Source organism: Quercus lobata, chromosome 11 (genome assembly GCF_001633185.2).
Source record: "Quercus lobata isolate SW786 chromosome 11, ValleyOak3.0 Primary Assembly, whole genome shotgun sequence".
NCBI lineage: Eukaryota > Viridiplantae > Streptophyta > Magnoliopsida > Fagales > Fagaceae > Quercus > Quercus lobata.
Genome location: NC_044914.1, coordinates 51592810 through 51657215, shown reverse-complemented (window position 1 = coordinate 51657215; position 64406 = coordinate 51592810). Strand labels below are relative to the sequence as shown.

General features: G+C 34.5%; 3 protein-coding genes across 3 annotated transcripts; all 3 read left to right on the top strand.

Annotated features, from left to right (window-relative positions):
* The first annotated feature begins 7228 nt into the window (after positions 1-7228).
* Positions 7229-10437, top strand: LOC115969558 (beta-amyrin 28-monooxygenase-like). Its single transcript, XM_031089235.1, has 3 exons — positions 7229-8342; positions 9737-9924; positions 10025-10437. Exons 1-3 carry the CDS (start codon positions 7391-7393, stop codon positions 10325-10327), a joined length of 1443 nt encoding a protein of 480 aa, XP_030945095.1. The 5' UTR covers positions 7229-7390; the 3' UTR covers positions 10328-10437.
* Positions 10438-25889: 15452 nt separating this feature from the next.
* On the top strand, positions 25890-28676 carry LOC115967099. The gene is made up of 3 exons (XM_031086180.1): positions 25890-25906; positions 26031-26259; positions 28191-28676. The coding sequence occupies exons 1-3, from the start codon at positions 25890-25892 to the stop codon at positions 28674-28676; spliced, it is 732 nt and encodes a 243-aa protein (XP_030942040.1).
* Positions 28677-39054: 10378 nt separating this feature from the next.
* On the top strand, positions 39055-49816 carry LOC115969220 (beta-amyrin 28-monooxygenase-like). Its single transcript, XM_031088819.1, has 4 exons — positions 39055-39126; positions 47191-48253; positions 49135-49322; positions 49422-49816. Exons 2-4 carry the CDS (start codon positions 47191-47193, stop codon positions 49722-49724), a joined length of 1554 nt encoding a protein of 517 aa, XP_030944679.1. The 5' UTR covers positions 39055-39126; the 3' UTR covers positions 49725-49816.
* The last annotated feature ends 14590 nt before the right edge of the window (positions 49817-64406 follow it).

Sequence of the window (64406 nt, the reverse complement as noted above, 5' to 3'; positions counted from 1 at the left end):
GACAAATATTCATACTTCAAATATAATGCAATTTGAGAAACCAATTTGAGGGAATAATTATCTTTAAAAAAACAATGTTTTTTTTTTTAATTACAATAAATTCAATGAAAATCAGACCTAAACAAATTGAGAACCATTGCATTTGTCACTGTCAGGGAGAATGCCGAGAAACGATGGAGTGGTGGTCCTTGGCAGCGAATTTATGGGAGTGGCATCGGTTGAGTGAGAAAGTGAATGGGGCAGAATCTGCGATAAGGGAAGCGGGTGAAGAGGAGGAATGGAGATATGGTCTGGTGATATTCGCGGCCGCTGCATGTGGCCACCGTCGATTCCGCCTGTTCACCCAAGCTCTTGTCGATCTGAGTTTGCTAAGAAAACAGAGGAGATAAGAGAGAGGCGTACGTGTTTAAAGCTGTGGGTGAGAGGAAGCAGGGGCATGACTCTACCTAACGCTAGAGAAATTATAGTCCTCTGGTGGATCACGTCATTTGTCCGCCATTCCACTAAAAAACTTCAATTTATTTAAAATTGCTGAGTCAGTTTTTAATTTCTGTTTAAAAAAAAAAAATTTAACTAACAATTTTAAATAAGTGGAAGTTTTTTAATAGAATGATAGACCACATTACTTGTCCACCATGTTAATCTTATAATTTCTCCTAACGCTGACGCTATTAACGTTAGGGTTAACAGCAATTCACTTAAAATGGACCCTTGCTTAAGTGATTGCTTAGGTGTCTCCTTGTTTAATTGACATCTGTCCTTGTTTGCAGCAGTTGTTGCAAACTTGTTTGGAGAAAATCCGTGTCCTTTCAAAAATGTGATAGATCTTTACATATTTTCAAATAAGTAATAAATTGCTAACGTTTTTGCTAAGTAGGGTTAGTGGGCTATTTTGGCCACCCTCTTTGATTTGAAAAATCAAAAGGGAAAAATCAAATTGAAAAAGAAATAAGTGGAACCCACAGATTGACTATTTATTGATACTTGATAGGACAGCTGCGCTGAAATGTTGAATAGAAATTCCTAGGAGGAAAAGCGAAGGAACTACGGATTTCAAAGGAATGTAAATCCGTAGTATTAATTTGAAGTTGAGAGCCCATTAAGTATTTGTTAAATATTAGAGTTAATATATTATATTGAATATTTTAGAATACTTACAAAAGTAGAAGCATAAATTAGAGAACACAAGAACAAAAGATTACATATTTATTATATGAGAACGTTGTACAAATCTTATGTTACAATAAACATAACATGGGTATATATATAGAAAGCTAAATCTTAGACTTTTAGCATAAGTACGAGTCTTATAGGATGAGCTTAGACCTATACTAATAAGCTAATATAACTAATATATCTCCAACACTACAAAATACTAATAGTTCCTAGTAATAACTTTTTATTATTAGACCAAAATTCCAATCGGTTTTTAGTGTTGGCAGAAATTGAATTCTAGATCTATTATTCAACTCTCAAAGACTTTACAAGTTGAGATAACTAAAACTCATACATTAAAATTTAATGTAGTGAGGATAGAGGCTCACTACGTGTAGCGATGAGAATATCTTCTTTAAAAACTTTAGTTAATTTAGTGAGGCTGATGCACGCTTGTTTCGGTTGAGTTTAAATAAATTTTTACTAAAATATTAAATTGGTGAGACTGATGTGAATGCTTTTAAACCACTTTATATCTTTTTCTTTATTTATTTTTTTTTTTTTGCTGTCTCATCTTGTTCCTAATTCTTTATAGCCCCTATTTTTTTGGGAAATTTACTTTAGAATTGCATCAATTTGTGTAAACTTTTTTTTTTGGGTTTATTTTAGCATAAGAATCTAATTTTTCTATTTTACATACTTACTTTTAAAAACACTCAATCATATTATCTATTTTACACTACATTACATTAAAAAAAAAAAAAAAAATTCTTGATTTTTTAATTGTTTTTCTTTATTCACACATAACAATCATCATCCACTCTCTTTCCACTCTCTTCTTTCATCATATATAAAAAAAAAATAAAAATAAATAGTGTCAGTGTAAATTTACATTGTAACAAATTTATAAGTTTACACAATCATACACTAATTGATATGGGTCATTTTTTATACAAAAATATGTAAATTATATATATTTATATATATATATATATATATACACTCATGTGAGTGCTCTCAGGATTACAAAAAATATTACCCAACTTCACACATCCCTTGAACTTTGTGATTGTTACTTGTTGCCATGACACTTCCCATGAACTTTTATTTCATGCCAATTTAGTACCTGAACTTCACACCTCCGTTAGTCTCCCGTTAATAAACTAACGTTCAACTCACGTGTGAGGCACGAAAAAAAAAAAAAAAAAAAAAAAAAGGCCTAGATGAACCGATTGAGAGGAAAGAGAAACTGAGGGATCGAACCAGTTTTGAGAGAGGCATTCTGTGACTATATATCACCGAATGAAACTGAGGCTCAGATGAACCGATTTAACCAAAAAAAAAAAAAAAAAAAAGCCAGGCCGCCATCTGTGGTCTCGCCAAATCCTTGCACATCTTATCAATTTCTTCGTTGAAAGGCATTCTGTGGCTATCCGACTTTGAACGGCGACGGTTTAAAGTCTAAAGAGTGTAATCCTTTTCACAACAAGACATTGAAAAGCTTAAATTATATCAGCGAATTATGAAAACATTGAAAAGTTTAAATTTATTAAGGTCCCAGATTTGAATGGCTTGCTGAAGCAAATCAAACAATATATATTAAAATAATAATCTACAAGAAGCTCCATGATGCTGCAATGATTTGAAGTCCAACATAGTCACCTCAACGCAAAAGAAACAAAGATTTCTCACCTCAACAGTAATTTAAAAGAACCTTAAACTATTAATTTAAACAATATATAGTTGAACCCAGTGATTTTGTGCAGTTGAACGATAGAAAATGAACTGCATAGTTGAAATCACGAGTGGTGCGAAAGGTGAAGGGACATTAGCTCCGGCAAGACCACGGACAGCGAGTTTCGTTTGATCCTCTTTCTCTCTCTCTTAAAACTGAGTCCTATGTTTCTTTTTCCTCTGAATTGGTTCATCTAGGCCTGGGATTTTTTTTTTTTTTTTTGGTTATTTGTGCCTCGCACATGATTTGAACCGTCAGTTTACGGGAAATTAACCAGAGACTAAACTCGTTAGCATGACTCTTAGTTTATTAACTGGAGACTAACGGATGTAGTGATTTGGCTAAGGTGTGAAGTTTAGGAACTAAATTGGCTGAAATAAAAGTTTATGGGGTGTCATGACAACAACTCCAAAGCTCAAGGGGTGTCAAGGTATTTTTCCCAAAATAAAATAAAAAAACTCATCATCTAACAAGTTATGATAAAAATTGTGCAAATTTTTGTTATAGCATGGTTCAAATTCCCTTCAAAAAAAAAAAAAAAATTTTGCAATGGAAAGCATACATGAAATCATTAATAAACCATTTTAAGACATTTTTATAAAAATAATAAATAAATAAATAAATAAAAATTTTACAACATTTCAATTTATCATAAAAAGTTTCTTAAATTATTTTTGCCAAAGTTTCCTATTTACATATTTCCAAATTGCAATCAGGAAGGACTCTAGTGGGGGAATTTGCCAAAGCTTTTTTTTGGCTGTGCAGTTTCGTTGGACCAAATCCTTGACCCTTTTTTTTTTTTTTTTTGAGGAACAACCCAACACGAGCTGAAAATATATAACTAAACCAAGTCTTTTACAACATAATTTAAAATGTTTGGAGGAACAACCTCCCCCCAAACTCTTAACGGAAAAGAAAGCATAGCATCCCTAGCTAAAGCATGGGCAAAATAATTACCCTGCCACCTTACATGGATGATAGAATAGGGTTGAAAATAACCCCTATAGACGTGAAGTCTTTTACTAAGTGGCCAGCCAGCACATTTGGGTCCTTCCCTGTCTGCAAATTCTTCACCACGAGGTTTGCATCTCCTTCAAAGCACACCTTGCGAAAGCCAAGTTCCCGAGCAAAAATTGTAGCTCTTCGAGCAGCCATCATTTCCAAAATCTCCACTGATGTTGGCATGGGTACCTTCTCGGACAGAGCAACTAACCTCATTGCTGTGAAAGACCACCCCAATGCCTCCCGCTTGCTCCTCCCCAAACACCGCCTGCTGAAATTTACTTTCACTGAGCCCTCTGGTGGAGGCTGTCACCGCACTGGTCTAGCTCTCGTTTGGGATTCTTTCCACTGCTTACCCTGTTGGAACTCATGTAACAAGGTCAAGGCAAATTGGGCAAGCTTCGAAACTGGCAAGGTTGGTTTGTTGTGTCTCAATTTGTTTCTTCGAATCCATATTAACCACGCAATCATGGCAAACTCCTCCAAGCTTTTTCCTTCCACCTGTATGATGCTAACCAGATCGCACACTAATTCAATACACGTGGATTTGCTCCTTACCTCTGCAAAAAGAATGCACCCACCCCTCACGGATATTATCCAAATGGACCAAATCCTTGACCTAGTTGTTGATTTGTAGTTCCCATCCAAACAAAGTTTCTTCACATGACACTATTTAATTGTTCTTCTCTCTTTTCATTTATGTCGTCCTTTTTTCTTCATTCCTCTTTCATGTAACTTCTCATTCACACTTTACCTTCACATGTTTGCTCCTCTCCCATGAGTGATGAAAGAAAACTGAGTTGTAGACCCAGCTTCGAAAAGACCATCATGTTAAAGGGTAGGGGTGTGCAAAATATCCGCTTAACCCGCCTGACCCGCACTCGATCTGCCTGCCCCATATAGGTCATTAAATTAGGCGATTTGGGTTGGGGCGGTTAGAACCTCAAAATTGCGGATTGAATTGGGTTATGGATTGAAAAATTGCCAACCCGTTACAACTTGATCCACCCGCTTAATTATACATACATAAAAAATAAAATATATTAGTTCAGATTGTTAAGTATTTAAAGTTAATCAATTCACCTAATAAATTTTTACAACTAATCAATAATCAATTCCCTGAATAGAACTGGCCCTCAAAAAATTCCTTAAAGAAAATTTAAAAAGTCAACATTGAAACCTAAACACCCTACCTACCACCTATCCCATTTACTTTAGCTGTGTATATAGTATACACTTTGTGGCTCTAGGTCTCACTTTTTCTTCTCACCTTTCACTTTTGGCTTTCACCTTCAACCACTGTCTTTCCCTTTCTCTTTCTTCTTTAACCTTTTTGAAGCCTATTTCTTATTATTTCAATTCTTCACCAACAATCACAAAGGTACGTACTTGCGTTATTGTCTTCTATTGTTTAATTCTTTTTTGTCTTTTTTATTTTGGTTTGTGTCATTTGATCCGTTTATATATTATAAAATGTATTATAATATTACAAGTAAAGCCATTCTAGCAGGCAGATTCTTTGTATATTCAAGTAGTTCATTGTATATTCAAGTTAAATATGTTATATATTACATAAGAATATAGATCATCTAGTTCTTTGTCTTTGTCTAATTTTTTATTTTTTATTTTTAATCCTTGATGTGACTTTGGAAACGTTAAGACTTTGAGTTTGTTGATTTAATTTTCCTAAGTTGTAAGGTAGAGCCTACTATTTTTTAATTTCCTAAGTTGTGAGGTAGAGACTACTTTTGCTAGAGATGATATATCTCTTTTTCATTGACCCTATGTTTATGTTAGAATTGAGATTATTCATTGAAATCTACCTTTAGTTTTTTTTCGTGCATTAGTTATATTTTGAGATTATTTAATAAAAAATTGAAGTTTGTGATATTATTTTTTAAAAAAATATTGTTAACATCAACCTACCCAACCCACCTAATCCGCTGAGTTGAAACCACCAAAATTTGTAACCAATCCGCCGGATTTAGACTTTGGTAGGTTGGTAGCAAATTGGAATTTTCGCAACTTGCTAGTGGCAGATTAGATAGAAAAATTGGCATTTACCCGCCCAGTTCGACCTGCGCACACCCCTAATAAAGGGCCTAAGCTTGATAGAAAACCGAATAAAGATTTATCATATTATTTTAACCAAGTAATAAATACTTTTAACTTTTAACTTTTATGGTAAGTGATTCTAAAAAAAGAACTTTTAAATTTTATCTATTGAGTTTATTCATTTTTATTATTTTAAAGTCATGTTTTAAGAATTAAACCTTGGAAGGAAATCATTTGATGTATATCATTTATATAAAAATATATAAAATAACTATTGGGTTTATTAATTTTTATATTTTAAAGAGAGATTTCTCATGATAAATAGTCCTTCTGTCCTATTTTATTATTCATGTTTTAAAATCAAACCTTGGAAGGAAATCATTTGATGTATATCATTTACATAAAAATATGTAAATTTTCACAACTATTTAATTTTCTCAACAGGAAAAAAAACTCATTTATTTAAAATTTATTAATAAATATATTGGTTTTTTAAATAAATTATAAAGCATGTTAAAAAATTATTTTGAATAATTTGGTACATCCAAAACGAAATAAGCCCCTTCTATTAAAAAAAGAAAAGAAAAATAAATAAAGCCTAATAATTTAGGACAAGAAGTAATATCTCAATATATGATATGAAAATCCAAAGTGGGACTGCTTTATTTCATTGCTCATATGCATGGGTCCACATCTCAATATATGATATGAAAATCCAAAGTGGGACTGCTTTATTTCATTGCTCATATGCATGGGTCCACGACCATATTTATTTCATGACATTGCTGGATTGCACAATCTGAAGTCTGTACACTTTCAAGTGGGAATGGGTTTCTCTTATCCCTGACCAATTATCTCATGCATTGATACACAGTTCAAGATGTATTGTCGGATATCAATCATTTTGTTTGGTAGGCCAAGAGTTATTCGTTGAAAGTAAAAATAATAATTTTGTATTGTTGGATACCAAACCAAATCATATCAAAACTCAAAAGCAAATCAAAATCACAAGATATTGTCAGATAAGAGAACTGAAACAAGATATACGGCTTGTTCGTAGTGAGGAGAGTCAGATTGGTTTTCAAAGTTGGGTTACCAATGCATGTGATCCTTGGTCAGATCAGGTCGAATGCGTGGCAAGCAATGAAAATGTGGCTTCTGATTAACCTTCACTAAAAACTGGTAATAAGTCTTTTGAGAAAATTAAACTCTGAGCATATGATAAACATTATAGTTCAAAACAGTACTGCATATACCAAAATAACAATTAATACAACAAAAATTCAAGTGGTACTCTTAGGTTCTAACCTTTTTCTCTAAAATCTTTCAGTCTCTAGAAAATGCAAGCACTCTTCTTTTCCTATATATATCCTAGCTAAACTTGCTAGAGCTTGTCCATCACCTTTTCACGTCTTGCTCATTGCTGTAATTGTGGAAGTTGGTATGGATTTCTTCCCAAACTTGCTTCACCTTGTAATCCTATGTATTTCGGTCTCTCTCATATTCCTTATATATAAACAAAAATCCAATCATGCCAAGTTGCCACCTGGTACAAAAGGATGGCCTGTCATTGGAGAAACATTGGAATTTGCCACGGCTAGAAGAAGAGGAACCCAAGAGAGCTTTTTTAACGACAGAATGAGAAAATATTCACAGGATCTCTTCAAAACCTCACTGTTTGGTGAGAACATGGTTGTGTTTTGTGGTGCTTCAGCAAACAAGTCACTGTTCTACAACGATAAAAAAAATCTCTCCACTTGGTGGCCACGCTCCATGCTAAAAATTATATCTTCTCCTGAACTTCTTGAAGATGTAGCCCAAAAAGATTTTGCTCAAATGAGGAGGTCCGTGGTTGAATTTCTCAAGCCCGAAGCTCTTCAACATTTCATACCCATCATGGACTCCATGGCAAAGGAACACTTGGAGACACAGTGGTCTCCTTACAGAAAAGTCAAAGTTTATCCACTCTCCATGAAATATACCTTTGCATTGGCTTGTAGGTTTTTTTTAAATGTCACAAATCACAGCCATGTGACAAAATTTGCTGATCACTTTGCCATTATCATGCATGGTTTACTGTCTGTGCCTATAAATATACCAGGCACAACCTTCAACCGTGCCATAAGAGAAGGCAAAGTTATTCGCCAGGAGATTTTAGAAGTCATCAAACAGAGGAAGAAGGAGCTATCCGAGAATAATGGGACAGTTGCTCGTGACTTTTTGACTCACTCGCTCCTTGAATTAGATGAGCAAGGAAAAGCTATTAATGAGATGATGATTGCTAGTAGAATTATGTCCTTACTTATTGCTGGCCATGATTCCACAAATTCAGCTATCACATTTGTGTTGAAGTATCTAGCAGAGTTTCCTCATGTTTACAGTGAGGTCTTCAAAGGTACTTCTCAACACTTAACCCTGGCTTCTTTCAATTAAATTACAATTAAGCTACACTTCTTTCCTAGCAGGGCCGGCGGCCTAGGCCATTTAGGCCATGGCCTAAGGCCCCAAAGTATGAGGGCGGTAAGGGTTTTTTATTATTTTTTTTGGGTAATTAAGGAATAAAAAATAAAAAATGTGAGTTACATGTTTTTTTTTTTTTTCTATGCTTAAGAAGTCTTAAAATATTAGAGTTATGTTAGAATATTACTAGTTTGATTACATAGGTCCTATAAATTGATATGCGGATAATTTAATACTCAATTGATTCTGTTGTTAAAATGCCACCTTATTGTCACATTAGTTTGTAAGTTGTTTGTAGTTAAATTTGTCGTAAGTTTAGCATTTTTTTAACAAAAAAAAAAAAAAAATTAATAGAAATATAACCCAATCAGCATTAAGTGAATGAAAAATGCTAAAGCTAATACAAATTTTACAACAAAAAATTTATAAACTAATGTGACATGAATATGATCATCGATGTTATTTAAACAATATAATAAATGAATGTTTGAATAATTTTTTTTTTATTGGTGATATGTCAGTTCGTAAAACCTATATAATAAGTAAGAATTAATAATAAATTGAAATAAAAAATATATAATAAAAAAATAAATTAAATATTTATTAAGTGAAATATAAAAAAACTCCTTTAAAATTTGTGCAGCCTCAAACTATCTTGGGCTGGCGTTGTTTCCTAGTATAAAATAAACTTTATCAATAGTACTAGTGTCTCTACCATTTAACAATTTTCGATAGTATAATGTTGTATTGCGGTTGGGGATCAACAACAATTTCAGTTTAGAATTCATTTTCATATTTTCTATATGTATATATTCAACTAAATTTGGTGTATATCTTTGTTAATATAGCACTGCTTAATAACTTCTTCTTGGATTAAAATATGAAAATTTCCACCTTTAAATTAAACATTTTTGTACTTTTTAACATGCATGTCAAATTACATATTAATCGAATGTTATGTACTATTTGATCAATAACTTATGTGATTTATTATTCGATCCATAACCTATGTTTTGAAAATATTTTAAAAATAAGACAATTATTGATCTATGATGATCTTGATATTTTGGACAAATATAAGGTATAAGGAAAAAAATATAATTTAATGGTTCATTTATCAAAATACATATCTAATATAAAATTATTAAATGGTCTAGCATTATCAATACATCTACATACACACTATAGATGCAAAACCTTACTGTGGCTCCCTAAGAAGAAATAGAAACTTTGTTTGGTATGCTATATGCCTTCAGACAAGTGACATAACTTATAAATGAAATTTCGAATGATTAATCTAATGAAAAAGTGGGCCTTATTTGTAAACAGAGCAAATGGGAATTGCAATATCTAAAGGCCCGAATGATTTGTTGAATTGGGACGACATTAGCAAGATGAAGTACTCTTGGAATGTGGCACTTGAGTCTATGAGGCTAACACCACCTACTCAAGGAACATTTAGAGAGGTTGTAAATGACTTCACTTACACAAATTTTACTATTCCCAAAGGGTGGAAGGTATGTGACACTTACCAAGTTACCAGTACATGAGCTAAATTATACATCAATTCTCTATGTTATAATGGTGATTCTTAGTGTTAATCCATATATTTTGCAGACATTTTGGACTCCATATTCGACACATAAAAATCCCAAATACTTTCAAGATCCGGAGAAATTTAATCCTTCAAGATTTGAAGGGAATGGACCTGAACCTTACACTTTTGTACCATTTGGAGGAGGACCTCGAATGTGTCCTGGGAGGGAGTATGCTCGATTAGAAATACTAGTGTTTATGCATAATGTGGTGACAAGATTCAAGTGGGAGAAAGCAATTCTAGATGAAAAGTTGTCTTTCAATATATCACCCATTCCGGTTAATGGTCTTCCAATTTACCTTAAGCCTCATGGTCATAAATAATAGATTGAGTCAAACATTAATTGATTGACACAAATTTTATATAGGAAAATGTTAAATCTACTACCAATTTTACTGTAAAATTGGTAAAATCTATCTAGCAATAAATGTAAATTGTGCCATTTCAATAACATAATAAATGAATGTTTGAATTACTTTTTTATGATTTGTGACATATCAATATATAAGTCTCATGTAATAAAAATTGTAATATCCCAATATCAATCATATGTGCTTTTTACTCAAAAAAAAAAAAAAAAAATCGTATGTGCTTAGCATTTATTTATTTCTTTTTATTCTTGGATGTAAGCTTATCAATTGATATGTCATCAATCATAAAAAGAAAAAAAAAAGTAATGCAAAAATTTGATTGTTATGTTATTAAAATAACTCAAAAAGAAACATTCATTGCAATATCAATTTATAAGCTTTTGGTAATAAAATTGGTAACAACTTTAGCATTTTCTAACATTAATGAGTCCCCCTCTTAATTTCAATTATGCTTTATTTTTTTTCTCCGGGGGAGTATATTTGTGCTCATTGTTGATTCAATAAAACTAACTACTAGTACCCGAACTTTGAGAAATTATACAGTCCTCTGGTGAACCATGTCATTTGTCCATCATTTCACTAAAAGACTCTCATTTGTTTAAAATTGCTAAGTCTATAATTAGTTTCTGTTTAAAAAAAAAAAATTAACTCAACAATTTTAAATAAGTGGGAGTCTTTTAGTGGAATGATGGACCACATCACTTGTCCACCATGAGAACCTTATAATTTCTCCAGAACTTGGATGTACACATATTTAGAGTTCCTGGAATAAAGAAATTTTTATTTATCGTCTAAATCTTGTACATTATTTTTCTTGCATTACCAAGTACATATTTGGCCGAATTAGGGAAGAACAAACACACATTGATTTTATGGGAAATTCTACCATACTCTTTTGTGTGTGTGTGTGTGTGGGGGGGGGGGGGGGGGGACCTCTTATAGTTATAAGAATATTTATGATAGTAATCTAGTGACGCAGTGTTAGAGCCCGGAAAATTTTTTAGAGAAGATCATAAAAGAAGTTGAGTTCGATCTCTAACATTCTCAATGTATCTTCTGCATCTCTTTTAGAGAAGAAGTCTCGACTCTCCTTATGCTCACTAGAGCTAAACATGACATTGACAATGAGTCCCTTGTACATATTTGACATGCCATAAGTATACTGCACCAGCTCACGGTTGTCCAACTTCCCCTCCTTCACCATTCTTGTAATGAATTTGCCCACCTGGGATTCTCTTGCTTCTTTGTCTTAGAGACATTCATATTTTATAGGAAGACCCATCTCTTTGAACGTGGAGTATGTTTTCATTAATCTCTCATAATTGGGTCCCGGGTTCGGTTCTTCAAGTACAGATATTCCAAAACTCTCCAAACTTGCAAGATACAATGCAGCCGTCCGCTCAGCATACTTGATGATTCCAGGGAGAAGGAGGAGAAGTGTAGGGATCCATAGTCTGTTTGGGTGAATTGATTGAATAAACAAAAAACCAGTGGTGGAGAGTTTGGAGAATTAGCCAAATCAAGTGCCAATGCCACAACTCATTATCCTGCACTGCGAAAGTTATTCTATCCTACCCACCAACCAGCAATAAAATGAAAGGTGCCCACAACATCAGAAGACCAGTATCATCCACTTTGTCATGACCAGAAGTATATTTCTCTTCACTCTCAAAGACTAATCCAACAGCGAAGCTAGCAACCCAGTCAGCCAGAAGGTAAGCTGTCCAGATTGTGAAGGTAAGCTGTTCGATTTGAGACCCACTTGACGTAAGTATAATGTGTAATGTGTAAATTTTACTATATGTGTGTGCACACGTGTATATATATGTATATATATATATATATAGACACACATTTGGGCAAAATTTAAATACAATACCTCCATTATGGGCAAAACTTAGATATGTGTGTGCGCATGTGTGTATATATACGAGCAAAACTTAAATATAGTAATTTCTTGGACTTGTAAACATCAGCACTTTGCTTCCACCTTAGCTTCTTAAGATCAAAGAACTTCACCTCCATTATCAATAACAAACTCACACAAAAGCAAGTTGAGAATGAAGCCATTTAATAAAAAATTTCAAGCTCATGTTTATTATAAACAAATTAACAAGACAAGTTTAAGCTCATGTTTATTAACAAATTTACAAGACAAAGTTGAGAGTGAAGTCCCACATTGAATAATGATTAAAAGAATGATTAGTTAATATAATATAATTGAGCACATACCCATTGGGTTTAGGTCTTTTGGGTTAAAATGTGTCTCTATATATTATATTAATTATTTAAGGAATGTCCTCAAGGTGTTTATCTCTACAAAAAGTGGTATCAAAACCCGCGGTGGTGTGTGGAATAAAGGAGGCAAGGTTAACGAGATTCCTTTTGCAGTTGGAGTAGGAATAGGGTGTGTACTCATTTCTTGGAAAAGGTCTAAGAAATGAGTATTATTGCCAATGGTGCTAAACAACAATGAGATGCGAGGTTCCCATAGAGGATAAATGACATGCGGGTTTGACACGTAGAGGCCCATGGATGATGCACTAGTGAAGGGAAAGGCCCATTAGGCAAGGGAGAGAGAGTAAGACTTGTTCATGGTCCACAAAGAGAGGTCTTGAAGCCCACAGAGAGGCAAAAATTCACACGTGAGGGGGAGATTGTTGGGTTATACATGTGAGTGAAGTCTCACACTGAATAATGATAAGAAGAATGAATAGTTAATATAACATAACTGAACACATCTATTGGGTTTATGCCTTTTAGGTTTAAGTGTGTCTTTATATGTTACATTTTTTTTTTCTATAGCTTATAAAGTTATAACCCCTTGAGGTTTCCATATCCATCAAATTGACCATTGAGATAACTTTCGTTAACTCTTATATATAGCATAAAAATCATGTGACCATTATGTAACCAGTAGAACGAATTAGTTATTGTTTTCTTAATATGGTCATGTGATTTTTTCATCCATAGGAGCTAACGTAAGTTAGTCTTAGGGGTCAATTTGGCAAATAAGGAACTTTAAGGAGTTAAAAGTAAAAACCCCCGCCCGGGGGGAGGGGGGGGGGGGGCGCTTAGGGCATTTGTTAACAAAAAATTAATACCATTTTCATGAGAAATATAAAAAATAAAAAAATAAAGAAAAAGTTAGTTACTTTCCTCTTTTCTCTTAAAATGTTTTTAAAAATATTTTGGCGTAAATACACTTTTAGTCCCTATATTTTGGCTTTTTTCCATTTTGGTCCATACATTTCCATTTCACCACTTTTAGTCCCTAAACCAATTAACGCGTGATATTTTAGTTCTTTCCATCAGTCAACAGACAAAAATAACTGAGATGACTAACGAAGGGATTAAAATATTATTAAAAATTTACTGTAGCACTCATCAGATTAGAAAAAAAAAAAAAAATCAAGATCTATGTTCATCTTCAACAAGAACACAGACCCTCTACTTTAATATTATAATAGGAAATCTGAATATATAAACCAAATCAACAAAAATACATAACAAAAAAAATTCAGTCTTCCTAAAAAATAAGCATTGATAGTGAGAGAGGGAGAAGGAGAGATAGATTGAGAGAAAGAGAGAGGTAAATGACCACAGATTGGTGGGTGGGTCTGAAAGAGGTGAGATGGGCGGGTGGGTTTGACAGTGGCAAGATGGGCAAGAGGGTCTGACAGCGGTGAGATCAGTGGGTGGGTCTGAAGGAGGTGACGGCGACGAGATTGGTTTGTAGATCAGAGATCGTGTTAGCTTCTCGGCTTTAAGGATCGGTGTTAGCTTTGAGGCTTTGGTTGGGTTTGTAGATCAGAGATCGTGTTAGCTTCTCGGCGGTGTAGATATGTGGCAAAGACGATGACGGTCCAGTAAGGCTAAGGCCTGAACCTACGGCACGATCAGACCAACGAAGGTTGGGCACGATCAGAGATCGTGTTGCTTGGGTTTGAGGATGGGGGCTTTGGAATTTATGATTTTTTATTTATTTATTTATGGTGTTTTTATGCTAAATTTTCTGGGTTTATGAATTTGGTTTCTGGGTTTATGAATTTTATTTGCTGGAGGTTTCATTGTTGATTGAAAGATGAGAAAATTTGGGTTTGAGTTGTGATTTTGTATATCTGGGTTTTGTGGTTTGAGAAAATCTAAGAAGATCTACTGCTAGGTTTGTGTTTGTGTTCTTGGTAGAGGTCGATTTGTGTTTGTGTTTGTGTTTGGTTGACAAGAAAGGGCAAGAAAATGCAAGTAAATCTGGGCATGTGTTCTTATGTTTAAAATTTGGGTCTGTGTTCTTTGGTGTTCTTGTTGAAGATGAACATAGATCTTGATTTTTTTTTTTTTTTTAATCTAATGAGTGCTACAGTAAATTTTTAATAATATTTTAATCCCTCCATTAGTTATTTCAGTTATTTTCATCTGTTAACTAACAGAAATGACTAAAATAATACACGTTAATTGGTTTAGAGACTAAAAGTAGTGAAATGGAAATGTAGTGACCAAAATGGATAAAAACCAAAATATAAGGACTAAAAGTGCATTTATGCCAAATATTTTCTAAATTAATCCATAACTTTTCCCAAATAATTGTCTTACGTGCCTAGCTATTCAGCTCAACGAAATCTTAGGGTTCCAAATCTGAAAAGACACAAGTCCCATAGAGAATGAGCTACAAGTACTCACCGCAAAAGAATCCAAAGTTTATATTCCTTGAATCAAATTTAGTAATGTTTTGCAGTAACTGATTATGAATTACAAACAAAATTTCCTACTTTCTTAAGCTGAAGTAAGATGTAGGGTTAATGGTAGATGTCTACAAATATTTGAACAAGAATAATCACACAAAAATTTAAAATACAATTAAGCCCAACTGAAGTGCTAAGGTCTAATAAACGTCTGTAAAAGTTCCCTAAAAAATAATTAGGAGTCAAAATCAGGGATTGAGCCTGAATGAGATTGGTTTCCTAAGGATTTACTCCAAATGATATTGGGCTCATTTAATCTTAAATTACATTACAATCAAACATATAATTAATTTTAATATAAAAATTCTAAACTTTTCTTGCAGGATTATCAAGTGCCTGCAAGAACATGATAAGTCTTCTGATTGAACTAATGAAAACCAAGCATTGGGTTGATTTTAATTGGTTCGCCCAAGGGAAATTAAAATATTGCAATTTCATTCATTTTGATGCGTTTTAAGACCAAAATCTAATCAATCAAAATTAAGTTTTTCACAAGACCATTCAAGAACTCCAATTCTTATCCAGAAAAATACTTTGTTGTCCTTGACCCCAAATGTGACAATATGTGATTATATTTTTTTTTTTTCTACATCAATTTTCGAAAAATTTTCCCTTTGCCAAATTTATTCAAAAAATAAATTTTCTAAAGTTACAAAATAAGGCATATACAAGGATAAATATTGTTTTAAAGATAGACATTTACTGTACCTTAAAGCTAATATTTTCTCCTTATAAATGGAGGAATAAAAGATTTACTTTGCATTGCTTTAGGCCAAGGGAAGAATGGGATATATAGATGTTTGCTTTGTCTTTTAGAATACCATTTCCTAATAGCCTACTTATACTCATTATTCTCTCCTTATAAATGGAGGGATAAAAGATTTGCTTTGCATTGCTTTAGGTCCAAGGGAAGAATGGGATATATAGATTTTTGCTTTGTCTTTTAGAATACCAATTCCTAATAGCTTATTTATATTCATCATTCTCTCTTTATAAATGGAGGTAATAAAAGATTTAGTTTGCATTGTTTTAGGTCCAAGCGAAGAAAGGGACAAATAGATGTTTGCTTTGTCTTTTAGAATAGTGAGAATCTCAATTTGAATTGAATATATGTGTATATATATATATATATATATATATAGAGAGAGAGAGAGAGAGAGAGAGAGAGAGAGAGAGAGAGAGAGAGAGAGAGGTTCTTTAAATAATATTACACAATTTTTTTTTATTCAATGAAACTTTTGACAAATCCATCGTTGTAGTACAACTTTAATAACAAATCTTTCATACAAAAACTTCACACAAAATAATCACATTAAAGAATCAAAATCAAAGTCCTAGTTTATCTAGGTAAAATCTTGATCAAACAACATTCCAACATCAAATACACATAGTCAAAGCACAATTAATCCATGGAAATCATGAAGAAGGATCGTGAATTGACATTCTTAGAAGAACGCATAAAAGTTTCTAGAGTTTCCACTCATCAAAGGAGTCGCCAAATGAAGATTTGTTGCCATTAGTCATAAAAAGATTCGTGCATGCAATTATTGTTGTATTATTTAAAGAAATGGATAAAATACAAAAAATTAACCTTGAGGTTTAGGCTAATGCTAGATGCTTTTAAAAATTATCCAATATGCTCTCTAAGCAAAAACGTCATTTAACACCATTCAAAAATCCCTTACTATTGCTTTCATCTTAGTCTCTGACTGCATTTCTCTATTATTGGCATAACATAGACAAGATAAGCTGTTGAAAGAAAGTAGAGAACCTAAAGGAGCATGAAACTTTCAAATGGTATAAAGTGTCATTTGGACTTAAGTAACAAATTGGATTTTTTTTAAAAGTTTAGTAGTACTTAGTAATGGCATTAACCTAATTCTTAGGGGTGATTTTTGTATTTTATCCTAAACAAATTTTACGCGTACGTACTACGTAGCACCTAGGCGTAAGTACAGGACCACAGCTGGACTATTTCATATGGATCGTGCGAAGTTGAAAGAGCCTGAAACTTAAGAAAAACAAGTTGATTGTTAGAAGGGTTGGACCTAGGGCCAATTTAATATAACTTTAGGCATAAGGCAATAGCTCTTTTCCTTTCTGTTCTAGACATACGATGCTTATGTTTTTTCAATGAGGAAGCAAAAAACAAAATGGAAAAACTAGCTCAAGTGTTGTCCTACTTTAGAAATATTACTCCTAACAAAACCCATACAGTTTTGAAGCAAAACTATTATAGTACTAAAAGTTCAAGCGGTAAGAGTCTTTGTAATTTATTGGTCTCCTTTATCAAGAGAATTGAAGTTCAAATTCTTCTTTCCCCACTTATTGAAACAATTAAATTATTTAAAAAAAAATTCAAAGTTACCAATTCTCAACCATAAAGAAAGAAATAAAAAATGTTCAAGTTACCAACTAGTATAGCTAGCTACTAGTGTACTTTTCAAGTTTAGAATAATCCATTTTTTATTGGAAATAATTGAATATATTCTAAGGAAAGATAAAAAGTATAGTTCCATAAATTCTCTTGAATTCTTAATGCATTTATTATTTTCTTCAAATCTATAAAGAATCACAAAAAATACTAAGAAATATTGCCAGTGAAGGGAATGTTATAGAAAGTATGAATATAATAAAGAAAAGGTAACGGATGATACACAAAGAAGCATATGAATCTATAGTTTGCTTAACAAATTAGAATTCCCCAATCAAATAAATAAATAAATAGAATTCCATTACTTTACTTCTTTTTCTTCTCTTTGAATTTTCACATAATGGTGTTAATATATCTTAATGCTAAAAAACATGGCTCCGAAAATTTCTTAAAATTTTCAAAATAATGGGATATTTAAATATATTAATTTAAATTTATATTGATTAGTCAAGTATATCTTAAAAATTTAGAGGGTTTTTTGTTTTGGGCAATTTTAGAATATTGTTGTAGTTATAATAACAATGGAAATGATGGTGACAATGACTTAATGACAGATGGTATGTATCATTATGTTAGTGGTTGCCATGTTGACAATGCCTATGAGCAGTGGTGGAGATAGTGGCGACGATATTGACTAGTGGTGGCGATTGTGGCAACAACATTGACAATGACAATGATGGTGGTGGTGGGAGGACAATACTTTAAAGAATAAATAAGGATTGAACTAGACTTTTATAAACAAACTTAAGAGGCTTATATAAGAAATATGAAAATTTGGGGCACCAATATTCATGTTGCAAAATTAAATTGAAATATAAGGCTAAAATTTGATACTTTAAAAATTTGAGTGCCCAATAGCATTTATTTAGTTTTGCCCATAAGAGCATTAATTATGGATTGGTTGGTGGGATGACTATAGTAATGTTGGTAGAATTTTTAAATGATGCATTCCTCTATAGAATTTGAACTTGGAATTTGAATGAGAAGTGCTACGTTTACAACGTTTTTACAATATTTTCATAATAAAACATAGGTAGTAAGTTGTTATTAATTCTAATATAAACCTGTCATTGAAATTATTCTTTTTCCCACGAATAATAACAACCCATAACAACTTGTCCTTCTTGTGAAAATGTTGTAAAATTGTTGTGAACATAGCATTTATCAATTTGAATAGATGAAAATCTCAAGCCTAAAATTTGTACAAAACAAATGAATTACCTTTTTTGTTAACCTAAACAAAGGAAGTCAATAATGAAATTTTCAAATTACAATTTTGTGTAAGAATAATGCTAGAGATACAAACTATTTTACAAAAAATTTTACAAACTGCTGATGTGGTGAGTAATTATTGGTATATGAAAAAGTGATATTAATGGTAAGTCTAGATGAAAACTAATAAAAAGTTGGTCACATCAACAATTTGTAAAAATGTTGTAAAATAGTTTGTGACTGTAGCATTACTCTTTTGTGTAAATTCCACTTCAAGAATTCCTAATCCAAAATGAGATCAGAGATAGAATCTTAAGTGTATCGTAGTTTAATTGCATTTCTTACTCTCATGTCTAAAGAGAACTAGAATTTGAATCTCATCTACTCCATTATTGTAAATATCAAATTATTATAAAAAAAATTAAAAAAAAAACCTAAATAGAGATATGTAAATAAATGAATAAATAAAATATTTATGTGGACATTTAAAAAAGAAATGTTCGTATGAAATTTGTCCATGGATTAAAAAGTGACCGGAGAAAAGAGAAACATAATATAAACCTAAATTGGAAAGCATAAATACCTAGCCTATTAATTGCTTCTCTTTTCCTTTTGTGTTGAAGAAATTTTTTTTTTGGGCACAATGTTATGATTATAATTTGATGAAATAATAAGGACCATGTTTTATCCTCAAAAAGTAACACCCTTGAGTCCTATATATACTAGAAGTTATGATCTTCAAAAGAACATAGTTTTAACAAAACTTTGTTAATACTAGTAGTGATGGTTGCTTTCAAAACTTTGTTAATAAGTGTGTATGTTTTTCTACTGCCATCCATAAACAATAGGTTGCTTTGCTTGCTTAAATTTTCCATATAGATGTTGAATGCAATAAATTTTGGGCCTATTTGATTGTTAATTTCCACTTGAATTTACAATACCTTTTACCCATTTTACTCTCTCTTGTGTGTGTGTATTTTTTTCTAAGAAAAAAAGATAATTGTCCCACATTATTTAATAGAGCATTTTGTGTATTGTATAACTTGTTCTACATTCCCTTAAAGATAAAATTATAGTTTCTTAATGTCATTTATCATGAAAAAATCACAAGGATTGGGAAAATCTTGTCAGTGCACGAAAATGTAATGATAATAAGGATATAGAAAAGCAAATGGTGAAGCATGGTCCATGGAGAGTAGCAATAAGAAACGTTAAGACAATAAGAATATAGAAAAGGAAAATATAACATATTAGAGGGAGAAGCATAGGACCCTAGGTTGCATAGCAAGTCCTATTGCCTTTCATTCACATTTTCTTCAGTCTTCTATATTTTCGCTTGATGGTGTTATCTTGTGCTTATGATGTTGCCTTTTCTTTCACTTTTTCTCCGCTTATTTGACCGCCTTAAAATGAAAATATAAGGTTTTGCTTGAGGCTAAAAATAGAATATTCTCTTCTTTTCTTTTGGAGGGAAGCTTCGGATGTCTAAGCCCACCCGATTCTTCCTTTGTTTTTAAAGATGATAAATAGGTGATCACAGCAACTTATTAATTAGAAGATCGAAAATTTTATGACAACCCTATGAAATAGTATCACATATGTTTATAACTTGAAGACAGATGGATAAAAGTCTCTTAAATGAATGAAAAAAATAAAATGTTAGTAAGAAAATATTAGGGGAAAAGGGAAATGTTATATTGGAGTTCAAATAGGAGTACAATACAAAATAAAGTAAAGAGTTGATAATAAAAGAGAAGATGAAACATAAATCTAAGTCGATGAGGATAAGTTCCATTTTCACTTGTTTCCTTTCTCTTTCTTTCTTTGTTTCATTTCTTTTGTGTTTGAGAAGTTTGTTGTTGTTGTTGTTGTTGCCACCATGATCATAGTTTGATAAAATATTGAAAAAGTAGCACCATTTAGTTCTATGAGTTTTTAATTAGCTGAACTTAACTTTGACAGAAGTGAAAACTGGAATTAACTTAGAAACTTCTTGAGGGATGTTGTGAAGCCAAACTTAAATTCTTATTCTTGTAAGTATTGAAGTTTGAGTTTGCAAGTTTGTTTGTATGTGTGTGTGGTTTGCTGTTACTATTTTTGTGTTTTTTTTTTTGAAAAGAGGTTTGCTATTATTATTTAGAAGTATTGGATGCTTTGCTTGCTTAAAATTTATCATATAAATATTAAATCCCAATATTTTTGGGCTCATTTTAGTTGTTAATTCATTGGAATTAACAATATATTTTTGACCACTGCACAGTTGGGCGAGTTAAAACCTTCCTGAGTCATATGAGTTTGGGAAGAGTCGAGGTAGTTGATTCGAGTTACCAAGTTCGCAACATATATATTATTTAAGTTTATCTAATCATTAAAAAAAAAAAAAACAAAAAAAAAATATGCTTCCGTGAAATGTATTAATGGCAAATTAATTAGGTTCTAGTTACATTTAATATACTCCCTCCGTCCCAATTTGTTTGTCCTGTTTGAAAAGTCAAATTTTTTAAGGGAACATCATTTATTGTCTTGTCTGTCTTATAAAAATGTATAAGTTTACAAAACTAACCTTAAATAAATTTATTAGTTTTTTTTTTTTTTTTAAAGAGTTATTCTTAATGAGGCAACTAAAAATGCACCCCAATTAGATTGATTTTTTAAATATTTATTAGTTTTCTTTTCAAATAGTTTTGAAAATAAAGTAGGGATATAATAGAAACATTAATAAATTAATGACTTTTATTTTTAGAAACAGGACAATATTTTGGGACATTCCAAAATAGAATAGAGGACAAACAAACTGGAACGGAGGGAGTAAATTTTATAAAAGTTACATTACTTATGTACTTTTGACAAAGTCCTATAAAGTGGGTTCCAATTAACTCAACTGGTAAAGTCTCTGATGGTTGTATAAGAGACCTGGGTTCAATTCTCGCCTACACTAAAAATTTATTGGTGTCTTGGTCTGATGATAAAGAACTATCATCAGGAGCGGACGTCATATGTTGAAACTCTCTAAAAAAAAAGATAAAGTCCTATAAAAGTTATATTACTCATGTAATTTTAAATTTTTAATAAAATCCAATTGTTTGATTAATTAACTTCCAGGGGCTAATTATGCACACAAAGTGTTGCATCAGGTGATTATCATGAACTAGCATGTAACTCGTGCTTACGTACAACACAAACTTATATATTAACAGAAGCCCATCAAGGTTAAAAGAAGAGAAAGAAGATAATGTGTCATTGACAATCTGGCGAAGCACAACCCAACACAACCCAAACCACTTTTTTTAATCTATCTAGTCAACATACAAATAAGTAAAAAAAAAAGTTACCAAAATACTATGTTTGGATGCTAGAGTGAGACCCCAAAAAAAAAAAAAAAACACAATGTTTACTCAAAAATATTACAAACTTCTTTTCATATTCCGTGATTCTTAGCAACCCAAAATATAACATAAAACCGAAAAAGTAAATGTGGATATAAAAAATTAGGTACAAATTTATTATGTTAACGTTTCAACCAAGAATAAAAAGGAACTGGAAAAAAAAGGCAAAATGTAACTTTCTAACTCTTAAGTCCTCAATTTGACACTAACAATGGCATGCCTTCAAAATGTGAGGAAATGGACTCAAAAGTGTTTTTTTTTTTTTTTTTTAATATATCGGCAACAAATGTAATATTGAGTAAATAGCAAACATTTCATAAATAATTAGATTGCAATTTTCTCTTCTTCTTCCAGAATAGCTCAAAATTTTATAAAATAAGAACAAAGTACATAATAAGTGTCTGTTTGGTTAGCTTATTTTTTGCCAACTTATTTTATTATTTAGCTTATTTTTGCTACTATTCATGGGTCCCATTGCACTTTTTGATATTATTCATGAGTCTCACTGAACTATTTCAACTAATATTTACTTTTATCTAAAATATTTTTAGCAAAAAGTTTTCAGTTTCAACAAAATAAGCGAATCTCAAACAAACCCTAAATGCACAATCTCTATCTCAAACACACTCATTTTTCAATTCCATGACATTATGTGTCTCTTAAGTATGTATGTTTACATTCTCAAAAAAAAAAAGTATATATGTTTAAATTTTTTTTCAAGAAAATTGTGTAAGAAAAATGCATGAAAAAGAAAAAAAAAAAAAAAATAGCATCTAGCAATGAAAAGAAATGATACTGAAATCAATTTTCCATTATATTTTAAAATGCTAATGAGTGCAAGTGCAGATCTCCAATGTGTATATGCAAGTCACTTGAAGTAGCAGAGTAAATGATAGAAGATTTCAAATTTTTAGAGTTAGGGATACCCCATATGTATATATTATCATAGGTATAACTATTGTAGATACTGTGACTACTATAAATCCCTATCCAAATTAATAATTGTAGAATGGATATAAAACTAAATCATTGAAGTCAATTTCATGTCCACAAAATACCTTTCTCTAAAACTTGATCCTTACAGTTACTTTCAAATGCATAGTCCCTTGGAGAGTCAAAAGGATAAGAAGATATCAAACTGAAATTCATAACCGCATATGTGTAAATCCAACTGAAATCCATCAACAATAAATGGCATTACTCCCTTTGCATCAAACTATTTTCTGCTAACAGCTAAGTTGTGCATTTGTCAAGACAAGACATTTATATTTTTGTGGTTAATTCAAAGGAAACAGAAGAAAAATTAACAATGATCTAGTCGTGTAAAATTAGGAAATCTCCTCAAGAGTCAAGCATTAGTAAAGGAAACTTCAGCTTTTGTAGAAATCCATTTAATGTCAAATTTCCTAAATAAAAAATGATGATACATAAGCCAAATTGAAGTACATAGTGTTTTTTTTTTTTTTTAAATTGAAGTACATAGATATCCAAAATGTAAAAACAAAACAAATCTTAATCGACAAAAAAAGGGGACCTATGGATCTTACGGTCTCAAAAGAGATCCAGATGTTTTTGTTCCTCCATTCAAATCCCCTAATTTTAGTGGGTCTAGATGAAGATATCCAAACATAATTATATCAAAAGACACATATGGAGAGAGTCAATTTGTAATGGCAGAAAATATCTTGAAATGCTTCCTTGGAAAATAATAAAATGGAGACAAAGCACCAGTAACAATACTCTAATATAAAAAAGTAAATTTCATATACTCAATTTAAGCCCACAAAAAATGAGAGGAAAACATACATAAAATACAAATTTATAATAAAGGATGGAGCAGTTGATGATGGTTTTAGGCCATGTATGGGCTCCAAAATTGACGATGGTGTTGTTTTCCAAGGATCTATAGTCTTTTTGGGCTTATATCGGTCCTTCCATTGTGTTTAATGTCTTATATCTTTTCATATTAAAAAGACAAATTCTATTAAATTAAAGAAAATCTTCGAACGCATAACCATTAAAAAGAACAACCATAAGCTAATAGCGTGCTCAAAGGTTTGCAAAATTTTTATTAAACAAAATAAGGTTTCTGTTTGATGTACTGTTTCGTTGACAAACTTCCACCAACAATTCCAAATCCTTCAACATAACTTTGAACCCACGTAATCTCAAAATCATTATAAATGGTCACATTAAAATTTGAAAACACAAGAGAGAAAGATTTACCAGAAGAGGGCGAAGAAGAAGACCTAGAATAAAAATTTAACCTTCGCCAGAGGACCCAAGCACTTCAACTCTTCAAGTTTATGTGAGAATAATTGTGTATGCTAATGCGGTGGCAGGGTCGTGTGTAAGTTAAAACTTCAACTATATACATTGGAAACTATAAAAACCTAAGATCAATATTCATAGAAACTGTACAATAAATAGAAGCGCTTTACTTTCCATTGATTAGTAAGGGGTATGGCAATTAGTATCATGTCTAAAATAATATGTAGCCTCTGGTTCATTACGTGCATATCCTCTCTCTCTCTCTCTCTCTCTCTCTTTTTCTTTTAATGAATAGCAAACTTAGTGCATTTCATCCCTATAAAAAAAGTCATGTGTTACCATCTTAATGGCTGGATGCATTGTACCCAAGCAAAGTTCTTATGCTGGATGCATTGTATCCGAACCAAGTTCTTATTATAATCTCTTTGGTTTTCACATTTAGCAGCAAAATTAAGAAAACTTAATTGATACAATAACTCATTTAGCACAAAAATTCAAAAACTTATATGAAACACGTGGCGCAAAATTAGACTTTAATTGAATTTCAATTTGAAAATTCATTTGATTTTCTCTCTGCTTTACCTATTATTATATATATAGATTATAAGTCTATTTGCCTAATTGTTTTAGTATATTTCAAAACATAAAAAACTATCCTTTAAAAAAATTATTATGCAAAATAATATTTGTAAAAATTACCTTATAATTAAGTGTTATTCGAATATAATCCCTATTCAATATTTATCATCTCTCATGTGAATAGCCTTAATTGAAATTACACAAACTTTTAAAGAATTAATTAAATATTCTAATATTGAGTTTCACTTTTGACGTTGCAAAATTGAAAATAAAAATAAAAACTATAATATCTTTTATGATAACTAAATTAAATAAAAATTATGATTTAAAAGAAAATGCGAAGTATATTTTAGAGAGGGAAAAAATATTTTATATTCTAAATATTTCACATACGGTGGCATAATTTGCTCCCAGACTAAAAGACTTGATCAAAACAGATCATCAACTCCATTTCAAATTTCATATGTGAACCTCTCTCTATTTCTTTTTTGGTCACAATGCATGGCTGACCCTTAGTTTCCCATATCAATCAGCTAGCACCGGAGATTATTGGAGTCATTAAAGCGGGTTGCGATGCCATCTCAAATATAGACTGATCCTGTATAAAGGTATATAATTATATATCCTCTAATATTTCCCTATGTATAAATTTGGATTCAGGGTACCACCCAATCTTGTTCTATAAAGTCTTTTTATTTTTATTTTTTCTAAACAAATTAGATATTGTTTGTGCATGAAATATAGATGGAGGTTCAACATTTTTGCCAAGAGCATCCGTTGGTCTACTATGAAATGAAGACAAAAATATTTTGTTGTTATTTGTGCGGGGAAAAAATATTGGATTCTAGCTACCGTTGTATAAAATGCAAACAGTTTTACCTTCATAAATCATGTTTCGAGCTATCCCGTGAGTTGCACCATCCCTTGCACCACCGAAAACATCCTCTTGTTCTTACTAAAGATCAGCCATATGCTTATGATCCCAAATGCAACCGCTGCGCAAAATATATCTTTTCCTATTTCTCATGCAGTTGTTTAAGCTGCAGCTTTAACCTTCATCTCGGATGTGCTTCATTAACTCCTTTACCACACACCATGGAAGTTCAGATTCATGATCATTCATTGACCCTCTTACGGAAGTTAATCACGTTCACTTGTGATGCTTGTGGCAAAGAAGGCAAGGACACGCCCTACTTATGTCTCACATGCGCATTTTGTGTTCATCCAATATGTGCTTCTTTACATCGCACTGTCAAACATGTACGTCACCAACACACTCTCAACCTCACTTATTCTATTAGAAATATATATTAGACATATATTAGCCCAATGTAATAGGCCCAAGCTCATTCCTGCTTGTACTGGTAGTCTAAGGTTTAGTCACCTATATATACTCATGTTAGGGTTCATTGTAACATAGGAGGTTATTGTACTACACTCTTATACACAATAAAGATGTAGCCCTTAAGGGATTCCTCCGTGGATGTAAGCCGTAAGGCTGAACCACGTAACCCTCGTGTTCTCAGTGTTCCTCTTCTATGCTTCCTCTTCCGCATCCACTCTAGCATACACAACATGGTATAACACATCACGTTGCTAATATTGCAATGTTAATATTTAACATGGTATCAAAGCCAAACTCCGTTCTTGGCATCAAACAAACATCTCTAGCAAGCAAAGAAGATTCTCACGTGCACACCACCATCAAAAGTCACATGCTTGTTGGCTGGATCTAGACTCCACGGCATCTCGCAGCCGCTATGGCTCTCACTGCTGTGTCCAGATCTTCAAATCCAAGCAATCAATGTCTCTCCCTATCAAATCTGTGCACATCAAGCCTTCACCTGGAAACCAACAAGACATACGTGCTCCACGGCATATCGCGACCAAAACCCAGAAACCCGACCTCCAACGGTAGCCACACGCGCCACCACGCGCGACCAATGGCTCTTGGAACTCTCACACGCGCCGCCACGATTTCCAATTGTGTAGTTCATCCGTTGGCTACACGCGCCGTCCTATCAGCCATGTCGACGACCGATCTGCCTACGGAAGAAATATGGCTTTCAACCGATGTCGCACGCGCCTCCACGCGCTACCTGGGTTTTTGGCTTCTCCTCCACGCGTCGATGAACATCGCACGCTCCTGCCAGCGCCGGAAAACTACTACTGATGTCATCTGACGTCACGGGATGACGTCATCACTCCACGTCAACAGCCATGCAAGCACCTCCACATCAGCCCTATCCACGTCAGCGACACGTCATCAGCCACGTCAGCAGTGTAGTCTCGTCAGCACCACGTCACCTAGCTGACCGTTGACCCGGACCACCCGGATCTGACCCGTGAGCACTTTGACTGTTGACTTTGACTCTGGACCAGTTGACTTTGACTTTTTGCGTTGATCTTTGACCAAAAGTCAAAATTTCCAAAAGGGCTTATCTTGCTCAGTTTTTCGTGTAGATTCCAATTTTGGGCTCCGTTTCTTCATTTGAAGCCCCGAAATTGGTCAATTGGCACATTCTTCATTGTGGTTTCTTTAAAGGCATTCTTCAAGGCATCTTCAAGTGATCTTCTCATATTTATCCAACCTCAAGCCTTCATCGAGCTTCCACCTTGAGTTTGAGGGAGGGTGTTAGAAATATATATTAGACATATATTAGCCCAATGTAATAGGCCCAAGCCCATTCCTGCTTGTACTGGTAGTCTAGGGTTTAGTCGCCTATATATACTTATGTTAGGGTTCATTGTAACATAGGAGGTTATTGTACTACACTCTTATACACAATAAAGATGTAGCCCTTAAGGGATTCCTCCGTGGATGTAAGCCGTAAGGCTGAACCACGTAACCCTCGTGTTTTCAGTGTTCCTCTTCTATGCTTCCTCTTCCGCATCCACTCTAGCATACACAATATGGTATAACACATCACGTTGCTAATATTGCAATGCTAATATTTAACATTCTCTTCATCAGATCCAACCCGACCACCAGATTTGTCTACTTTGTGTTGAAAAGATGGACACAAAATATGGGTTTTACTATTGCTCGAGTTGCACTTTTGTTGCCCACCTCAGTTGCGCAGCTGATGGTGAAATCGAGGATAACGTAAATGTGCCGAAAGATGAAGATAAGGAGTCCATTGAGCCAACAACTACTGAATCTGTTGGACTCATTATCTTACGTTGTTAAGAAGAAAATTATGGGAGAAGAAGGAATTGAAATAACTACAGAAATTAAACATTTTAGTCAACATGAATTAACACTCACCCACGAGCTAAAAAATAGCGACAAGTGTGATGCGTGCAAAAGGCCCATATTGACTCCATTTTATAATTGTACGCAATGTCGTTTCGTTCTTCACAAATTCTGTGCTGAATTACCCAGAAAGAAGTGGCACCCTCTTCATCAACACCTACTCACACTTTCTAAGAATCCTTATGGTAGTGATATCGGTGTCGCTTGTAGTGCCTGTACTCGTTCCGACATTAACTTCTCATATAATTGTTACAAATGCGGCTTTGACCTTGATGTCAACTGTAGTTTGACCTCAGATAGGCTGACCCGTGATGGTCATGAGCACCCCCTTATCCTCTCCAGTGCAACAAGAAGCGGGAAATGTAGTGTTTGTGATTCCGAAGGTTATGTATTCCGCTGGCTGATTGTGCATTTGCTCTAGACTTTAAATGTGCTACACTACCAAGTAGCGCAAAATATGAACAACATGAGCATTCTTTTACTCTCCAATACACTCTTGAAAATGACTCCGGAGAAAATTATTGTGATATTTGTGAAGAAGAACGACACCCAAAACATTGGTATTATTACTGAGCAGATTGTAATTATCCTACTCATCCTAATTGCATTTTTGGGAAAATAATTTATTTGTAATTAAATATCCATTACTTTCATTGAGTAAAATAAACATCACCGCCATAGAGCTATGCTTGTGCCACATAAAGTGACACAAGTTGTACCACAACTTACCCACGTGGTAAGTTGTGAGCAATAAAAAGGTGATCCCACATGAACCCACCATCACCTCTCTACCACTTACAACTCATCACGTGGGCGAGTTTTTGATATAAGTTGTGCCACTTTATATGGCACAAGCATTATTTCCCCATATCATAGTTGTGGTGGTCCTTGCAAAGAGTCCATCAACGTGTCCATTGAAATTTCAATTTCCACAACTTGGCATTTGTGAAAGAGACAAATATGCTTCTTTATTTTCTTTGGTTCTTCAATTTCTTACAGATAGCTACAGTTTAATAGGAATTTCCTTTTTTCTTTTTTCTCATTTTTGTCCTTCCCGTTTTTCATGTTTATTAAAGTTGGATTTCAGGGCTACAAGTAGCTTAATCAATTCTTCATTGTACACAAACAATATGGCACATATAATTACCATCTCATTCCACGAGACCAGCTTCGGTTTGGTGAAATTAATTTAACTCATAATTTTGTTAAAGAAGAATCTATTCAAGTCATTACCAAAAGTGACAAGCATCTCTTGGAAAAAAAAAAAAAAAGTATGAGAAACATTAATTTATTGATATGTAAACACTATTAATTGCAAAGCTTACTCCCGTCTAACAATAAAAATGATAGGCCAAGAATGTATTGACCCTCTTTGTAACTTAATCAAATTAATTTAGCCAAGTAAAATTAATTAGATTCAATTACATGCAATAAACGTGGTAGCACAAACAAATCACCAATTAAGTTAAATGCAGTAGAAAATAAATTTAACACAGGTGATTTGTTTATGAATGGGGAAAACCACCGAACAAAATCTCACCAGGTGAATTTAAGGTCACCACTATCGAGAATCTACTATTATCAAAACAAGTGGTTATAAGTAAAGGAATCCCAATAAAGAAATCTCAGTACCTTATACTAACCTACAGTTAAATCCTTACCCCAATACCCAATTGGACTTGTAAGGAAAAAATTGGCTTTTGCCCCTTTCAAAAAAACAATCCGGCATTTTGCCCTCTTTCCCAAATTAATTAGGGAAATGCCCCTCTTTTAAAACTTGATTTTCTCAAAATCAAGTTAAGCCCTATAGTGACGTTTTAAAGATCCTATAGTGATGTTTTAAGGACCTATAGTGGTGTTTTATAATCCGATTTCCATGAAGTCGAGTTATAGGTAAAAAAAAGAAAAAAAAATTGCATGTAACTCGACTTCATGGAGATCGGATTACAAAATGCCACTATAGGTTTTTAAAACGTCACTATAGACTAGTTAAAACGCCACTATAGGACCCCAAAAAAAAAAAATTTTATAACTCGATTTTGAGAAAATCGAGTTTCAAAAGAGAGGTATTTCATTAATTAGTTTGGGAAAGGTGGTAAAATGCTAGATTTTTTTTTTTAAAAGGGGCATTTGCCCATTTTCTCCGGACTTGTAATGTAGTGATAATCTCTTTTTTCTATGCACAGCTCCCAATACATGACTAACCAATTAAACGGATCCAAGTATGTGACTAACACACCAACTTGAGAAAGATGCTGGTTGCAAAGTTCTTCAATTCATCCATACGATGAAGATCCAGAAGCTTCTTGGTTACAAAACTCTTGACGCACAAACGCAACAACTTCTTCAAGAGAAAGATGAACTGGGCACTAGTGGGGGAATTTGCCAAAGCTTTTTTTGGCTGTGCAGTTTCGTTGGACCAAATCCTTGACCTAGTTGTTGATTTGTAGTTCCCATCCAACCAAAGTTTCTTTACACGACAATATTTAATTGTTCTTCTCTCTTTTCATTTATGTCAGTCCCTTTTTCTTCATTCCTCTTTCATGTAAGTTCTCATTCACACTTTACCTTCACAGGTCTGCTCCTCTCACATGGGTGATGAAAGAAAACTGAGTTGTAGAACCAGAAAAGACTATCATGGTAAAGGGCCTAAGCTTGACAGAAAGCCCAAGAAAGATTTATCATATTATTTTAACCAAGTAATAAATAGTTTTAACTTTTAACTTTTATGGTAAGTGATTCTAAAAAAAGAACTTTTAAATTTTATCTATTGAGTTTATTAATTTTTATAATTTTAAAGAGATATTTCTTATGATAAATATTAAATAGTCCTTCTGTCCTATTTTTATTATTCATGTATTAAGAATCAAACCTTGGAAGGAAATCATTTGATGTATATCATTTATATAAAAATAACTATTGGGTTTATTAATTTTTATATTTTAAAGAGAGATTTCTTATGATAAATAGTCCATCTATCCTATTTTATTATTCATGTTTTAAAATCAAACCTTGGAAGGAAATCATTTGATGTATATCATTTACATAAAAATACATAAATTTTCACAACTATTTAATTTTCTCGACAGGAAAAAAAAAAAAACTCATTTATTTAAAATTTATTAATAATTATATTGGCTTTTTAAATAAATTATAGAGCATGTTAAAAAAATTATTTTGAATAATTTGGTATATCCAAAACGAAATAAGCCCCTTCTATTTTTTTTTTTAAAAAAGGAAAAATAAATAAAGCCTAACAATTTAGGACACGAAGTAATATCTCAATATGTGATATGAAAATCCAAAAAGGACTGCTTTATTTCATTGCTCATATGCATGGGTCCATGACCATATTTATTTCATAATATTGCTGGATTGCAAAATCTGAAGTCTGAACACTTTCAAGTGGGAATGGGTTATGGGTTTCCCTTTTCCATGACCAATTCTCTCATGCATTGATATACAGTCCAAGATGTATTGTCGGTGCTCCTCAAAAAAAAAAAAATAATAATAATAATAATAATAATTGTCGGATACCAATCATTTTGTGTGGTAGGCCAAGAGTTATTCGTTGAAAGTACAATAATTTTCATTGAAGATATTTCGGAATCAAGGGATTTTGTATATCTTGTACCTGCCATATATGCCAATTACAGGATATATCTCAAGGACCCATGAATCAAGCAATCACACCAAAACTAGCAGCCAAAGTCAAATACATGCCAAATAAAGGAAATCCCTGATGGGGATATTTTATTTAATGTAAATATTATAATCCTATTAAAGCTATTTCGGAATCAAGGACAATCATGCATACGTGAATCAAGGATCTTTGAATCAAGCAACCACACCAAAGCTGCTGGCAGCCAAAGTCAAATACTTACCAAATAAAGGAAATCTCTCATTGAGATATTTACATTTAATGTAAATATTATAATCTCTTGATGGGATATTTACATTAAATGTAAATATTATAGTGGCAGATTTGTTGCCTTTCATTGTGTGCTTGAGTCATGGGTCCTTGATTCCGAAATATCTTCAATAATTTTGTATTGTCGGATACCATACCAAACCAAATGATCATATCAAAACTCAAAAGCAAATCAAAATCACAAAGTGAGAAAGAAAATACTGTCAGATAAGAGAATTGAAACAAGATATACGGCTTCTTCATACTGAGGAGAGTCAGATTGGTTTTCAAAGTTGGGTCACTAATGCATGTGACCAGGTCAGATCAGCTTGTTCCTCAAAAAAAATGTCAGATTAGCTCGAATGCGTGGCAAGCAATGAAAATGTTAGATGTCTGAACGAAAGACAATAAAGAAACCTTGCTAAACGTGGTGAGGCTTCTGATTAACCTTCACTAAAAACTGGTAAAAAGTCTTTTGAGAAAATCAAACTCATATGATAAACATTATGGTTTAAACCAGTACGTGCATATACCAAAATAGCAATTAATACAACAAAGATTCAAGGTCATTCCTTGATGGTGGTTTCACCTATATACTTTGTGGAAATAGAAATAAAGCACTATAGTATTAATTAGAGTAACAAATTGAGATGTGACATAAGCTCTAGTGGTTATGGGCTCACTCTTAAGTGTTTGGAAGGTGAAGGTCTCAAGTTTGAATTCTGCAATAGAAAGCATTTGAAAAATAACTTCATGCTCTCAGCTCATGCTCATTAGCGTTCTTGATGATGCATTGCTATGGCTCATTCGGATCCCTTGCTTCTGCAGGTCCAGGTCCAGCAAATAAAGTGTCATTATGATCACGCTTAGATGGAAGATGTCAACTCAAATCACCCCGTTTACTCAATTTTTTTCTCAGCAAAAATAAATAAATAAATAAAGACATGATATCCAACTCTCTTGCTAAGTGATAATTAATAAAACTGATTACAGTAGCAAGATATGATTTCAATATAGTCTGATAGTCTGGTAATTAATGGCTTTAGTTACAACTTACAAGTAAAAAATAGCAATACCTAGGTGTCGGCTTTAGAGTTTAGATACATAAACTTCCATATTTGAACCTTTTGTCAAGGAATACTGATTGTCATTTGTTCACTTCCTCAAAAAAAAATTTATGGCAGATTGTTAAACTGTGTTGTGCCCTAAACCTAAGTCCACTAATAAAAGTTCAAACTCCCCTCAAAATTAAGAGAATATGTATTTACAACAATTATTTTTATAATGGTTGTAACTTTCTAGTCAGACTAGAGCACAGTAGGCAACTACTTTAATAAAAATCTAAAATTTTAAAATATATAAAATTGCTTTTTATGTTGCTGTTAAAATTTTTTGAAGATCAAAAATATGAATATTCTAGTATCTACTTTATATCTCTCTCCAATTTTTGTTTTTGTTTTTGTTTTTGTGGTCTCATCCAAATTCCTAACCCTTTAAGCCCTAACTAGCTTTTTAGTTATTTTGACTACTTTATTGTGAATGCTCTAATGTCCTTGTATATAATGTATTATAACCCTAAAGCCTCCACTTAATTTTTCCCTGCTCCATTTCTTGACTTTGTCACAATTTTAAAGTGTAGGTTTTTGTTGTAAACCTAAATTTTTGCTGTTTAAAAACTTAGAAAAATTGAGAAAGAAATATTGAATTCTCTAAATATTTTTTAAATGCAATCAAGATGGCGAGACAGGCATATTGCTCACTTTGAACACTTTTAGATTAATTTATTTTTTCATTTTCTTTTAAGCAGTAAATTAGATGTCTAAAATTTATGTATTTAGATCATGTTTTACCTTGATTGTTAGTAACTATGAATTTTACTTGTGTTTCTTTATTTTAATGATATAAAATATATACTTGTAATTAATTAAACTATATATGAAAAAATAAATTATAATTTACGTTTATATTAGATTTTGAATGACAATTACAATTGTTCAGAAATATTTATTTATTTATTATTAATACCAGTTAATATTTTGATTAAAAAAGGTTTAATATTTAATTGTTTTTTTAATGTTCTTTTACTACTGCCCCTAGCTAGACTAAAATCCTCGCTTTGCCACTATTTTTCCTATTGTAAACTATCACCTTGTCACCGCCTACCAATACATAAATTTCTTGTATCTTTTTTTCTTCTCTCTCATCTTTAATATTACCTACTATTTCACTCTCTCTAGAAATGCAACCTATTGCTCTCTCTGTCTCCCTCTAGAATCTTTCGATATAATTATAGATACAATTGTAAGGGTGGCTCTAATTTATGCCTAAACTTTTGCCATGAGTTTGGCACCTCAGAAAAATAATAAATAAAAATTTCAGTTTTTAGTCTTTTTGAAACTATTTGGGTGGGTCTCTCACAATATATATCATAAATTTTTTAGCTTCAAACATGTTTAAAGCTATCATTTTGCAATTTAGTATGTAGCAATTGAAGAGGCAATTCATGTATAATTTTAGCACCATCAAATACCAAAATGTGACCTACAATGGTGGAGCCAGAGCTATATTTTTTGGCTCCACAGCTACAGTGCACAACTACTGTTAGCTATACACGGTAGCTGAAAGGTAAAAAAAAAAAAAATAAAATAAAAATTTGTGCATTCACACTGCTTTTGATTATTTTACTCATTTTTATTCTTTCTTTTATTCTTATTTCTCTTCTTCGGTCTTTTATTCTTATTTCTCTTCTTCTGGGTTCACACTTCTTTTACTCATTCTTTTCTTTTTTTTATATAACGTTCACACTGCTATATATTGTTTGTGCGTTCACACTGCTATTGTCTTATATATTGTTTTTTTATTTGTGCATTTACCCTGCTATTGTAAGAATTTTTCTCAGAATGTTCCTTAAGAAGTATAAATTACACAATCTAAAAAAAAAAAAAATTCATATATTGACAACAACAACAATAAAAAAAACATGCAAATACATAAAGTTTACAATTGCCTTCTACGAGTTTTCATATTTTGAAATCGTTGTATGATAGTCTTATTATCAATGCTACAAGCTACATCTCTTTCAATATACACAACCAAGCAATCATCCATCCATTGATCTTCCATTCAATTGCGCAGTTTATTCTTTATATATTTTATTGCTGAAAAACTTCTTTCTACCGCTGCAATAGCAACAGGATGGGTCAAAACTAACTTTACAAGCAAATAAACTAATGAACCGTGATGACGTTATAATTAATTTAAGAATTTTTTAAAAATAAATGAATACATTAATTAGTAAAAGTAGAAGAATTGACTAAAATAGTCAAGATAAATATTGAGATTTATCTTTCAAGTGTATTTTTTATATCATAACTTTCATAAGAAAAATAAGAAATACTAAATTATAAGCAAACATAAATTAAATATCAAGTTTCTTAATCAAGGAGTTGATAACATCATGGAAATTGTTTTAATTTAGAGAAGAGATGAAATATATATATATATATATATATATACACACCCACATACTTATATAACATTTTTGTGCTAGTCTATATTTAAATTAATCTTAAGTTATGCCCAACAACCCAAGTCCATTTAAATGGTTAACTATTTATTAAATTTCAAAAAAAAAAAAATATATATATATATATATATCGTAAAATTCAGAAGAGTGGCAGACTTGCCCATTAAAAAATTAATTAAATCCCCCCCCCCCCAAAAAATAATTAAATAATAAATACTAATACAAGCCAAGTAAATGGTTGACAACGAATCATTTGGTACAAGTAAAAGAAGAAAGTGTTGACACTTTACACTTTGATAGCCAAGCATTTACTGACTTATGGAAGACCATGATAGAAAAAATAAAAAGTTCTTCTTCATCATCGTCAAATGGGCAAAGTATAGCAGAGACTTCAGAAAGAGCAAAAATGCAGAAACGGCAAAAACACAAAAAAAAAAAAAAAAAAAAAAAAAAAAAGAAAGAAAGAAAGAGAGAGAGAAAGAAGAAGAAGAAATGGAGATGCAAGCTCATGGTCTGACAGCATCTCACTGTGGTTGAGAAGCTTCAACAATGGTAAACAATTTTTTATTTTTTTTTATTTGAGGGTGTTCTTGATTTTGCTTGAGGGTGTTCCTATTTTTTTTTTAAGGGTAAATAAATAAAAAAATTTATTTTTTTTTTTCAGGTCAGGGTATTCCTGGGAACACCCTGGACTGAACGTGGCGCCGCTACTGATGTTTATATTATTTTATTGTATTGAAAGCTAAATAGATCCACTGATGCTGGATGTTTTGTAAAGTAAGAGCATTCCCATCAACACTTCTAAAAAATTTAGCATTTACCATCTTAAAAACTAATTTTATAATATATAACACATCATTTTACAATATCCCTTCCATCAAAACTTCTATTTTTTTTAACACTCCATTTAAATATTCTTTCTTTATTATTTTTTATTCATTTTTTATTTTTCCTCTCTCTCCTCTGTCTCTCTCTTTATTAAACAAATAATTTTTTTTTTTTACAATCTTGCTATAGTGGGTTGTTATCTCTAGCAGCCCACTCTAGCTGGTTTGCAAAATGAATAGGATTTAAGAGCTTTGATGGAGTATGCTTTTTGATCTTTTGATGCTAAAATTTAGCATTTATAGCATTTGAGAGTGTTGATGAGAATGCTCTAAGTGGGTAAAATAGATAAAATAACTTTTTGTGGTGCCAAATACCTAAAAATAGCTTCGTGGATGTTCTGAGGGGAAAAAATGGTGCAATAAAAGGTATGTGCTCCTAAGCCTTGCAATCAAACGGTTTGGTATATGAAAAAAATAGCGATACATGCATCACAATTGTTTGACTGCCAAGGTTTGCAATCAGTGGCGATGCCACATTGGTCCCAGGGTGTTCCCAAGAACACCCTGAACTGGAAAAAAAATATATATATATACATATATATATAATAATAATAATTAAAATTTTTTTTATTTGTTTATCCTTAAAAAAAATTTAGGAACACCCTAAATAAAAAAACATATTTTATTTGTTCTACTTTCAAGCAAAAAAAAAAAAAAGCCCAAAAAAAAAATATTTGAACTAAAATCTGGAAAAAAAAATAAAAAAATTGTAACAGAGCAAGCGAAACCCACGGATTCTCAAAAAAAAAACAACCCACAGCAAGATTCTAAAAAAAAAAAAAAAAAAAAAAAAAAAACCTAACCTAATATACTAAAATCAGATTGGGCCTCAAACACTTCACATATGCAAGTCACGCAACAACCACGGACGACAACAACCAATGGAACAGACGAAGGAGATTGCCCGCCAGATTGGGCCTCAAACTCGATCTCCCATTCAAACGGACGAAAGCTACATCTTGACGTGCTACTCGATTAGTCTTCCTCGCCTCACCACTGTGCCTGACGGCACCGCCCATCAGCCTCAGGCCTCCCTGCTCCCTCAACCTCAAGGTATTTCATCTCTCTCTCTCTTCATCTCAGTCTCTCTTTATGAGTAATATTTACCATGTTTTTGGCTTTATGCCTTTAGCCGGTGTTTTATTTATTTATTTATTTATTTGAGAATATCTGGTGTTGCTGTTGGTGTTGGTGTAACTCAGTAACTGTGTAAGGTCTTTATGAGTAATATTTACCATGTTTTTGGCTTTATGCCTTTATCCGGTGTTGGTGCTTTTTTTTTTTTTTTTTTTTGAGAATATTCAGTGTTAGTATTGGTGTAACTCAGTAACTGTGTAAGGTGTTATTGTTGGTGAGATTATTAATTGTCTTTTAGTATTGGTGTTGGTGTCTTTTGGTGAGATACAACAAATTGGCTTTATCTGATTGGTTCTAGTCTTGTGATTGGGGGACATGGGGCATTGGGCTTTGTCTATAGAATTGGAGGGTAGATGGGGGCATGGGGCCGGGGTAGTGCAAATGTGCAACTAATAATTAATAAATATGGTTGTGTGCTGTGTGCTAGTTGATTAGTTCAACTAATGGTCATAAAATATGTAATAAATCACTCTTTTTTAGACTTGGACTTAAGCTATACGGCCTATATATTTTTGTGCTACAAAATTTATTGACTTTTTTTTTTGGTTAAGTAATAGTGTGATATTTCAAGTAGGGAAGTATCAAACAACCATAGTAATTAGTTGAACTAATTAATTTTGTTTGTTTGGGATATTAATTAACCAATAATTAATTGGAGAAAGAAAACTAATTAATAATAATTAATAATTTAATTAATCAATACTTTATATAAGGCAAACAAATTAAATTATGTTAGGTTAAACAACAATTAATTATTTTATAATTAACAAAACAACAATATAACAAATTATAGTTTATAAAAGACAAACAAATTAATGAAACAACTAAACAACAATACATTTGGGAAAAATTCCTAAAGCCACCACTGGGAAAAATTATGCTTCTTAAAGAACACCCTAGGAAAAATTCCTGGAGTCGCCACTGTTTGCAATCGTATTATAGGTGTACATAAGTAGTCCTAAAGCAATGTCTTGGTTTTTTGGACTGCTTAAAAATTTGAGTAGCCAAATTAATTTTATGATCTAAATTTTACATTTTAAGATGCAAAATTTGAAATTTTGGGGGTGCTAATATGCAAATTTTCATCTAAGTTATAGGTATATTCACCTACTCTAGGGGAAAAGGCCCCCTAGCTCCGCCTCTACCTAGGTGGCTATTATTTCTGTCAAATTAACAGTTAGGAGTGAGAGGATTTGAGCTCTTTATGTCTCAGTTGGAAACACTAAGGCCCTATTTGGTACGCGAGTTCTAACACATATTTTCAGTTTTTAAATAATATTACACGTATTTTCACACGCTTTTTTACCCACACGTATTTCAAAAAAATTAAAAATTGTTATTTTATTACATGTAACAAATAGACCCTAAGAGATTCCAACCTCTTTCTCTAAAATCTTTCACTCTCTAGAAAATGCAAGCAGGGCCGGCTCAATGAATTTGGGGGCCCTAGGCGAATACTTTAAATGGGGCCTTTTATTTAATTTAATTATAAATTCATATATTTTTTTCAATTAAAATTTATTTTTCTTGCTTTTTGAGAGGCAAAATTACTAATTAAATTTAATTTAATTTAATTTAATAATGTTTGAACATTATCATGACTACATTCGTTATTATCATTTTGTTGTATATTTTCATTATCTTCCAACTCTTTTTGATGAATTTCTTGTTCATTTATGAAACCTTCACTCAAATTTTCTACAAAATTTTGTTTTTTACTAGTAATAAATTTGTCCATAGCTCCTTTTTGAGATTCAATTAATTCTTCTCTTTGTCTTTTTTTTTTTTAGTTTTTCATATCCAGATGGATATTTTCTAGTAGACATTTGTAATTAAAAAATATTTATGAATAAATGAAACACAATCTATAATAAAAAAAAATAACAATTTAACTAGAATAATATAAATTTAATGTATAAAACAATAGAACCTGGTTTATCAAAAGCACAATTGTAGCTCTACTTAATATGATCACTTTACAATTTAAACCTGCATAAAAAAAAAAGATTAAAATTAATATTAATACAAAGTAAATTATTCTAAATTTATAATTTTGTTATCACTTATCAATACTCTTTTTTTGTGTAGCATTAAACTTTTTTTTTTGCAAAAGATTGAATCTATTAAGACCAACCCACTAGCAAAATGTGTAAAACCCAACTTAATCCACGCTAAAACTAAGACCATCCTACTATCCTAGAGCCCACTATCCCTCATGGTTCCATCCCACTAAATCTGATTTCTTAAAAAAAAAAAAAAAAAAAAAAAAAAAAAAAAAAACGTGTAAAGCCAAAAAGAAGAATAGAACAAAACGTGTAAAGCCACTTATTTAGAATTTCTTTCATATAGACTTGTACGGAGAGAATATGAGCAAAAACAGAGAGCTTTCGAGAGAGGAGGAAGCCGAACTGTCCAGGAGCAAGAAAAAGGTTAAGGAAGGGCACCATGCTGATTTTAATGAGGATTTACATGAGAATGGACTTTTGCAGGGAGGTTCGAGCTCGTGGGGGGTTGAAAAGAAAACTTTTAAGGATAAATTGGTAGGAGAGATTCAAGGAGCCTATGCCAAGGCTTTTGACTTCTCGGACCTTATGGACATGGAGGTAGACTCAAATGAGGAGGTGGAGGAGCTACGTGAGGGGCTAGCAGCGGTGAAACTTACGAGAGAGACCAAGCTCCGTATTAGGAAACCTTGGACAAATGCATTGATCATTAAGATGTATGGCAAAGCTTTTAGTCTTGGTGTTATGCAAAGTAGGCTCAACTTGTTATGGAAACCGGCGGGGTCTTTGGACTGTGTTGATCTTGGTAAAGAGTTTTATTCAGTTAGATTCTCGTTGAAAGAAGACATCGATGCAGTTCTTAAAAATGGACCTTGGTTCATTGCGGGACATTTTCTATCCATCAGGCCATGGGAGCCTTTCTTCAAACCGGATTGCGCTATTGTTTCGTCCATCGTAGTCTGGGTTAGACTTCACGCATTACCTATGGAGCTGTATGAGGCGGAAGTGCTTAAACAAATTGGTGAAGCTATTGGGAGAGTTCTTCGAATTGACTCGAATACTGCCATGGAAGCTAGAGGGAGGTCTGCGAGGCTTCGTATTCAACTAGATATTACTAAGCCGCTTATTAACACTGTGCTCATTGGAAGATTCGAACAGCCTATGATTTACGAAGGGATTCATAGCCTTTGTTTTTCATGTGGGAGGATTGGGCATAGGAAGGAAGCTTGCCCGCTCACCATTAAAAAACCAGAGGCGCCGGCGGAAGGTGGGCCGATTGGCTGCGGTGTAGAGAAGGGTTCGTACCAAGGAGCATATCAGCGTGGCATGCATGATCCGCACAGCTCTGGCACAGGTAGTGGAACCTAGAATGACAGAGGTGCTGACACTGAGGAGGACAGGTACGGGCCTTGGATGCTTGTGGCACGTAGAAAACCTGTGCAGAAACGAACAACTGTTACAGGTAATTCTGAGGACCACGTTAAGCATGGATTGGGCCAGTCCGTTAACGGGCTTAGGAATGAGCCGAATGGAAATACATGGGGCTGGCCAGATAGAAACAGGAGAAGTGAGGCTAATGGGCCTTTGAATGTGGGCCGAGAACTAGCTTTTGGTTTAAAGAAGGTAGACCAATTTGCGGAGACCCAATCCAGCCCTTCTGTCAAGGGTAAAAAGGATCTCGCGAGAAACAGGGCAGCGTCTAAGCCAGTTACAGAGGTGGGTAAAGAAATCCCTTACAAAAGCTCAGTTGGGGTTTCGCTGGGTAAGGAAAGTGAGGGTGACTGATCCGATGAGTTGTTTCAATTCGCAGCTAATGGCCGATCTGAGGTGGGGTCTCAAGCTTATCGTCATGGTAGCGGAGTGCTCAGAGGTGGTTCTGCCAGCTCAAGGAATGGGTTAGCCCGAAGGGAAGCAGGCGCTAGTGTGGAGAACACTATGGCCGTGGACGGCGATCAGTATAAGGGTGGCGGCCATCCAATTATTATCAGTAAGGTGCGAAATAATCCTGCGGAGATGCTATTGGAGCCGAGAATACCCATATCTGCAATGGTGAGTCGGTGCTTTCCGAAGACCATGCTTGCGATCGGGGTGAAGGAATTGTTGTTGGGAATAGTGGAGCAACTGAAGACTCTGTGTTCAGGGGACGCAAGAACATAGGCGAGGATGGAATGGATGGATTGGAGTTTGAGGAGGGATGTGGAGAGCTTGGGTCCACTGATTGATTGTGTGATCCTTTTTCTAGTTTTATTTAGTTGTTTAGTCATGAATGTTATAGTGTGGAATTGTAGAGGCTCTCTGAAGCCTAATTTTCAGAGGCATATTAGGGAGCTGGCCAGGGCTCATAATCCTTCTATTTTTGTAGTCATGGAAACTCGGGTTGGGGGAGGCAGAGCAAGGGAGATTATTGATTGACTTCCTTTTGATGGTGCCATTCTTGCAGAGACAATCGGATTTGCTGGTGGCATTTGGCTTTTGTGGAACTCAAACAGAGTAGTGGTAGAGCAACTCGCGAGCACGGAACAAGAAATTCATGTCGAAGTAAAGGTATTACCTTCCAACTTTTCTTGGATTTTTTCTGTTGTGTATGCTAGTCCTAGAATTGTGGAAAGGCAAGTGTTGTGGGATAATCTTAGTAGAGTTGCTGGTTTGCATAGTAAGCCTTGGATTATTGCGGGTGATTTCAATGAACCCCTAGCTGAAGTTGATAAGTTTGGGGGAAGACCAGTTAGCATAAATAGATCTCTTCTTTTTAAGGATTGTTTGGATAAATGTAACATGGTGGATATGGGGTTTAGTGGGCCGAGATACACTTGGACGAATAGAAGGGAGATTAGTAGTCTTATTCAAGAGAGAATTGATAGATTTTTTATGAACCCAAGCTGGTGTCTGCTTTACCCGGATGCTAAAGTGACGCACTTGACTAGGTGTCATTCGAACCATTGTCCTGTTTTGTTGGAAACTAACCCCAGTAGGCAGATGCATCTCACCAGACCCTTTAAATTCCAATCCTTTTGGTTGTCTGATCCTTCTTTTCCCAATGTGGTAAAGCAAGCCTAGCAACACCCTAGGAAGCTTAATGAAGCAATTGAAGTGTTTTCCAGGCAGGCCAGTTTATGGAACAAGAATCATTTCGGAAATATTTTTCACAAAAAGAAAAGGGTTTTGGCCCGGCTTGATGGGGTGCAAAGGGCTTTGGCCAGCCAGCCGTCTGTCTCTTTAGTAACGCTGGAGAACCAGCTGATTAGGGAGTTGGATGTTGTGCTAGAGTAAGAAAGGGATCTTTGGGCTCTCAAATCTAGAATTAATTGGATGATTTTGGGAGATAGGAACACTTCTTTTTATCACGTGTCAGCTCTGGCTCGTAGGAAGCGAAATTTGATCACTGCTATAAAGAATGATGCTGGGGAATGGTTGTCTGAGGAAAGAGAGGTTGCAAATCATATCCGAGAAGGATTCATTAATATTTACACTACATCTCAGGAGGCAGCAACCTATGATTTCAAGTATAATTTGCAGTGGCAGACTAAGCTCTCATGTGAAGAGAAAAACAGTATTAGCCACTTGGTGACAGAGGAGGAAATTAGAGTTGCCCTTTGGTCTCTAAAAGCTTTCAAAGCCCCCGGTCCTGATGGGTTACACGCCGATTTCTTCCAAAGATTTTGGCTTGTGGTGGGAAGGTCGGTTAGTGAGGAGGTAGCTACTGTTTTCAGAGAGAAGAAAATTTCGGACTACATGAACAGTACCAACATTGTGCTTATTCCGAAGTCCCAAGGACCAGAATCCATCGGTTGTTATCGCCCTATAAGTCTGTGCAACACAGTGTACAAGATAGTGTCCAAGATTTTGGGTGGAAGAATTAGACCTCTACTAGATCAGCTTGTTTCTCCTTGCCAAACGGCTTTTGTTCCTAGTCGGAGGGGAGTGGACAATGCGATAGTTGTGCAAGAGATCATCCATACCATGGGGAGAATGAAGGGAAAAGGTGGTTATATGGCTCTAAAAATTGATTTAGAAAAAGCGTATGATAAGCTCGAATGGGGATTCATAAGGGCTATGTTGATTAGATATAATTTTCCGGATAACCTCATTGAGATCATAATGAGTTGCATATCTTCTGTTTCGACTTCTCTTCTCTTTAATGGAGGGAAACTTGAACCTTTCAAGCCGTCGAGAGGTATAAGGCAGGGAGATCCGCTATCCCCTTATATCTTTATTCTTTGTATGGAATTCTTAAGCCAGCTTATCCAAGAAAAGTGTGAGGCTAAGGTTTGGTGCCCGGTAAAGGCATCTAGGAGTGGTCCATCCTTTTCTCATCTCTTTTTTGTCGATGATTTAGTTCTTTTTGCCAAGGCTAATGCAGATAATTGTAGCGCCATTAGAGAGGTTCTTGACACCTTCTGTAAGTGTTCCGGGCAAACAGTAAGTGACTCTAAATCCAGGGTATATTTTTCTCCGAATGTTGATCATGATGATAGGGAGGCTTTTAGTGATATTCTCGGCTTCCATCAAACGGAATGCTTGGGAAAATAATTAGGCTTTCCCATCAAGCACCAAGGAAACAATAGTCAGGACTTCGGGTTTGTGTTGGATAGGGTGAAGAGTAAATTGGCGAGGTGGAAGGCCAACCTTCCTATCAATGGCTGGGAGGGCAGTCTTGATTCAAGCCTCTTCTTCAGCTGTTCCAGCTTATATAATGCAAAGTAACTTGCTGCCTAGTAAGGTTTTGGATGGTATTGATCGGGTAAATAGAAACTTCTTGTGGGGATCGACCGAGAATAAGGGGAAAATGCATTGGGTGGGCTGGAAGAAGGTTACAAGACCTAAAGATGAAGGGGGTCTGGGGATTCAAACAGCTAAAGGTAGGAATACAGCTCTTCTAGCAAAGTTGAATTAGAGATTCCACACCGAAGATAAGGCCCCTTGGGCCAAGGTCCTTAGAATGAAATATTGTAGCCCTCAGAGACTAAATTCAAGAAATGCAAGCAAGCTGCCTAGCTCCAGAATTTGGAAGGGAATGTTGCGAGGTGAAGAAATTTTCAAGAAAGGGGTTAAATGGTTGCCGGGTTTTGAAAGTAAGTTGGGGGTTTGGAATGATAATTGGACTAGCTTTGGCCCTTTAAGGAGTACTATCCAGGGGCCTTTGTCTAGAGAAAATGCCAACTTGAAGATAAAGGATGTAGTGGATTCGACGAGCAGGTGGGATTGGTCTTCTTTTCAAATGATCTTCCTGGATGAGATTCTTAGAGACATTATGGCCACCCCTATTCCTTTCTCTTCTAGATTTGAAGATAGGATGGCCTGGGCCAATGGTGATTTTGATCTTAAAAGTGCGTACTTGCTTGCTACGGACAATAGGGGGGATGCTCCTTTTAAAGGTCAGTGGATTTGGAAGTTAAAAATTCTGCCCAGAATTCAAATGTTCGTTTGGAAATGTATGCATCATAGTGTTGGGGTTAATCAGTGTTTGGTGGATAGAGGGTTGCTAATGGAGGCCTGCTGCCCTCGGTGTCATGGTGAAGTAGAATCCATTTTGCATATGTTACGTGACTGCCCTTTTAGTAGATCGGTGTGGAATCATTTAGGTGGCTGTGTGAATAACTCTATTTTCTTCTCCATGAGCATCCAGGATTGGCTTTTCTCTAATGCCACATCTAAAATCCAGCACAACTCGGGTCCTCTGCCATGGAGTCTTGTGTTTATGTTCAGTCTTTGGCCGCTTTGGAAAGATAGGAACCTGTGTGTCTTCAACCATAAAAATCCTAATCCCAATTTGAACAAAGACATTATAGATCGGGCTACTGAGTTTTTCTTTTGTGCCTACAATGGCCTGGTTACTAAAAGAATGATTACGAAGAACATCAGATGGGAGAAACCGAGGGCTGGTTGGCTCACTTTGAATACTGATGGGTCGGCAGCAAGTAGTTCTAGTCCAACGGGGGGAGGTGGGCTTGTTAGAGATGAAAACGGAGATTGGGTAAAGGGTTTTGCAAGGAGGATTGGGAGTACTTCTAGCTACTTAGCAGAATTATGGGCCCTCCGGGATGGTTTGCAGCTGTGCTTACAAATTCATGCTCATTCGGTTGTCATTGAGGTAGATGCTAAAGCCATTGTGGAGACTTTCAACTCTCCAACTCTCACTAGTTCTTGTGTATCTCCTATCATGGATGAATGCAGACACATAGCCAATCAGATTCCTCAGGTCAGGTTTAGACATATTTATAGAGAGGCCAACAGGTGTGCCGACTTTCTAGCTAGACTTGGCTCTTCGCTTGAAATTGGTTTTTCTGTTTTTATCAGTCCGCCTGTGGACTTATTTCCCTTCCTGGAGGCTGATGCCAATGGAGTGTATGTGAACAGGAGGTGTCCTGTTTCGTTGTTGGCTGTTTAGTGTTTTATGAACTTTCCTTTTTACCAAAAAAAAAAAAAAAAACGTGTAAAGCCAAAAGCAAAAGCAAAACAATACCTGATTTCTTTAAAAAAAAAAAAAAGTGTAAAGCCAAAAAGAAGAATAAAACAAAACGTGTAAAGCCAAAAGCTAAAGCAAAACAATACTTTACATCTTTAAGGGGTCATCTGGACCATTCCATAGACAGCTAGGCTTCTAGAGAAATCTGTAGCAAAAAAGAAAGAGCAAAAACCCAGCATCTCCTCTTCCCCAAAAAAAAAAAAAAACTCAGACACCCATCAGCTGAAGAAGATCTAAAGCCAAAAAGAAAGAGCAAAAACCCAGCCGCTCCTCTTCAAAAAAAAAAAAAAAAAACTCAGACACCCATCAGTTGAAGAAGATCTAAAGCCAAAAAGAAAGAGTAAAACCCAGCAGCTCCTCTTCAAAAAAAAAAAAAAAAAAAAAAAAAAAACTTAGACACCCAGCAGCTGAAGTAGACGAAAGAGGCAAAGGAAGAGAAAGCAGAAAAGAACTTGAAATGAAGCTCTGTGAACACACCAAGTCTATTGCTAACACCGATTGACGAGTAAGTTAACTAAAAACAGTGTTTTTCTTTTAGAATCAAGATGGAGAGAGAGTCAGAGAGTGAGAGTTTTTTTTTTTTTTTCTTCTTTCTTTTTTCTGCCGTTTCTTATCTGTTTCTTCTTTCTGTGGTTTTGCCTATAAGCTAAAGATTTCTGCCTTTTGCAATCTTTTCTTCTGCAAGCAAAAGATTTGGGGATGGGAATAGTGTCACTTCAGTGTGAGAAACGGCCCTTTTTTTTTTTTTTCTTCAGATGATGGGAATTGGGATTAGCTTTAATGTCAGTTCAGTGTGAGAAACGGCTATTGGGATTAGCCTTCAATCTTCACGGGCTCCTTTTTTTTTTTTGCCTTCATGTTAGGTTCAGAGTGAGAAACAGGGCCATTTAAAAAAAAATTGAGAAATTAATATTATATAATATATTATATTACTATTTGGGGGCCCTCTTAGAAGTTGGAGCCTTAAGCGGTTGCCTTAATTGCCTATAGCTTCAGCCGGCCCTAAATGCAAGCACTCTTCCTTTCCTATATATATATCCTAGCTAAACTTGCTAGAGCTTGTCCATCATCACCTTTTCACGTCTTCCTCATTGCTGTAATTGTGGAAGTTGGTATGGATTTCTTCCCAAACTTGCTTCACCTTGTAATCCTTTGTATTTCGGTCTCGCTCATATTCCTTATATATAAACAAAAATCCAGTCATGCCAAGTTGCCACCCGGTAAAAAGGGATGGCCTGTCATTGGAGAAACATTGGAATTAGCCACGGCTAGAAGAAGAGGAACCCAAGAGATCTTCTTTAACGACAGAATGAGAAAATATTCACAGGATCTCTTCAAAACCTCACTGTTTGGTGAGAACATGGTTGTGTTTTGTGGTGCTTCAGCAAACAAGTCACTGTTCAACGATAAAAAAAATCTCTCCACTTGGTGGCCACGCTCCATACTAAAAATTGTATTTGTATCTTCTCCTGAACTTCTTGAAGATGTAGCCCAAAAAGATTTTGCTCAAATGAGGAGGTCCGTGGTTGAATTTTTCAAGCCCGAAGCTCTTCAACATTTCATACCCATCATGGACTCCATGGCAAAGGAACACTTGGAGACAGAGTGGTCTCCTTACAGAAAAGTCAAAGTTTATCCACTCTCCATGAAATATACCTTTGCATTGGCTTGTAGGTTTTTTTTAAATGTCACAAATCACAGCCATGTGACAAAATTTGCTGATCACTTTGCCATTATGATGGATGGTTTACTGTCTGTGCCTATAAATATACCAGGCACAACCTTCAACCGTGCCATAAGAGCAGGCAAGGTTATTCGCCAGGAGATTTTAGAAGTCATCAAACAGAGGAAGAAGGAGCTATCCGAGAATAATGGGACAGTTGCTCGTGACTTTTTGACTCGCTCGCTCCTTGAATTAGATGAGAATGGAAAAGCTATTAATGAGATGATGATTGCTAGTAAAATTATGTCCTTACTTATTGCTGGCCGTGATTCCACAAATTCAGCTATCACATTTGTGTTGAAGTATCTAGCAGAGTTTCCTCATGTTTACAGTGAGGTCTTCAAAGGTACTTCTCAACACTTGAACCCTGGCTTCTTTCAATTAAATTACAATTAAGCTATACTTCTTTTGTTTCTCAAAAAAAAAATGAAAAAAAAAGCTATACTTCTTTCCTAGTATAAAATAATCTTTATCAATAGTCCTAGTGTCTCTACCATTTAACAATTTTCGATAGTATAATGTTGAATTGCGGTTGGGGATCAACAACAATTTCAATTTAGAATTCATTTTCATATTTCTATATGTATATATTCAACTAAACTTGGTGTATATCTTTGTTAATATAGCACTGCTTAATAACTTCTTCTTGGATTAAAATTTGAGAATTTCCACCTTTAAATTACATATTTTTGTACTTCTTAACATACATGTCAAATTACATATTAATGGAATGTTATGTACTATTTGATCAACAACTTATGTTATTTATTATTCAATCCATAACCCATGTTTTGTTGAAAACTTAAAAATATAAAAACTTTAAATTTAAATATTTTTATAATAAAACAATTATTGATCTATGATGATCTTGATATTTTGGACAAATATAAGGTATAAGAAAAAGAATATAATTTAATGGTTTATTTATCAAAATACATATCTAATATAAAATTATTAAATGGTCTAGCATTATCAATACATCTACATACACATTCTATAAAATAAAAAAAAAATAAAAAAAATAAAATAAAATAAAATAAAAAAATAAAAAAAAATAAAAAAATAAAAACCATCTACATACACGCTATAGATGCAAAACCTTTGGCTCCCTCAGAAGAAATAGAAACTTTGTTTGGTATACTATATGCCTTCAGACAAGTGACATAACTTATAAATGAAATTTCGAATGATTAATCTAATGAAAAAGTGGGCCTTATTTGAAAACAGAGCAAATGGAAATTGCAATATCCAAAGGCCCAAATGATTTGTTGAATTGGGACGACATTAAAAAGATGAAGTACTCTTGGAATGTGGCACTTGAGTCTATGAGGCTTACACCACCTACTCAAGGAACATTTAGAGAGGTTGTAAATGACTTCACCTACACAAATTTTACTATTCCAAAAGGGTGGAAGGTATGTGACACTTACCAAGTTACCAGTACATGAGCTAAATTATACATCAATTCTCTATGTTATAGTGGTGATTCTTAGTGTTAATCCATATATTTGCAGACATTTTGGACTCCATATTCGACACATAAAAATCCCAAATACTTTCAAGATCCTGAGAAATTTAATCCTTCAAGATTTGAAGGGAATGGACCTGAACCTTACACTTTTGTACCATTTGGAGGAGGAGCTCAAATGTGTCCTGGGAGGGAGTATGCTCGATTAGGAATACTAGTGTTTATGCATAATGTGGTGACGAGATTCAATTGGGAGAAAGCAATTCTAGATGAAAAGTTGTCTTTCAATATAGCACCCATTCCGGTTGATGGTCTTCCAATTTACCTTAAGCCTCATAGTCATAAATAATAGATTGTGTCAAACATTAATTGAATGACACAAATTTTATATAGGAAATGTTAAATCTACTACCAATTTTACTGTAAAATTTTAAAAATCTATCTAGCAATAAATGTAAATTGTGTCATTTCAATAACATAATAAATGAATGTTTGAATTACTTTTTTATGATTTGTAACATATCAATATATAAGTCTCATGTAATAAAAATTGTAATATCCCAATGACAATCATATGTGCTTAGCATTTATTTATTTCTTTTTATTCTTGGGAAGGATGTAAGCTTATCAATTAATATGTCATCAATCATAAAAAGGAAAAAAAAAAAAAAGTAGTGCAAAAATTTGATTGTTATGTTATTGAAATAACTCAAAAAGAAACATTCATTGCAATATCAATTTATAAGCTTTTGATAATAAAATTGGTAATAACTTCAGCATTTTCTAACATTAATGAGTCCCAGCCCCTCTTAATTTCAATTATGCTTTATTTTTTTGCCCCCGAGGATTATATTTATGCTCATTGTTTTTGGCTGGATATTTATGCTCATTGTTTTTTTTTTTTTTTTAGAATGATTTATGCTCATTGTTGATTCAATAAAACTAACTACTAGTCCCCTCTCCTCAAAAAAAAAAATCTTGTACATTATTGTTCTTGCATTACCAAGTACATATTTGGCCGAATTAGGGAAGAACAAACACACATTGATTTTATGGGAAATTCTACCATACTCATTATTATTATTATTATTTTTTTTTTTTTTTTTTTTTTTTTTTTTTTTTTTTTTTTTTGTTTTTTTTTTTGTAGAACCTCTTATAGTCATTGTGAGAAACAGAAGTCTTCACATGGGCTGTGATCGTGCTTGTTCTGCTGCTGCCCATGTGACCATGAAGCAGAAGAACTGATTGGGTTTTCAGAGCTGGGCCTGCAACTCAGATTTCTCTCATTACCCATGTGACTGTAACTATGTGAAGCAGACTTGTGATTGTGAAGTGTGAATAAGATCTTACATGAAAAGGGAATGAAAAAAAAAGGACGACATAAATGAAAAGTGAAAATAACAATTCATACTGTGATAAATCAACAATTGGGCTGAATGGTCACAAGTCCCAACCCAACGGCTTAGCCGAAAAAACTTAGGCAAAGCATGGGTTAACCTGCTCCCTCCTATTTTTAACATTTAATTCAATTTTTTTTTTTTAATTTTATAAATTATTGCCATGCATATTGACATTGGATTTTCAATATAACAAACGTTTAGATAAGAATATAAATAATACAATTTTCTTTAGATTGACTTTAAAATGTTCACAAGCCAATACACCCGGTTAGCATATTGATCTTGAAAAGTTACATGATTTATTGAAAATTGAAATAAAGAATTAGCATATTTTCACATACATGATCTAGTGCAAAACAAGAATTAAGAGATCACTAATATTCTTAAATCTTAACTACATTCTCCTAACCCCTACTAATATCAAAATGGTAGAACGCCCACTACAGAACTACAATTGCATGTGTATCTCATATACATCACTAATATTCTTTTTTGAGTTTTGCTCAGGATTAAAAAAGAACCAAAAAATAAAATAAAATCTAGTGATAGTTTTCTACAAAATAAGGAAAGATAATCAATTAGGTGGTCATCATTTTTAAAAAATTGACAACTAAATTCATCTTCTCAGCAAGATTTTCAAACCCGGACCGTTCATTGAACCGTTAAAAGGAGAGGTTCAAGGTTTTTGATGTTGAACCGAGGTCGAACCGGGGTCAAACCGTGATGACGTCATAACTAATTAAATAATTAATTAAAGCCTAAATATAGATATTAAATTTATAAAACTAGCAAAATTAACAATATATCTATATATGTGAGGGAAATTTAATGACTTTCAAGCATATATTTAATAATTAAATAAGAAAGTTAATAAAATAAAATAATAACCATGAAAACATTAAAATTTATGATTAATTTTTGAAGTAAAGTTGAATATCTTTGAAGGATTTTAATTATAATTTTTTTTATTCCTTGTAAGAGATGGATAATTTAATTAAGTAGAATAAAATTGTAAAAAAAAAAAAAAAAATTGTTAAAGGGTTGGATCGCACGATTCTCACCGGTTCGTAAAGTCCAACCCCGGTTTTAGCGGTTCATGGAATTAACAAAAAATCCGGTTCTTTATGCTTAAAAAACCAATTTTCATCCCGGTTTTCACGGTCCGACCTCCCGGTTCGGTCCGGTTCTGAAAACTATGCTTCTCAGGGTAAAGAAAAAAGAATACTCAAAAAACACCAATCAATAAATCAAAGCCCATCTGACTTATCAAAGAACTAGTTTATCTAAATACTATTATTTAAAAAGGCAAATAATCAGGAACTGATTTATTTTGTTAAAAAGAAATTTCAGAAAGATAAACCCAATAGTTGTTTAAACCTTAGAGCTTTAGGTCCTCGTTCCTTTATAACTTTATACTTAGAATGACAATGATGCGAGTTTAAGCTACAAAAAAGCAGTTCAAACTCGAACCCTCAAAATATTTTAGATACCAAATTTGCACAGAACCTTTAAAAATCTAAATATCAAGATAGAAAAAATAGAATATCAAATCATGTTACTGGTAACTGGTTAAACAATATGAACAAAAACTTACAAAAGGTATTATCTTTACAAAAGGAATCCTCTAACATGGATGCGGAGGAGTCTCGGCTGTCTAATGATAATTCAGGTTATTAAGTGAACAATGAACAATATTTTAACAAAGGGATTTTAGTAGAATTTGGGAAAATTTTGGACACAAAGCTTGGAAGGATAGCAACTAGCCAACTAGTACTTGACCGTGGAGAGAAGGCTTGGACCTGGTAGTAGAATAGTAGAGCTGTAGAGGCATTACACAAGATGAGAGTTGTATGGTTTGTGGATTACGACAAAAATGGAAGCACACCTAGCACTTTGTAGTGGCAAAAATGGCTTGGTTTGGTACTCATTGAGGGCTTCACTAGGATGGATTCCTTGCTCCCAATAGATCAGATTTAATCAACATACAACTAGCTGACATAGTATGTGATATAAGTGAAGATCCAACCCTGAAAAAATCCGTCAATGGCTATCACAAAGAGACAATACTGCATTAAGAAACTTAATGGCAACAAGAATGTAAAGTATTGTATGGCCTTTAGAAATGAAACACTTACCCTTCCATGTTCTTCTTGATAGCATGAGGTGGTACCATAAGAGAGACCACCTCAGGCCATCAATGAAGAATACAGATGGAAATATGATCCATATTTCACAAGTGAGAGTTGGAGCCGACTATTGTAGTTGTAGTTGACAGACTTGCATTCTAGCTTGAAACTAAATCCAAACAGTTGCCTTATGTTGTATTGACTGTATGCTCTACACTGCTTGGATTTAGCAACTGCTTGGATTTAGTTTTCAAGCTAGAAGTGAGCGTCTGAGGCCCTGAGCAGACCAACTGCTTGTGTTTCATGTTCTATATTTTGGCTTATGGTGTATTGGTTTGAATCATTTGATGAGATGTGAAGATGGTACATGTTTGCCCCTAATACTGCTACGAATGTAAAGATATTTGGGGACATTTGGTCAATATGAAAAGTGGGAAAAAAAATATAAAATAAAAACATTTTGACCGAGTAGTTTATTTGATTCAAATCCAACAATCTTGTGTGTTGGTTTTGTTCGCATCCTGTGAGAATTTGAGAACGAAACTTCTGTGTTGCATTAATCAGAAAAGAATGAACAAGAGCCTATTTGTACAAGAATTGATACAAGGACAAGCTAGGCCATGTGCCTTACGGAACTGCCATTATTTCTTTCTTTCTTTCTTTTTTATGCAAAAGCTAATTTATATGACAGCAAGGTCTATAAAAGAAATTGTGCATCGACAACCCAACTAAGTCCAATCATAGAATGGAAATCTGCAAAAGTTTAAGACTGGCACTACTGCAGAATTTCCATTCTATTGTTACAAAGAGATTCCTAGAGAGGATGTGTCATATAACAGTATTGAATAACTACATAAAATGGGTGAAATACTTTGAACTTTTTGATTCTTTGGCTTTAGAAAATCACTAGTGTCAGTTGAACCCGCCAATTGTCCATTTTGACTTGTAATTAATCCAATCGACAATGACCATTTCTCTTCAAAATGGCATAGATGTCATTTTATTTTAAAACAAACCTTTACGTTTTACTCTGCATTATCATTCACATTTCTCAAGCTAGTATGCCTTTTGCTTTTTCTCCTCAATATTGCTGCCATGCCAGCCCCCATTGTTTAGTTGTTATCAAATATCAACACAACCAAACAAAAACCTCGCAATCAGTAAAAATGTCTGTCTTTTTTTCTTTTCTTTTTTTTTTTGAAACTGAACTTTCATTCAAGAAGTAAAAATTACAACCAGATCAGAACACACAAGGAAAACAGAGCAGGAAAACAGGACAAAGTCACGAAAATAGAACAAAAACCTGCTTAACATTTCTCTTTCACTAGTTCATTCAGTGATACGTTGCAACTGAATTAAATGAAGCAAAAAGTAAGATGTCAGTGAAGATAAAAGTGTTAGAGACCGCTAACACATAATCAATTGTATTTCAGCTCTGAAATCGTTGCAAGGGTTTACCATATCTGATTTCTAAAACAAATCTCACAAATTTATTGTGTCTTCATATCATTATTTATATTGTTCCAATCCTTTTTGCTTGTCCCCATGCACAATGACAATAGCCTTGCAAATAGAAATCTGAACTTTATAAAGTGCAAAAGCAGCATGTCATATTGTGGCGGCCTACTTCCTATACATCCATCTTGATCTATTAATCTTCGGCCAACTACTTTTAACTAACATATTTATTATTAAAGGTAGATCATTTTGCAACTATTAAATAGATGATCCAATATTTTTTGGTTCGGTTAATATATGTTATTACTTATTAGAAATTGTTTTAGGGTATACATTAATCATTAATTTTAAGAAAATTTTTAATGAAAAGTTAAAAATGTTATTTAAAAAGTTATTCACTTTTTCATTTTTCCATAAAAAAATTTTTTAAAACCATATATTTGTAAAACCTTTTTTTTATTTGTTTAATTTTTTTTTCTTGAGTTTACTTTTTATTTTTATTTCATATAATCACTATTTTTTTAAAAGGGGAATAGCCATTCATTCATTCATAAATTAGAAGCATCCTTATACAAAGCATCTAAAGCTATAGGAGGTACTTCCTCCATCCAATACCTATCCTCTATTATAGTTCTATTATATTTCATATAATCACTATTTAAAACACTTATATCATATTATTTATTTTATACTTTATTTTATTAAAATATTATATCTGTTTCAATTTTTTTCTTACTCTCTCAAAGCATTTCTCTCTTTACGTATGTTAGCAAATAAGTATTAAAAAATAGATTTACATGTGAATAGTAATCATGTATATTTACATTGTTACTATAACAACAATTCAAATTTACACAAGTTTACATAAGTTGATGAGGATGATTTTTAAAATTAAATTTGTAAAATTTACCTCTTATCCTATTATGTGAGTGTTTTTAATGTCTGTTTTGAGAATAGTTTATTTTAACTTTTTGTAATTTATGTACTGAAAGTGTTCTAAAATATATTTATACTTTAAAAAGTGAAAAAAAAAAAAGTAATAAAACTTTAAGTTTTAAACAATCATATATAAAAGTTAAAAGGCTATAGTTCAAAACACACCATTCTGAAGTTTATTGACCACATAATATTTTCCCTTCATGTGCATATGTTGAGGATATGATTAGTTTACTTCTCGAGCTCTAACAAATATCACTATTATTTTAAGCACCATCTACCTTATCATATATATTAATAAATTTTCTTATATTAATTTTTTTAATATAATTAAGAAAATTTCTTTTCATTACAAAAAATAAAAGAAAATTAAAAAGAGTCATATCAACGGATACCGTAACAACACATTTTTTTACTCTTTTTTTTTAGCGTTTTGTTCTCTTTTGTAACTTTTTGCAATTTTATACTATTTTTACAACTTTTTGCAGTATTTTGAATGAAAAGTACATTCTTGGTGCTGGTTAACATTTGCCAATAGATGAACTAAAGAAACTTTGAAGATTATTTTTAAGGGCCCGTTTGATAAAGGAGTTTGAGTAATGTTATTTGTAATTTTTTGAAATACGTGTAGATAAAAAGTATGTAAAAATATATAAAATATTGTTTAAAAACTGAAAATGAATTGTTTAACCACTCTACTAAACGGGCCCAAATTTCTAACCGTTAGCTTTGTTTTCATCTCACTGAATGCCCCTTTTTTTTTAAGCTGGCAGGGTCTAGTACACTTTTATTAATGAATCAGGATTTATCTATGAATATATGCCCATATGAAGTGGAAAAAACTTTAAAAGTGTTTGACATGTTAAAAACTAAAAAATAAAAACCTTGCAAACACATGCAAATGCAGTTTTCCAAAACCTAAGCGCAAATATATAAAAACATAGGAAAAAAAAATGTAAAAAAACTGCAAGACAAAAAAAAAATGTAAATAATAAAGAATTGGGTTTTGAGGAATCCCATAAAGTTCGAAGGTCGGGGAAAGGCAGTGAAGGCTCTTGTCAAGGAAGCCGAAGTGCTGGTGGAAGATTTCAGCTCAGTGAAAGCTACAGCAAAACAATCTGTGCCGCCGAGAAGTCAGGGATGGAGTCCTCTTAGTGAGGGGTGGTACAAAGTTAATGTGGATGGGGCGGTGTTCAGGGAGTCTAGCAGCTGTGGGATTGGGGTTGTAATCAGAAATGACCAAGGCCAGATCATGGGTGCTATGAGTAAAAAGCTGAATCTACCTTTAGGGGCTGTGGAAGTGGAAGCTAAAGCATTTGAGGAAGGCTTACTGCTAGCAGGTGATCTTGGGCTCAAACAAGTGATTTTGGAAGGAGATGCACAGATTGTCACCAATGCTCTTTTGGGTAAATGCTTGCCTCCAATTTCAATCCAAATGATCATATCTGGAGCTAGGCGATGGAGGCAGACGGTCCAAGACTAGAAGATCAGCTATGTCCGTAGAACAGGAAACTGTGCAGCTCACCTTATGGCTCGGAATGCCAAACTCATGTCTGATTGTGTAGTGTGGGTAGAAGATACCCCACCAATTATTCAATGCCAAGTGCATAGAGACACACTTCTATTGAACCAGAGTTCAAATTAATGAAATATATTTGAGATTGACTATCAAATAAAAAATGAAATGCACAAATTAAGCTAGTACAGAAAGGAAGATCTCCATGTCCAATTCTCTTCAATCTGAGTGATAAAGAAAATGGTATTTGGGTTTGATAATGCTCACTGAATAGAGATTGCAAGGATTCGCTATGAGCATCTCCAATGGTGCAAAATACTCTCTATAACAGAGAGTGGGAGCAAAAAAAGGGGCTCCAACAGCCTCTCTATACATCAAATTTTTTTTTATGAGCTACTCTTCATTCTTCAAATCTTTTTTTTCAATTATAATAATTGGGTATTGAATAAAAAAATGTTGGAAGATATATAGTTGTTAAAAAAATAATAAATAATGAATGAAGAAATAATATTTAAATGAGATAGAGAATATGTTGAAAAGTGTATTTGAAAAAAGTGGATATATAAAAATTAAAGTCACTATTTATTTTTTAAACAGTACAAAAATTTGGCTAGCATGCTTAAAATGCGCTAATAAAACATTTTTGGCTTTGTTTTCACCATGAGCTTTCTTTGTACACGTTGTTCAACTAACGAGGGAGTACGTAGACAATGCAGTGCAGCTCCGTCTTCAACTAAACACATCCGTATTCTACCAAAAAAAAAAAACTAAACACATCCGTGACTCATAAAAGTATCGTCACTTTCAAAGTTTCCTTAAAATAATTCTGCAAAACCCAGTAAAGGTTTAAAGATATATAATTAGTGTGCCTTGATTTATGTGAATTTATAATTGTGCAGAACCCAGTACAGGGTACTTATGACCTGTTTCTTCATTAGACACACAATCAGACTGACTTTATTATGTATTGAATAACAACGCAAAAAGGGTGAAATACTTTTGAACTTTTTGATTCTTTGGCTTTAGAAAATCACCAGTATCAGTTGAACCCACCAATTGTCCATTTTGACTTGTAATTAATCCAATGGACAATGCCCATTTCTCTCCAAAATGGCACAGATGTCAGCTTATTTTAAAACAAACCTTTGCGCTTTATTACTCTTCATTCTCATTCACAATTCTAAAGCTAGTATGCCTTTTGCTTTTTCTCCTCAATGTTGCTGCCATGCCAGCCCCTATTGTTTAGTTGTTATCAAATATCAACACAACCAAACAAAACCCTCGCAATCAGTAATAAATGATCTGCCTTTTTTTTTTTTTTTTTTTTTCATCTGACAATCTCCTTGCTGCTAAATAGAGTGAACCTGCAACTGTGTCAAGATGTGGTGCTGTGTAGTGTTGGGTGGATAATCCGTTAAAAAGAAATTAATATAAGAAAATTTTAATAATATGAATGATAAGGTGGATGGTGCTTAAAATCATAGTGGAATTCATTTTTTAATTCGAGTAACATTTATATAAATGAGAAAACAAATCTGTAAGGACACAATTCTCTGATGGCCCAATAAGAATGTTGGGTTCGCGTACGAAAGATCCCTCACAATATGATTTGTAGAGAGTGGACTTGAAAAGCTAGCCGTTGGTCAAGTGGCGTTGTCCGGTCATGGCTTTAGAGGAATCTACGTAGAAAAAGGGAATTGGGTATGAACATTTAAGCCCTAAGGCGTCGTACCCCGTGGGATGGAGCTCCTCGGAGTTGATCCGAGGACCTGTTGAGGTCTTCTCTCGGTTGCCCAACGACGGACTTTCTTCCATGAAGTCCGGTGTTCCTGAGATGTTTTCCCATGTAGTCTCTCTTTTTTCGGAGGTGGAAAAAAGGGCCTCCCTCCAGATCTACTTACTTCCTTATTTTATACTAGCTTGCATTCATTGCCCTTCGTCCACGTGTAGGGTCAATCTTTACGAACATTGACATTTGTCCCATCAGTCCAATCCCGGAATTGTTGGGGATGGTTTGATAAAGCTGCAGAGTACGGCTCTGTCAGGCGTCGGGCCTTATCTAGAAGGGTAGTATGGATAACTTCCCCAAGATATTCTGGATTTCCTTACTAATTCGTCCCTATTCCAGTTTTGCCCCTTTATTCTGGTGGGATTATGGATCTGCCGAGGACTAAACTGTCCTCGGCTGCTTCCCAAAAATTGTTTTGTGCTCTGCGTTGTAGAGCTTGGGCCACAGCTCTCCTCGGATTGGGCCTTCGGACGCTCTAAGGATAAATGGGCCTGGTCCACGAATTGTTGGGCCCCACAATAGCCCCTCAAAACCCTTCTGTCCGACTTCCGGGTTGGAAAGGAGGGTTTTGGCAAACCCGGGCCCTCAATATGGCCCATTTAATTTGACCCCGCATTTATGTGAGCGGCTTTCCGCCTGTCCAAGAAGTTAGCCGTTTTTCAAGGGAGTTCGTTTAATATGCTCGTGATCTGCTCCTGCCGATTGACTATCCCAGACACGCCTTTAGTAAATCCCCTTTACGAGGCTCATTTATGTCCGGCGGCTCATCTGATAAGGTGGGGAAGCGGAATGGACGCCTCTTTTTCTTCAGATTCTTTTGGAAACTTTGAATGCGTTTAATTCCCTCTGTTTGGTTCTTCCTATAAGAAGGCAAGCAGGAGACAATCACTTTCGTACAGACTCCTCCCCTTCCTTCTGAGATCTGAAACCCGTAGCCTCTTTTAGCGTCTGCTTAGCCTGTTTGTTATACATCATATCCGTACACGTCCTCCATAACGAATGATGAAGGAAACACACTCCTCCTCAAAACACCATATCCTGACAAAACTTGAAATGGCTCGGTCAGGGCAAGGGTGGCGCAGACTTAAGATCTGTCCCGCCTCTCTTTTAGCCAAAATCCGAAGCAGGGGCTCGTCATGTCGAATTCTCGGCGTGACTGAGTCGAGAACAACCAAGACCAGCACCACCCGGCTCCTCACGAGCGTACCTAATATGGCACCAGCGTGTTAGGAGTCAGGGCTGAGGCAGGGGTTAAGTGCTTCTGCTTCTCCCTCTTTTGCTCCCTGGTGCCCTCCCCCGCCCTCTTCTTATAGTCTTCCCAGCACCAGTTCCGTTCTGGTGCTTTCTCTTTTCCCTCTTTTGCTCCTTTTCTTTCTTTTTATCTCTTCTCTCTTCTTCTCCTCCTTCCTTACTCATGTCCTCCATCTTCTTCATCCATCTCCTCCATCTTCTTCATTGATTTCTTCCTTACTATTTCCTTCTTCTTCGTTTTTTTTTTTTAAAGTGAGTTCTTCTCTTAGTATGAGCAGCTATGAGGTAGAGATCGGAGGGACCTTGAAGACAAGTTTAAAAAGGCGCTTGACCGTTTGCTTATCTGTACTGTGGATGTTAGTACTGCTTCGGCAGCCCCTCTTTTGTATAGGCTGGTTGAAGCCTCTCTTTGTATATTGTAATAATTTTTCATATTAATAAAACTTGTTTCTATTTCACTTTGCATGTTCGGTCTCTTTGTTTTTTATAAATTTGTAAGCGCCGCTCGGCACAATCATATAGCATCTAAATCAATGACGACTAAAACCAAAATACTTAATAATAAAAAGATATTGCCATAACTTTAATGGAAGTGCCTGGCATGATAAGGCAGACCAATAAAAAGTAATACTTACCCCCTGGCTTGGGTCCGAGGACCATGCAAGGCCTTGGTTCTGTCCAAAACTTTAATAATAATAATGTTTTGTACTTGGTTTCCCCATAGGCTTGAGTCCGAGGACCATACAAGGCCCTGGTTCTGTCCAAAACTTTAATAATAATAATGTTTTGTACCTGGTTTCCCCATAGGCTTGAGTCCGAGGATCATACAAGGCCCTGGTTCTGTCCAAAACTTTAATAATAATAATGTTTTGTACTTGGTTTCCCCATAGGCTTGAGTCCGGGGACCATACAAGGCCTTGGTCCTTTCCAAAACTTTAATAATAATAATGTTTTGTACTTGGTTTCCCCATAGGCTTGAGTCCGAGGACCATACAAGGCCTTGGTTCTGTCCAAAACTTTATTCCCTCCCCTTTTCTTTTTGCACCTGTCTTTCCTCAGGTGTCTCATAAGTTGCCGAGCAGGAAGTTGTCCTCGGTAATGGTTATTCCTTGGTGTGGGCCATAGTCCGTGGGCTTCCATGCAGAACGGGCCTGGGCCGCGAATTTATTAGGCCCATAGGTTTAGAGGCATTTCCGTAGCCTTTGGTCACGCGGTACTTTTTGGCATCCCAGTATTCGAGGTGCGCCTTTACGAGGCTCCTTTAATCTCAGGGTTGCAGACGGCATTGGAAATCGAGCCGGAGACATTTTGTCTGTAGCGTTCCTTGGGACGCTGCGTGAATTAAATGCCATCACCTCTTCTTTTAAATAAATAGGAGAGAAGGTTGCTTTATTTTCACACGAATTCTTCAGTCTCCTCTCTTAGTACATCATGTTTGAGGCGAGAATTGGGGCAAAGGAGCTCTCTCCGCCACAAAAGCGCTGTGTCTCCCTGAGACTCCAGATAGTGAGGTACAGGCCAAGGAGGCGTAGACTCAAGAGAATATCTCAATTCGAGAGAGGGGAAAGGATGTTTCTCCTTCTTTTAGTCAAAATCCGAAGCAGGTTCTGGTCATGCCAGATTTTTGGCATGCCCGAAGAAGGAATTTCCGCCATCAGTGCCGTCTGCCTTGTAGCAGGCAAACTTCTGCGGGGGCTTCCCAACTGCCGGCTCCCTGCATCTTTGCTGTAGATGGTGTTAGCCTGAGGTCAGGTTCTTTGGCTGCCTGAGTTATGGGCATGTAGAAGCGTCGAGGAATAGTTTCCTTAGACGACATCTTGGAACAGTAGCCAACCTTTCCTCTGAGATATCTCCTCGGCATCATCTTTACTCTTTTGTGCTTTTCTTTTGCTTACGCAGTTAACTCTAATGTAAGCTGGTTTCAGCTTTTATTGTACACTGTACTGTTCTTTTGTCTTAATAAAAGATGTGTTTATTTCTTTATGCATATGTTATTTTTTTTGCAACAACCACTTTGGGTCTGAATATTAAGTCTAAACATACCTTTAACAATATTCTGGACGGAAGAACACTTTAATACAAACCCTTATTAGTTTAAACTCGCAAATATTATCAAGTATAATAATGGTAATCCTCAATAGATTGAATTTATGGAACTAACCGAGATAGCTGCTGAGCGCTGCGTGATGCACGCTAGATGAATATCCGAGAGAGCAGCCGAGCAGCGATGGACTTGGATCGTGCCCTTGGGACAACATACTGTGCCGTATCGTATTAGCCCCTTTGGCACTGGGGATCTGCGGGTAGACCGGGGAACCCGTGCAATTAAAGACTGACCCAACTGTTAACGAGAAGTCCTCTTCGGATGGATTTTAATGCTCTAGTAACAGTTTTTATTTTGTGTACTTGGTTTCCCCATAGGCTTGAGTCCGAGGACCATGCAAGGCCTTGGTTCTGTCCAAAACTTGTAGTTTTTTCTTTTCTGTCCTTGGTTTCCCCATAGGCTTGAGTCCGAGGACCATGCAAGGCCTAGGTTCTGTCCAAAGCTTTTGAGTTTTTCTTCTATACTTGGTTTCCACATAGGCTTGAGTCCGACGACTATGCAAGGCCTTGGTTCTGTCCAAAACTTGTATTTTTTCTTTTCTGTACTTGGTTTCCCCATAGGCTTGAGTCCGAGGACCATGCAAGGCCTTGGTTCTGTCCAAAAACTAATAAGAGATTTCTTTTATGTACTTGGTCTCCCATAAGCTTGAGTCCCGTGGATCCATAGCAAGGCCTTGGTTCTGTCCAAACTTGTAAGATTTTTTATGTACTCTTGTTCCCCATAGGCTTGAAGCCCGTGACCATGCAAGGCCTTGCGTCTGGCCGAAAAACTTGTAAGATTCTTTTATGTAACTTTGTTTCCTCCTCCTCCATAGGCTCTTGAGTCGAGGACCCATGCAAGCCTTGGTTCTGTCCAAACTTGTAAGATTTCTTTAAATGGTACTTGGTTTCCCCATAGGGCTTGAGTCCCGAGGACCATCAAGGCCTTGGTTCGTTCCAATAACTGTAAGATTTCTTTATTGTTTTGGCTTTTCCCATAGGCTTGAGTCCGTGGACCATTGCAAGGCCTTGGTTCTGTCCAAACTTTATAAATTTCTTTTATGTACTTGGTTTCCCATAGCTTGAGTCCGAGGACCATGCAAGGCCTTGGTTCTGTCCAATAACTTAATAAGATTTCTTTTATAACTTGGTTCCCCAAGGCTTGAGTTCGTGGACCATGCAAGGCCTTGGTCTATCCAAACTTAGTAAATTTCTTTATGTCTTGGTTTTCCCCATACTTGATCCGAGGAACAATGCAGGCTTGGTTCTGTCCAAAACTTATAAGATTTCTTTTATGTACTTGGTTTCCCCATAGGCTTGAGTCCGTGGACCATGCAAGGCCTTGGTTCTGTCCAAAACTTATAAGATTTCTTTTATTTGTTTTATTTTTCAACCACCAGCCCCTTCACCAAGGCGGGGATAGTTGGCCTGAGGCCGGAAGCCCCTAGAGACGCCCGCGCCCTTAGCACTGCGAGGCGCAGCCCCTAGCAGAGGCTTACGTCGGAGCAACAACTATATGCCGCCGGAGACGGGGGAAATCCCGGAAATTTCTGCTTGCTAGAGAGCTGACTCCACCGCCACCTGCGCCAACGCGCAAGCTTTCCCACAGACGGCGCCAATTGTAAGGACACAATTCTCTGGCGGCCCAATAAGGATGTTGGGCTCGCGTACGAAAGATCCCTCACAATATGATTTGTAGAGAGTGGGCTTGAAAAGCTAGCCGTTGGTCAAGTGGCGTTGTCCGGTCATGGCTTTAGAGGAATCTACGTAAAAAAAGGGAATTGGGTATGAACATTTAAGCCCTAAGGCGTCGTACCCCGTGGGATGGAGCTCCTCGGAGTTGATCCGAGGACCTGTTGAGGTCTTCTCTCGGTTGCCCAACGACGGACTTTCTTCCATGAAGTCCGGTGTTCCTGAGATGTTTTCCCATGTAGTCTCTCTTTTTTCGGAGGTGGAAAAAAGGGGCCTCCTTCAGATCTACTTACTTCCTTATTTTATACTAGCTTGCATTCATTGCCCTTCGTCCACGTGTAGGGTCAATCTTTACGAACATTGACATTTGTCCCATCAGTCCAATCCCGGAATTGTTGGGGATGGTTTGATAAAGCTGCAGAGTACGGCTCTGTCAGGCGTCGGGCCTTATCTAGAAGGGTAGTATGGATAACTTCCCCAAGATATTCTGGATTTCCTTACTAATTCGTCCCTATTCCAGTTTTGCCCCTTTATTCTGGTGGGATTATGGATCTGCCGAGGACTAAACTGTCCTCGGCTGCTTCCCAAAAATTGTTTTGTACTCTGCGTTGTAGAGCTTGGGCCACAGCTCTCCTCGGATTGGGCCTTCGGACGCTCTAAGGATAAATGGGCCTGGTCCACGAATTGTTGGGCCCCACAAAATCATTTTAAGTTCATTTTAGGTTAATTCTTGAATCATATGGATGGTGCTTAAAATCATAGTGGAATTCATTTTTTAATT

Bases quoted from the DNA above. Each gene is read 5' to 3' on its own strand.
- LOC115969558 (XM_031089235.1), top strand. From the start codon at position 7,391: ATGGATTTCTTCCCAAACTTGCTTCACCTTGTAATCCTATGTATTTCG. The intron at 8,343-9,736 runs GTACTTCTCAAC...ATTTGTAAACAG, and splicing joins TTACAGTGAGGTCTTCAAAG to AGCAAATGGGAATTGCAATA. The intron at 9,925-10,024 runs GTATGTGACACT...TATATTTTGCAG, and splicing joins CTATTCCCAAAGGGTGGAAG to ACATTTTGGACTCCATATTC.
- LOC115967099 (XM_031086180.1), top strand. The intron at 26,260-28,190 runs GTACGTCACCAA...TACGTTGTTAAG, and splicing joins TACATCGCACTGTCAAACAT to AAGAAAATTATGGGAGAAGA.
- LOC115969220 (XM_031088819.1), top strand. From the start codon at position 47,191: ATGCAAGCACTCTTCCTTTCCTATATATATATCCTAGCTAAACTTGCT. The intron at 48,254-49,134 runs GTACTTCTCAAC...ATTTGAAAACAG, and splicing joins TTACAGTGAGGTCTTCAAAG to AGCAAATGGAAATTGCAATA. The intron at 49,323-49,421 runs GTATGTGACACT...ATATATTTGCAG, and splicing joins CTATTCCAAAAGGGTGGAAG to ACATTTTGGACTCCATATTC.